The sequence below is a fragment of the Chiloscyllium plagiosum genome, chromosome 14, assembly GCF_004010195.1.
Source record: "Chiloscyllium plagiosum isolate BGI_BamShark_2017 chromosome 14, ASM401019v2, whole genome shotgun sequence".
Taxonomy (NCBI): domain Eukaryota; kingdom Metazoa; phylum Chordata; class Chondrichthyes; order Orectolobiformes; family Hemiscylliidae; genus Chiloscyllium; species Chiloscyllium plagiosum.
In genome coordinates this window covers 38,975,523-39,038,656 of record NC_057723.1, presented here as the reverse complement: position 1 = coordinate 39,038,656, position 63,134 = coordinate 38,975,523, and the positions used below count along the sequence as shown (strand labels likewise).

Here is a 63,134-nt window from a genome sequence, read left to right as displayed (position 1 = left end):
CCAGGACCTCCATGTCCTCGGCAGAGTGGGAGGGAGAGTTGAAATGTTGGGCCACAGGGTGGTGTGGTTGATTGGTGCGTGTGTCCCGGACATGTTCCCTAAAGCTCTGCTAGGAGGTGTCTAGTCTCTCCAATGTAGAGGAGATTGCATCGGGAGCAACGGATACAATAAATGATATTGGTGGACGTGCAGGTAAAACGTTGATGGATGTGGAAGGCTCCTTTAGGGTCTTGGATGGCGGTGAGGGAAGAGCTGTGGGCGCAAGTTTTGCAAATCCTGCGTTGGCAGGAGAAAGTGCCAGGATTGGAGGGTGGGTTGTAGGGGGGCGTGGACCTGACCAGGTAGTCACAGAGGGAACGGTCTTTGCGGAAGGCAGAAAAGGGTGGGGAGGGAAATATATCCCTGTTGGTGGGGTCTGTTTGGAGGTGGCGGAAATGTCAGTGGATGATTTAGTTTATGCGAAGGTTGGTTGGGGGGAAGGTGAGTACCAGGGGCGTTCTGTCCTTCTTATGGTTGGAGGGGTGGGGTCTGAGGGCGGAGGTGCGGGATGTGGACGAGATGCGTTGGAGGGCATCTTTAACCATGTGGGAAGGGAAATTGCAGTTTCTAAAGAAGGAGGCCATCTGGTGTGTTCTGTGGTGGAACTGATCCTCCTGGGAGCAGATACGGCGGAGGCAGAGGAATTGAGAATACGGGATGGCATTTTGGTAGAAGAATTGGGAATACGGGATGGCATTTTGGTAGAGGAATTGGGATTACGGGATGGCATTTCTGCGTCAAGCTTAAAAATATTCAATGTCTTCTGAGGCAGAGAGAGCTCCAATGTTGGACAAGTGGTTAAGAAGTGATATGGGATACTTGCTTTTATTAGTCAAGACATTGAATACAAGAGTAAGGAGGCTATGATGAATTAATGTGTGCAGTTTGGGTGGCCACACTACTGGAAGGATGCTTGAGAGAGGGTGCAGAGGAGATTCACCAGGATGGTGTCTAGACTATGAAAAAGACTACATAGGAAAAGGATTGTTTTCCTTAGAACAGAGAAGGCTGAGGGGGATCTGACTGAGGTATGCAAAGTTATGAGCAACATGGATAGGATAGATAACCTTTGTAGATAGGTCAATAACTAGGGAGACCAGTTTTAAAGGTAAGGAGCAGGAAGATTAGAAGAGATTTAAGGAAAAAGGTTTTTCATCCAAAGTGTGATGGGTATTTGCCGAGAGGTAGCAAACGTCATGACATTTAAGAGTATTTAGATGAGCACTTGAAATATTATTGCATTTGAGGCTATGGGCCAAGCACTGGAAAATAGGATCATAATTGATGACTGGCACAGACATGATGGGACAAAGGACCTTTGTCCATTCTGTAAAAACAGCATGACTCAACCTCTAAGAAAATATTTCTTCCACATCTCTATCCTAAAAAGGCATCCCCAAAATGGTGCCCCCAGTTCTAGATACACCCACAAGAGAACGTATTCTTTCTACATCCAGCTTGTTAAGACTATTTAGGCTCTTACAGACTTCAATCAGTCAACCCTCACCTACTAAACTCCAGTGAAAACAAACCCAGTTCATCCCAACTTTAATATTAAGACAACACACTCATTCCAATTATCAATCTAATGAACTTCCTCTGAATTGTATCCAATGCATTTCATCTTAAATAAGGAGTCTAAAACTGCACACAGTATTTGGGATGTCGTTTCAACAATGGCCTATATAGCTAAAGCATAACTTTGTTATTTTTGTGATCAATTCCTATCATAATGTAGGAGAGTATCCATTATTCTTCTTAATTATTTGCTGTACCTGTGTACTAACTTTTTGTGACATATGCACTAGAATACCTAGATTCCTGTGCACCTCAGAATTCTATATTCTCTGTTTAAATAATAGTTTTATTTTATTCTTCCCACCAAAGTGAAAAACTTCACATTTTCCCATAGTGTATTTTATCTGCTGGATTTTTTACCCACTCACTCAACTTATGTATATTGTTCTGCATACCCTTTATATCTTCTTAACAATATACTTTTCAACCTGTCACTTGCATATTTAGCTACCATGCCTTCACTCCCCACATCTGAGTCATCGATATAAATTGTAAAAAGCTGAGGGCCAGTACAAAACAATGCAAGATTACTCTCATTACATTCTGTGAATCAGAAAAAAAAAGAATATTCTTTGATTTTGTGGCAGGTAGCCAATCTTCTATCCATGCTAATATGTAACCCTACTCCTTGAGCTCCTAGAGTGCACAATAACTTTTTTTTTGTGGCATCTTGTAAAATGCCTTCTGGAAATCCAAGCACAGTCTCTTGCTAGACTCCCCTTTCACCATCAAAGAGCTCCAACAAATCAATTAAATCTTATTTGTCTCTCATAAAACCATGCTAACTCTTTCTAATTACCTTGAATGTTTGTAAGTACCCAGGTATAACCTCTTTAGTGACTGATTTGAACGTCTTCCCAAGCTAACAAACCCACAGTTTATGTCTTTTGCCTGTCTCCCCTTCTTGAATATAGAAGTTATTATTTCCTGTTTTCTAGTCTGATGGAATCTGCCCAAAATCAAGTCAGTTTTGGAAAATTAACACCAAAGCATCTACTGACACATTAGCCACCTCTTTCAAGACTCTATGATGAAGGCCATCAGCATTAGGGGACTGGTCAGGCCTCATCTCCATCAGCTTGCTCAGTACCACTTCCCTTGCGATTGTAATTTCACTGAGTTCCTCTCTTCCTTCAAGCTCCAGGTTTATATCTATTACTGATTTTTTATTTGTATCTTCTTTAATTTCTATTAAATTTTCATTTCTCTCTGTACAGTTGAGACACTCCCTTTCATAGAGTTATAGAGATGTACAGCACCGAAACAGACACTTCAGTCCAACTCGTCCATGCCAAATAGATATCCCAACCCAATCTAGACCCACCTGCCAGCATCCGGCTCATATCCCTCCAAACCCTTCCTATTCATATACCCATCCAGATGCCTTTTAAATGTTTCAATTGTACTAGTCTCCACCACTTTCTCTAGCATTTCACACACGCATTACCCTCTGTGTGAACAAGTTGCCCCTTAGGTCTGTTTTATATCTTTCCCCTGTTACCCTAAACCTATGTCCTGTAGTTCTGGACTCACCCACCGCAGGGAAAAGATCTTATCTATTTACCTTATCCATGCCCCTCATGATTTTGTAAACATCGATAAGGTCACCCCTCAGCCTACGATGCTCCAGGGAAAACAGCCCGAACCTATTCAACCTCCCTCTATAGCTCAAATCCTCCAACACTGGCAACATCCTTGGAAATCTATTCTGAACCCTTTCAAGCCTCGTAGCATCCTTCCGATAGGAAGGACACCAGATTTGGACACGATATTCCAGTAGTGGCCAAACTAATGTCCTGTACAGCCGCAACATGACCTCCAACTCCTGTACTCAATACTCTGACCAATAAAGGAAAGCATACCAAATGCCTTCTTCACTATCCTATCTACCTGCGACTCCACTTTCAAGGAACTATGAACCTGCACTCCAAGGTCTCTTTGTTCAGCAACACTTCATAGGACCTTACCATTAAGTGTGTAAGTCCTGCTAAGATTTGCTTTCCCAAAATGTAGCACCTTGCATTTATGGAAATTAAACTCCATCTGCCACTCCTCAGCCCATTGGCCCATCTGATCAAGAGCCCATTGTAATCCAAGGTATCTTTTTCGCTGTCCACTACATCTCCAATTTTGGGGTCTTCTGCAACCTTACTAACTATACCTCTTATGCTCACATCCAAATCATTTATATAAATGATGAACAGTAGTGAACCCTGCACCAATCCTTGTGCCACTTTCACTGGTCACAGGCTTCCAGTCTGAAAAACAACCCTCCACCACCACCCTCTGTCTTCTTCCTTCGAGCCACTTCTATATCCAAATGGCTAGTTCTTTCTGTATTCTGTGACATCTAACCTTGCTATCCAGTTTCCCCTGGGGAGCCTTGTCGAATGTCTTATTGAAGTCCATATCCATAAGACCATAAGACATAGGAGTGGAAGTAAGGCCATTCGGCCCATCGAGTCCACTCCGCCATTCAATCATGGCTGATGCGCATTTCAGCTCCACTTACCAGCGTTCTCCCCGTAGCCCTTAATTCCTCTAGACAACAAGAATCTATCAATCTCGGCCTTGAAGACATTTAGCATCCCGGCTTCCACTGCACTCCGTGGCAATCAATTCCACAGGCCCACCACTCTCTGGCTGAAGAAATGTCTCCGCATTTCTGTTCTGAAATGACCCCCTCTAATTCTAAGGCTGTGTCCACAGGTCCTAATCTCCTCGTCTAACGGAAACATGTCGATCATGTCTCCTGCTCTGCCCTCATCAATCCTCTTTGTTACTTCTTAAAAAAACCACTATCAAGTTTGTGAGACATGATTTCCCACGAAGAAAGCCATGTTGACTATCCATGATCAGTCCTTGCCTTTCCAAATACATGTAAATCCAGCCCACTACCAACATCAGGCTCACTGGTCTGTACTTCCCTGGCTTTTCCTTAACACCTTTCTTAAATAGTGGCACCACATTAGCCAACTTTGAGTCTTCTGTGACTATCGATGATACAAATATCTCAGCAAGAGGCCCAGCAATCACTTCCCTAGCTTCCCACAGACGTCAAAGGTAAATCTGATCAGGTCCTGGGGATTTATCCATTTTTATGCATTTCAAGACATCCAGCACTTGCTCCTCTGTAATTTGGACATTTTTCAAGATGCCACCATCTATTTCCATACATTTTATATCTTCCATGTCCTTTTCCTTAGTAAACACTGATGCAAAATACTCGTTTTGTATTTCCTCCATCTCCTGAGGCTCCACACAACCCTTGCTATTTTAATTTATAAATACCTGTAGCAACCTTTGGTGTCAGTATTTTAATTTGTGGCTATGTTCCCCTCATACTCTAATTCTTTCTCCTGATTAAATTTTTAATCATGCTCCAGTATCCTTTATTTTGTGTCCAATCATTTGGCCTCACACACATATTTGCACTTCTTTTCCTCGAGTTTAATGCTTTCCTTAACTTCCTTAACCATTAAAGGCAATGAATTCCCGATCCCACCATCTTCTGGAAGAAATTATTTCTCAACTTCCTGCCCAATACTGCTACCAAGTACCTTAAATCTAAAACTCCTGATTACTGATTGGGATAAAGTTACTGCATCTTCTCATTACTGACCCAGAAGACCTGTGTCGAGAAAGGAGGAACAAATGCAAAGAGGAAATGGACAGGCTGGAAAGCAGAGATACAGATAGGTAAAGTAGTCACAGGATTTGCAGCACCTTGTAGGATTTCCTACTTCTGAAAGAAAAGATCAGCTACTCTGACAAAAACATCCAGTCTCTGCATTCTCTTACATCTAGTAATGTCTGATCTATTATTCAAGTGTTTTGTGTCATTGGGAAGAGGGCTTGAAGGGAAGATGACCTTCCAATGGTCCTGATCCTTGAGTTAGGTAACATGTTGTCCTCCAAAAAGGGGGGTGTAAATTAGTGTCTAGATAGAGAAAAGGGTTGTGTATATGTCTGTGACATCTTGAGAGTGCAAGTAAAGTATTTAATGAAGAGGTCGTAATGTGCAGGAAAGTGGTGGTCAAGTGATATTTAATAGTCAGTAGAAGAATGAAAATCTTTCAAGTCTTATAATAAGTGAAAGCAGAATGCAGCAAGTGTTTGCTTTTGATGATAGCTCCTGAAACAGATTGTACTGAAAAGGACAGCAGTTGCAGTTTGCAATAATCATAGCAGGAGAAGCAATTGAGAGTCCTCAAAATAGTGTGGAGGGGATGATTGCTTGCTGCAGTAAAATCTGATGCACAGAATGACACAGAGCAAAAAGTAAATTACACCGTGGCAGGTTGGGCAATGTCATAAACTTCCTCCAGAATTTAATCTATATCTCAGGGATGATACTTGCAGAACTGCAATGTTCTGCACTCTCTCTCAAGTCCTAACATGGAGTTTGCTTTGTCACTTCCATTCCAGTCAAGGGTAATAGTTCTCTAGATGATAAACTCTTAATGTAAGAAAGCAAACTAGTTTGTATCAGCATGACAACATTAAAATCGAAAAGTATATTATAGTACCACATCTTGTGTCAGGAATAACAAGTACTCCAGTTCTATTTATGAGTTTTAATTGAAATATACACAACACCAACAACACATCTTTTTTATGGGAACTTTCATGTAATAAACATAGTCCATTTGAAATAAAAACAAGAAACACTGTTACAAGTCAACAGGTCACGCAATGTCTGTGGAGAGAAACAGAGTTAACATTTCAGGTCAAGTTGACCTTCCATCTATTCTTATGAAAAGGTCATTAACCTGAAATGTTTACCCTGTTTGTCTCCGCAGACATAGAACAGGTATTTCCCGCACCTTTTGTCTTTATTTCAGATTTACAGCATCCACAGTTCTTTGTTTTTAGTGTGAAACTACATATGTGGTATATATTGTAGATAAAAATGTTATATTGTGCCAAAACTACACAAAAGCTTTTGATACACAAAAGAAAAGAAAATGTGCTCTTCAGAAATGTCCATCCTCCTGGAATTTCAAGCTCTTGAAGCTCTTTAACAACACAAAATGTTAAAATTCTTCCTTACTAAATTCCTGAGAGAAACAAAGCAGATGATCTGAAATGAAAACAAAAGGGCTAGAGAAACTCAGCAAACGAGACACTTAGCTGAACAATTTCAAACCAAGGGAGGCTGTTAAAACTCAAATGCCCAAAATAGTGCTGATGGCCCCAGTGTTATCTCCTAGAGTGTACAATGCTTATTGACTGAATATATCAAAACTATCTCATCAATGGAATGAAGTCATCAAAAATTCTATTCGTCTGACTAAAACTGTTGGTTTCCAATAGGTTTAAGTATGCAGCTTGAAATCTTTGCGGAGGCTGCTCTTTTACATTAGGCCTGTCTCTAGGTTTGACCTCTAGCAATCTGATTACGGGAAGAATCCTGTATTTTCTCCTAAAAAGTAAACCAATTCCCAGTCTACAAGAATTATATTGATGCACCTTCAAACACATCACTTGTACCCAAATTCTTCTGATAGGAATTCTGCTAGAACAGCCAACTATAAAAATCTTAACTGGACATTGAGTAACTGGACTCAGATCTACAAGAATTAAACCCTATATTTGTAAAGTACTCTGCTGTGGATAGAGAGGGCTGACCATGAAATAATTAAAATCACTTATCCCTCTTGTCCATGAAATTATCATGGAATTACTCAGAACTGGGAATGACAATATACATCAAAATAATCAATCTCATCATGAATACATTTGCAATTAAATAAAAAAAGGTTTGCCCGTAGACCCTAAGCCAGAGGTGCACTTCTGCTGTAGCCCATTCCAGAACATCTGTTACATTTTCAGTAAAGGAAATAAATGGGTAGGCAAAATGGTAAACTTTTAAAAGGTAGCTTTCTCTTCCCTGGGTGCATTAGTTATTATTCTTTAAAAAGTAATCTACTGCAATCTATGCTGTGACTCAACAGATTGCATTTTTTTCTTGACACCAGGTTGTAGATAGAATACAGGAGATGAAATCACAAATATACCAGTCTTTTTAAGAGTCATTTGGGTGGGTAAAAGGAAGGAATTTACTTAACAAATTTGACTTTTGGGGACTCTGAATGGTCATCTCTGTTGATTCAGCTCTGTCCAATTAGAGATCTGTCACATTATGACATCTCAGTTGTTAGCTGAGTACGCTTCGTACTCTGTGTTGGGATGTATGTGTGGGGCAATAATCCCCAATAGGAACCTTTTTAAATATTTTGAAAGTCTAAGCAAGAATTGTCTTTAACAACACAAAATGTTAATATTCTTCGTTACTAAATTCCTGAGAGAAACAAGAATCTGGAAAGAATGTAAAAAGAAACGAAGTATCTGATCATTTCATAACCAAATCTTGTAACAAAAAACACGGAAATGACACTGCTAGTTGATTTGCCGTAGAAAAAACAATCCAGAAAGAAAAGGTAAGCATGTGGATGTTATAATCATATTATTACAATACAAAGTGAACAGTTTATCATCTCAGCATTGTATTCATATATACTTTATATATATATATAATATTCATATAAATATCAAATTTAATCACTATATGTTGTGACCTCAACAGATTGCTTATCTTTCTTGACACCAGGGTGAAGATAGTAATGAATGTTCTCAGATTTCACTGTAGATATTCTAAAATTCTGGACACTGCACAGTGGCACATTGGTTAGCACTGCTGCCTCGCAGTGCCAAGAGACCCAGGTTCACTTCCCTCCTCAGGCGACTGACTGTGTGGAGTTTGCACATTCTCCCCGTGTCTGCATGGGTTTCCTCCGGGTGCTCCGGTTTCCTCCCACAATCCAAAAATGTGCAGGCTAGGTGAATTGGCCATGCTAAATTGCCCGTAGTGTTAGGTGAAGGGGTAAAGGTAGGAGAATGGGTTTGGGTGGGTTACGCGTCGGTGTGGACTTGTTGGGCCGAAGGGCCTGTTTCCACACTAAGTAATCTAATCTAATCTAATCTATGTAACGGCCAATGTTCAGGGGGAGTAAACTTTAATACTGATGCACACCTCATTACCTGAAATTTGTTTTGCTCGTGTATCAACCCAGGTGGCTCCTCTTATCTTTCAGTTCAATGATATGGGTTCAAATTCTACTCTAGCGACATAAGTATATAACCTCTGTCAATACTTCAGACTAAAATGAGGGAGTACTGCACAGTTGGTGGTGGTTTCTGTCAAATGAATCGCTAACTCAAAGTCCTGTCTGGCTTCTAATGTGGATACAAAAGGTCCAATGGTACTATTAAAAAAAATAGTGCCTTAGCCATTATTTATTCTTCAATCAACATCTAGGTATGAGTAAATTACTGGTTGTTTGACCTTGTGTGCATGTTTGTTGCATGTTTCCCCACATTATAATTCAAAAGCTTTTAATTGGCAGTGAAATGTTTTGAAATATCATGAATGGTGATGTATAAAAAATTATTTCATTCCTTGCTTCCCAAGGAAAACCTGTTTGCTCTGTTGCAAACTGATGTAAATAGTATTTATTATGCATATATCAATTGCACGTCCTCAATACATATGGGAGGAGACCAAACTGTCAGGTTGCTTAGGTGTGTCATCTTATGACAACCTTTGTAAGAGAAAAAAGAAAACATGTTTTAGTCATATAGGCCTCAGGTATTTCCTCAGAATGTATCTGCTATTTTGTGTTTTATTCTGAATGTTTCCTATGTTTTCACACTAACTGCAAAACAACCTTGCACTCTTATTCATCCTTCAGACCAAACACAATTATATCAAAGCTATGGAACACTATAGTTAATTGAACAGACTCAGAAGCAGAACAATAAGGAAATAATTTGACAGAAGTAAATACTACATATTCGATATTAGTATACAATGCTTCTGCTATACTTCTTTTATTCCATGTTATCTTTCTTGTCTTTCCTATTCTTATTTAAGCAGTTTTCATTTTTCCCTCATTTTGTACACTATTTCTATTGTCGTTGTGGCTGCTGAACTGCTGCCTTTTTTCAAATAACATTCCTATTACTCTAAGACCAGTAAGACAATCAACAGCCAATTGAATTTCAATTATTTTCCATATCCATTCTCTACAGAGGATGGAAGATTTTGTTTTTAATTCCAATATCTATGTTTGACAATCAGACTGAGAAATTTCTGTGCAGTATTTCATTGCTCCAATGATTGTTTCTAGTCATAAAATAGAAAACCTTAATGTCTCTACTTATCAGGCTACCCTATCAAGAGAGCACTGTTTTTACTAAGCTTAATTGTGCTTATTTCTGTTCCAAATAAGCACAATTAATAATTTAGCTAACAATGTGCAAATCACATTATGTTGGTAGTTTCAGAATGTTTAAGACAATTATTCCTCCCAGTTCTTGACAGTTGAATTGCTGCAAAATGGTTGCTATCTTAAAAAAAATTAGGTGCAGCCACTACATGAGGTAACTTTTCCCCTTTGTTGAGGTAATTGTTTTAGATTACAGCAAATTTAACAGTTGCTGAGCAGCATAATCAAGCACAGGAGGAGAAACAAAATAGTGGTACTTAAACAAAAGAAGAAAATTTATCAGGATTTTTAAAATATAGACTTACGTTCACATTTCTGATCATGTAGGGTATAAAGTGAGGGCCTGAGCCAAATGCACACCAGTTAGGACATGGAGGTCAGTTAAACTTGAGCCTAAGTAATAACAAAATGCAGCTAAAAGCCAAATCCAAATATGCACAGACCTAGGTGTGCAGTTATATTAAAATTGAGATTAATTTGCAAACTTTTTCCCCAGTTCAATAGAGAATGGTCTTCATAAATGCATGCTGAAAATATGCCAACTCCTTTCACTGTTCAATCTAAAAATAAAACAAAGTTCATGATTGATAGCACAAGTGGATTGTTCATATTTCACTTACCACTTTAGGTTTCTCCTGCTCAGAGATGCTAAAAATAGCATTTACATGTTTTCCAGAAGAGCTATAAATAAGGGATTCCAGCATTCATATACCATTTGTTTGCCAAGTTGTTTGAAAATATCTGCAGAGGGTTACTTTGCAAACCCGCTCAGCAAACAATTTCAACTTTGAATTGTTGTTAAATGGTATTTAGTTATCAAAGCTACATTATATCACAGCTGTTGCAAAATTATTTTTATCTATCAGATGCCTATAGAATTGCAACGCAGGTAAGAGAAAGGTGATTCCACCTCCTGATTCCACATTCTGATCAGTGTGGTTTTGAGCTTACCTTCAAGATAAACACTGACAGCAGTCCCTATTATAGCATTGCTGCTTCAGTTGCATATAGATCTGATGAACCTTTTATTAATATTATTTAAGAAATCTGATCAACTTATATAAAGCATATGCTTCAGCTGAAGCAACTACAGGTACTGTATGATTGCAACCATTCATTCCCTCCAACACACAGCTACAGTAGTGTACACTATCTATAAGATACACCACTAGAAACACATATTAATGCAAGTGAACACCTATACCTTTAAGTTCCCCTCTAATTGATACATTGCCCTGAATTTGAACCACTTTGCCATTCCTCCAATGTCACTGGGTGAAAATTCCAGTCTTTCCATTCTAACAGCATTGTGGGTGTATTGACACCAGATGGATTGCAGATATTCAATAGAACATCACCATTTTCTCATGGGCAATTCCTGGAATGTGGAAAAGAGGATTTTTAGACCAATATAATGGGGAATGAACTAGGGAAAAGACTATCCTGGATTTAGTTTGTGCAATGAGAAGGGATTTATTAATGATCTTATTGTGAAAAGTCCTTTTGGAAAATTTGAACTTTTCATTGGGGTAGAAAGTGAAGTACTCCTATACAAAACTAGGGGATGACTTGGCTGTGATAGACTTGGTGACATCATTAAATTGACAGTGGATAGGCAGTAAGTAATATTTAAGCATCAAATGCATTGAAACAATTATACATTGCTCCTGAGTGAAAGAACAAACCAGGCATGGTGGCTAAACAATGTCAAACAAAACAAATTAAAGGTGGTATTAGGTCCAAAAAGGAGTCATATGAAGTTCCTAGAAAAAGCAACAAATCTATGGACAAGGATCAGTGTAGAGTTTGGAAAAGGAGGACCAAGATGTTGATTAAGTATGAGATTAAGTCTCATGGGACATAAAAGCGAATTGTAAGAGCTTGTATATGTATGTAGAAAGAAAAGAAATGTGAACATGAAAACCTTACAGTCTGAAATGGGAGAATTGGTCATGGAGAATAAGGAAATTATAGTGTAATTAAACAACTACTTTAGTTCCATCTTCACAGAAGAGGACACTGATACTTTTTAGGAATGCAGGGAAGCAAGAGTTGGCCTTGGAGAGAGTACAACAGGGGTTTTCCAGAACGATACCTGGACTTCAAGGGTTAAGTTCTGAGGTGAGATTACACAAATTACGTAAGTTTTTTTCTAGAATTTAGAAGTTTAAGGGGTGACCTGATTGAAGTATTTATACAACCAGGAAATGATATGGTAGATAAAGATATACTATTTCCACTGGTTGGGATTCTAGAACTAGGGGGCATAATCTAAAAATTAAGGTCAGACCATTCAGGAGTGATGTTAAGTCACACATCTATACACAAAGGATAATAGATGCTTAGAATTCTCTTCCACAAATGGCAATGGATAGATTGTTAATTTAAATTTGTGAAATTATTTTGTGAAGCAAAGGTATTAAGGGATATGGGCCAAAGGCAGCTATATGGAGTTAGGCCACAGATCTGCCATGATCTTATTGAATAGTGGAACAGGCTCAAGGAGCTGAATGGCCTACTCTTACTCCTATGTTCTTATGCCTAATTGGAAGGAGGAATTGAAAAAATATTGTTAATAAATCCACAGAACCTAATATTCTGCAGCCAACAAGCTGTTAGCAAAACAAGTATGTTTGCCTTCATATCAAGAGGCAAGCATAAAGGAGCAAGGAGTCTTACTCATCTGTACAAGGACTTTGGTAATATTACTCCTGTCGTATTGTGTGCATTTTGCCATAGAGGGAGTGCAATGAAGATTCACCAGACTAATTCCTGGGATTACACATTTGTTGTATAATCAGAGATTGGGTCAACTATGCATGTATTCAGGGGAGTTTAGAAAAATGAGAGGGTTCTCATTGAAACATATAAAATTCTATCGGGGCTGGACAGACTAAGGATGATGTTTTCCATGGCTGGGAGGTCAAGAAAACGGTCATGTTCTCAAAATTCAAGGTAAGCAATTTCCAACTGAAAAGAGGAGAAATTTCTTCACTTCGAGGGTGGTGAGCCATGGTGAGGAACCATGTTGAATGCCTTATTGAAGTCAATACAGGTTACATCCACCCCTCTGACCTCATCAATCCTCTTTGTCATGTTGACTATCCTCCTTAACCAGTTCTTGGCTTTCCAAATACATGTAAATCCCATCCCTCAGGATTCCCTCCAACAACTACCCCACCCCTGATGTCAGGCTCACCAGTCTATACTTCCCTGGTTTTACCTTACCACCTTTATAAATAGTGGCACTACATTAGCCAAACTTCAGTGTTCCAGTACCTCACTTGTGGTTATCAATGATACAAATATCTCAGCAAGAGACCCAGCAATCTCTTCTCTCCCTTCCCACAGAGTTCTAGGGCACACCTGATCAGATCTTGGGGTTTTATCCATCTTTATACATTTTAAAATGTCCAGCACCTTCTCTTCTGTAAAATATGGACATTTTCCAAGATGTCACCATCTATTTCCCTATATTCTAAGTCTTGCATATCCTTCTCCACAGTAAACACTGATGTAAAACACTTGTTTAGTATCCCACCCTTCTCAAGCAGTTCCCCATATCGGCTGCCTTGCTGATCTTTAAGGGGCCCTATTCTCTCCATAGTTACCCTTTTGTCCTTAATGTATCTGTAGAATGCCTTTGGATTGTCCTTAACCCTATTTGCCAAAGCTATCTCATGTCCCTTTTTTGTCCTCCTCATTTCCCTCTTAAATATACTCCTACTGCCTTTATACTCTTCTAAGAATTCACTCGATCTCTGCTGTTTATACCTGACATATGCTTCCTTCTTTTTCTTGACCAAAACCTCAATTTCTCTAGTCATCCAGCATTCCCTGCCTTGCCTTTCTCCCGAACAGGAACCTATTGTCTCTGGACTCTTGTTATCTCATTTCTGAATTCTTCCCATTTTCCAGAAGTCTCTTTACCTGCAAACACCTACCCCCAATCAACTTTTGAAAGTTTTTGCCTAATAATGTCAAAATTGGCCATCCTCCCCAATGTAAAACTTTAACTTTTAGATCTGGTCTATCCTTTTCCATCACTATTTTAAAACTAAAAGAATTATAGTCACTGGCCCCAAAGTGCTCCCCCACTGACACCTCAGTCACCTGCCCTGCCTTATTTCCCAAGAGTAGGTCAAGTTTTGCAGCTTCTCTAGTAGGTACATCCGTATACTGAATCCGAGAACTTTCTTGTGCATACTTAACAAATTCCCCTCCATCCAAGTCTTAACACCATGGCAGTCTCAGTCTATGTTTGGAAAATTAAAATCACCGAACCATTGCCACCCTATTATTCTCACAGATAACTGAGCTCTCTTTACAAATTTGTTTCTCAATTTCCTGCTGACTATTAGATTAGATTAGATTAGATTAGATTAGATTAGATTATTTACAGTGTGGAAACAGGCCCTTTGGCCCAACAAGTCCACACTGACCCGCCGAAGCGCAACCCACCCATACCCCTACATTTACCCCTTTAACCTAACACTACGGGCAATTTAGCATGGCCAATTCACCTGACCCGCACATCTTTGGACTGTGGGAGGAAACCGGAGCACCCGGAGGAAACCCACGCAGACACGGGGAGAATGTGCAAACTCCACACAGTCAGTCGCCTCAGTCGGGAATTGAACCCGGGTCTCTGGCGCTGTGAGGCAGCAGTGCTAACCACTGTGCCACCGTGGGGACTATACTACAATCCCAATAAGGTGATCATCCTTTTTCTTATTTCTCAGTTCCACCCAAATAACTTCCCTGGATGTATTCCCAGGAATATCCTCCCTAAGTATAGCTGTAATGTTATCCTATCCCCTCCTGTCTTGGTCCCTTTTCTTTCCTTCCTGTAGCGTCTATATCCTGGAACATCAACATGCTAGTCCTGTCCACCCCTGAGCCACATCTCTATAATTGTAATGAATTCCCAATCCCATTTTCCCCAATCAAGACCTCAGTTCATCTGCCTGACCTGTTAGGCCTCTTGCATTGAAATAAATGCAGTTTAATTTATCAGTCCTACCTCATTTTCTACTTTGTGCCCTTATTGTTTGGCTTACTGCTCTTCCCAATTGCATCAGTCTCAGACTGTTCTCTTTCCTCATTATGTTTCCAGGTCCCACCACCCCTCCCCATGAGCTAGTAAGAGATTGATGCCAAAATCAGGATTTGGCTGATTTCATGGGTGCTGGGATTGCGTTGTACAATTAACCCATCTCTGATCAAAGTGAGCACACACATACTGTGTTGTCTATTCATCTCCTTGATTGTGGTGTGCAGTCCAGCTTTAAACACAGAACTGAGTGGCTGCACGCCCTCAGAGATTTGGGTCTGTGGGAGACTGTCACAAGTTAAATCAGCCTAAACCTCTTCTTAGGAAGGAAGATTCTGGCTGCAGCAGATGATGGATTTATCTCTACAATCATCTCTCACAAGAATGAAAGAAGAGCAAGACAGCAGCACAGCAGATGGTCTGCATGGTCTCACCCTTCAGGACAACATTAACCACAACACCACACAACCCTACCACAACAACTTATGCAAGTCATGCCAGATCATCAACATGGAGACTACCATCATATGTGGGAACACCATCCACTGCATACACAGCAGGTACTCATGCAACTTGGCCAATGTTATCTACTGCATACATTGCAGGTAAGAATGCCCTGAGACATGGTATGTGGGCAAGACCATGCAATGCCATGACAACAGATGAATGGACACTGTGCAACAATTGCGATACAGGAATGTTCCCACCCAGTCAGGGATCATTTCAGCGGTCAAGGATATTCAGCCACCAATCATCGGGTAAGCGTCCTCCAAGAGATACACAATGCAGAATCACTGAACAGAAACTGAAAGCTAAGTTCCGTATCCATGAAAACGGCCTCAACCGTGATCTTGGGTTCATACCGCACTACGTGTGACCTTACCATACTGTTTTGTATCTGTAAAATCTTCCTTACTGTCCTGTTTTTACATCATTTAGGGCACTAGGAGTTGTGAAGCACAAGTGGCAAAGTCAGGTAACATTGGACTCTGTAGGGGCAAACAACGCAAGTCCAGTTAGAGTTTAAGTTAAAGGTTGGGTGCTGTTTGTATTTGTAATTTCCAGTGTGGTGAAGGAGAGGAGCTGATCACTCTGACCAAGAGCCAAACCTCAGTGGAGTGCACATTACCAAGGTGGGGAGCGTGGGCACTGTGACTAACTGTGATACCCTGTCAGTCCGTAGTAGAATGACAGAGCTTGAATAATGGCGGTGGTTGGGAGGGTAAAGAGACCAACCGGTAGAGAGCACACGGGCTAGAGGTAGGTTTCTGGGCCTATTGGGAGGTGTTGGATCAGTAGAGGTGGCCAGGAGGGTAGAGGAGTCCAAGTATAGAGCACACCCTATTGAGCCAGCATTTCCGGCCAACTGACTAGTCGTAGTGGCTGGGAGGGTAGAGAAGTCCCACCGGTAGAGAGCACACCTTGCTAGGAGGCTGCTACAACCATATGAGTGGTGCTGGGACAGTATTATTTGCCAGGGGGTAGAGAAGTCCCCACTGGTTTGGAACACTTTACTGTTGGTAGGATCCGGGGGTACACAATCTGCTAAACAATAGATCAAAGTTTTAAGGGGAATACTACAGGTTCCCTTATTGAGAAATACAAGACAGGCAGACAAGGGTTGACAGAGCAAATTTAAGAAAAATGGTTGGGATTCATCCCAGACATTAGCACAACAGAGAGAGTGATAGATAACCAAAAACAAAATAAAACTAAAAAGATAGGGGTATTGTTAGTATACCAATTAGCAGGCCTAATTGAATAAGTAGGCGCCTCCACTAGCAGACGGCCAAGAACGAATTGAGGAGCTGGAGGACAGAATAAAGGAGCTCGATCAAAGATTACAAAAAGTACAGGAGGAAAGAGAGATTGACTCTCCTACGAAACCACCCAGCAGGGACTAACCGCTCCCTCTGTTGGACAAACAGTGTAAGAGTATAACTTAGCGCCCGTTACTAGAGGAGGAACAGACTCACAGCCCAAAGCGAATTACAAACCCTTTACCCCAGGGGAGAGGCAGAAAATTATGGCCTCCCTGGGCAAATTACAGCCTGGAGCGCAAACACCAGGTTTTGGAAAGAGCTGGATAGTGTATGGGTAGGGCACCAACTACATCTGAGAGACATACACCAGCTGGTCCGGGCAGCTTGCCCAGTGGATTAATGGAGATAGGTAGCTGGTGGACATGATGCCACAGCAGCCTGAGACTTTAGGGGAGGATGGTGGACACATGCTGTTAAAGCCGAGATAGATGCCCAACAGGCCCACTTGGCCAATGTTTTTTTAAATTAAAAAGAAAAATTTTAAGATTTTTTGCAAAATTACAAAAATAATACAAACTTGTGTTTTCCACTTTACAATATAATGACACCAATATAAAATTAAATAAATAAGTAACTACGAATCTATTCTACAAACAACCGAAACATAAAATAGGATATCATACGTTATTAACAGTGAACAACAAAGTAATTAAATAACTAGATACATGCTCAAAATAGATTAAAAGTCATAATAAAACCCGTATTTATATGGGATTCTTCCTCCCAGGGCCCCCTGAACCAGCCAGAACCATTACCACAGCTAAAAAGCTCTCACAGTATGGCCGTAATGTCTGTGTCGATGTAGTTCAAAAAGCGCTGCCATGTTTTATAAAATAAATCCGTTTTTTGGTGCACCATGTTCGTGAGGAAGTCAAGGGGGATATATTCCATGATTATTCTGTGCCAGTTTGAAAGTTCTAGGGGTCCTTCGGATACCCAATTCACTCAAATATTTTCCTCACACAAAAGGAGAGGATAGTCAATAATTTCATCCTGTATATGTCCAGAGGGGGATAATTTGGAGAGCCCAAAATTAGAGACATTTGGATCCGATCCAATCTCCATGCCTAAAATCTCTGTCAAGGCATTCACTACTCTATCCCAATACCTACAGATCTTATGACATGTCCATAGACAATGCTTGAGAGTGCCAACTTCTATTTTACATTTAGAACGTATTGTGAATGCTCCTGCCTTGAACTTTGCAAGTCGTTCAGGTGCCATGTGACCCCTGTGAAGTATCTTTAATTGAATAGCCTGAGTTCTGTTACAGATAGAGATCTTTCTAGCATTTTCCCAGACGTCCTCCCACATTTCTAAAGAGATTTCCAACCCTAAATCTTGATTCCAGGTTTTATATAATCATTCCATGTCCTTCGACACCTTATTGTATAGTGAATGACAAAGAGTACTGACTGAGGGCGGCCCCATCAGCCAAAGCACTCTTCTTTCCCTATCCAATTTCTCAGGATTGACTATTAGTGTGGTCTTCTTTTGTATAAAGTCTCATATTTGAAAATACCGAAAGAGATCCTTGTTAGGCAATCCAAACTTCTGGCACAGCTGCTCAAAGGACATCATAACCTCCCCATCGAACTGATCTCCCAAATAGGAGATACCTCTGGACTCCCAAGTTTTAAATGTAGCCTCCATCAGCCCTGATTGAAATCCCGATGTTCCCACTATGGGGATATAAGGGGAGGTTTTTTGCAGGTTACCCTCATCTTGTCGCATTATCCTCCAGGCTTTGATGGTATTTAGTACAATAGGGTTTTTACAATAGTCCATAATAACTCTCATCTTGTCCATAAATAATAGATTGATGAGGGGACATTTTGCTTGGGAGATCTCAATATCTAATCAGATTGAGTCTCTTGTGACCCACAATCAATCAGCTACATAAGATAATAAGGAGTTCAATTGGTACCTACTGAAATCTGGAAAGTCCAGTCCTCTCCATACTTGTGGAAGCTGAAACTTTTCTAATTTGATAATGGGCCATCTATGATTCCAAATAAAGGAGCTGAGCCGAGCCAGCCGTAAAGTTTACGCAGCGCCTGTCTCGATAGCATCAAGGGGAGCATTCTCATAGGATATAGAAGACAAGATAGAATATTCATCTTAACTAAGGCTACTCTGCCTAACCAGGGTATTGGGAGATCTCCCCAGCGTTGAAGGTCCTGCCTTATTTTCTCTAATAAGTACACATAATTGGCTTTATATAGCTGACCAAATATTGGAGTAATAAAAATACCTAAGTACAGGAAACCTTCTAGTGACTACTGAAAGGGAAAACAAGATCCATCTGATAAATTAGATATACTGGCAAGGCCTCCCAATGGCATGGTCTCCGATTTCATAAAATTGATTTTGTAACCTGAGAACATACCGAATAGATTGACCACTTGAATTAAGCTGGGCACGGATGTCAAAAGACCACTTAAGAAAAGGAGGAATCATCCGTATAGAAAGTAATTTTGTGCTTGACCGATCCAACCCTCGGAGCTGTTATATTAGGGTCAGTTCGTATAGCTTCCGCGAGTGGTTCAATCACTAGCGTAAATACTAATGGTGAGAGAGGACATCCCTGGCGACAGCCTCTGCCAACACTAAAGCTATCCGAACTTAAGCCGTTGGTGATCACTGCTGCTTTGGCATCATTATATAATACTGAAACCCATTTAGTAAAGACCTCTCCAACACCGAACCGTTCTAGCATATTAAAAAAATATGACCATTCTACCCGATCAATGCCTTCTCTGCATCTAGGGAGACAACTAAACCCAGTATTGTTCCCTGTTGGCAGGCTTGTATCATATTTAAGACCCTTCTAATGTTATTAGTTGACCTGCGACCCTTTATAAACCCCGTCTGGTCCTCTTTTATAATAAATGGTAAAACCCTCTCCAGTCTTAATGCTAACATTTTTGAAAGAATTTTAAAATCCACATTTAACAAGGATATGGGTCTCTATTAAGAGCAATCTTCTGGGGCACTTCCCTTCTTAAGAATGAGAGAAATATTTGCTTCTCTCAATGAAGGCAGGAGGCAGCCCTGACTGTGTGAATATTGTACCTATTTATGAGTGGCCCGGGCCAGTTCCCCTATAAATTCTTTATAGAACTCAACCTGGAATCCGTCTGGCCCAGGTGCTTTGCCATTTGAAGCTGCCTAACCGCTTCCTGGGTTGTCAACGGGGCATTCAAGATCAACTCGTACTCCAAGGTTAGGCCCAAGGTCTTTAAAGAAAGACTCCATCTTCCTAGTTCTATCCTCACAGTCCTGCGACTTATATAATTCAAAATAGAACTTTCTAGAGGCTGTATTGATCTTTGTACAATCACAAGCCAGGGTACCAGCACTTTCTTTAGTGGACATAATGGCTTGGGGAGCCTTTTTCTTTCTGACAAGGTACGCTAGATACCTGCCAGGCTTGTGACCATATTCAAATAATCTCCGCTTCGTGAATAATATTTCCCTCTTTGCTGTTTGAATAAGTGTGGTATTCAAGGCTGACCTAAAGGCTGTGATCTTCTGTAGCTTAGTAATGGAGGGTTTATCAACATACACAATTTCAGCTGCCTTCAGGTGAGCCTCAGGCAGGCACTGTTGCTCTCCCTTTTGTCTTTTCCGGGTCGCAGAATATGAGATGACCAAGCCTCGCACGTATGCCTTAGTGGTCTCCCACATCATCGAAGGGTTACAAGCCATACCTGAGTTGATATCCCAGAAGGTTTTGAATTCCTGCAAAAAATACTTTATAAATTTGCTATCCTTCAATAAGAAAGGATCTATATGCCAATGCCGGGGGCCTATCCCATCATCCCTAGTCTTAACTTCCATTTATACTGCGGCATGATCAGAAATAGTTATATTACCTATTTTACAAGACAGTATCGAATTCAAAAAGGTCGAGGGGGCAAAAAACATAGAATAGAATAGAATAGAATAGAAAGTAAAGTCTCTACCCTGGGGATGAAGACACCTCGACACATCTACTAGTCCTACCTCCTTGTTCAGATCCACCAGTTGCCTAGATCTCAGAGATATGCACGCAGCGCTCCTAGGTATCCTATCCATCTCTGGGTCAATAATACAATTAAAATCTCCCCCTATAACTGGCCCAGACAGGACAGTCGAAAGACCAAGATTGGGAAACTTACAAGTCACCTTGAAACCATTAAAGTGGCTACAAGCACCAGTAGGGACTGGAACCTCAAAAAGGGGGTAGAAACAAAGAGCATGGGTAGAAACAAAGTTAGGTACATGTCTAGTTCACATAGACCCGATAAGGTAATCCAGACCGAAACATAAGCCCGTCTGGCAATACCCAATAAAACCTAAAGCAGAAAAAGCAGTTGTGGAGATAGTGAAAGGACTAGTGAGTCAGGGAATCCTGAAATCAACCACAAGAACAACTAGTTCCCCGATGTGGCCAGTAATAAAGCCTGATGGGAGCTATAGGTTCACTATTGATTATACAGGACTAAACAAGGTCACCCCCAAATTGCACCCCATTGTAGCAGATCCCTCCACCATTTTACAAGATTTTTCCTGTTTTAGACAGAGCCAAAGGATTCTGGTCTATCCCGTTACACCCTGAATCCCAGAATAAATTTGCTTTTAAAGTAAGGGACAGGCAGTATAAGTGGCCTTGACTGCCACAAGAGTTCCACAACAGCCCCACTATTTTTCACAGAGTGATGAGCAACATTCTGAAGAGAGTAGATTTACCAGAGGGTAGCACTGCCCTCCACTATGTAGATGATATCCTAATTGCCGCAGAGTCTGAGTCAGGACACCAGGAAGCTTTGTGTCTAGTATTGCAGGAATTGGCAATCACAGGATTAAAAGTTAGCCTCACAAAGGTACAAATTAGCAAAACATAAGTCTTATATCTGGGACACCTCATATCCCAGGGACTCAAAGAAATGCCCAACAACCGCAAGAAGGCAATCTAACAGATGCCCTGACCTGCCACTGTCAGGGGGGTCAGAAAGGTCTTGGGGCTATCTTGGGGATAGGTTCGCAAAATTGGCTGAACCTATCTAGAGATTAATTAAAGGAGGCAAGCCTGCCTAGGAACCTGTAACCTGGGGGCCAGAACAGGATGAGGCATATAGATTAGATTAGATTAGATTAGATTAGATTACTTACAGTGTGGAAACAGGCCCTTCGGCCCAACAAGTCCACACCGCCTCGCCGAAGCGCAACCCACCCATACCCCTACATTCACCCCTTACCTAACACTACGGGCAATTTAGCATGGCCAATTCACCTGACCTGCACATCTTTTGGACTGTGGGAGGAAACCGGAGCACCCGGAGGAAACCCACGCAGACACGGGGAGAAAGTGCAAACTCCACACAGTCAGTCGCCTCAGTCGGGAATTGAACCCGGGTCTCAGGCGCTGTGAGGCAGCAGTGCTAACCACTGTGCCACCGTGCCGCCCACTGTGCCACCGTGCCGCAGGAGGAACCCCTATCAGTCACCTTAAAACTTGTCTCATACCAGCCCCCAGGCTAGGGCTGCCAGATCCCAGCAAGGATTTTCACATTCACTGTAATAATGAGGGAGGATTTTACTCCGCAGTGGTCACCCAAGACCATGGTAGTAGGAGAAGGCCCATAGGGTACTACACAACTATAGACGGGCTAGGAGTTACAGGGTTGCCCAGGTGCATATCAGCCTTAGACTGTGCTGTTTGGGCCATTAGGGTTAGCGAGCCCATAGTAATGGCAGGGAATGTCATCGTCCACACTAAACACACCCTAGTAGAGATGCTAAACACAGGGAAAGTGAGGGCTGTCTCCAAAATGAGAAGGGCAAAGTGGAAGGCAGTTCTTTTACCCCCAAGTCAGTCCATGGTAATAGTTAGGGATACGTGAGAAAACCCAGCTGAAGGAATTCTAGATGCAGGGAAACTGCACAACTGTGGGGATATAGATGGGGATGAGGATAGGGGACAAGTAAAAGATATGCCCCTAGACACAGCCGAGGAGACCCTCTTCATGGACAGGTCACAAAAATACGTAGCAGGGTAGCCCCAAACAGGATGGGCTTTGGTAAATGATATGTTAGAAACAGTTATGTCCGGAAGGATTGATGGAAGTCAGTCCGCACAGGTAGCAGAACTGGTAGCACTCACCAAAGCACTGGAACTAGCAAAAGGAAAAATCGTGAATATATATACAGACAGTCAATATGCCTTCGGTGTAGTCCATGACTACATGGTGGCATGGGGGCAGAAGAGGGTTCACCACTGCAAGAGGAACCCCTATCAGACACCAATTAAGAATTCAGGCACTATTGCATGGCAGTGAACAGCCAAAAGAGGCTGCAGTAATAAAAATAGAAGGCCATCAAAAGGATCCAACAAAAGAGAGTCCAAGTTGGCTAAAATTCAAAGGAAACCAGGCACTAGACCGAGCAGCTCTGAAAGCCCGATATATAGAAGCCATTGACAAGGCTGCAATAGCCATTATTGAATTAGCAAAAGACACTATCCAAATTCAGCAGCCACAGGAGGACAGCCTGCAATAAGAAAGAGAGCAATGGAAACTGCAGGAGGCATTCAAAGGGGAGGATGGTGTCTGGAGGCGAGCAGACAAGGTGGTAGCACCAGCGTGTATACAGAACACATTGCTTGAACTGCATCATGGGCTCTCCCATACAGGTAGAGAGGCCATGATAGCAAGCCTAGGGAGAGAGTGGTGGTGGAAGGGAATAGGAAGAGACATGGCCAAGTATTGCCGCAGATGCATGCCTTGTGCACAATATAACCCAGGGAGAACCATAAAAGTTAGGATGGGACACCAGCCCAGACCTAGGGGACCCTAGGAACACCTTCAGATAGAGTTTACAGGGCCACTACTACCCTCCCGTGGGAAAACATACTCCTGGTCGTCATAGACCAATTCAGCCGATAGGTAGAGGCATTCTCAACCAAAAGCTGCACTGCGACCACTGTAGCCAGAATATTAGCAGAGGAGGTAAGCCAAGGTGGGGGGTACCCCTCCAGATCAATTCCGACCAAGGGACGCATTTTACAGGCAAGATCAGGAAGACTGTCTTCCAATTACTCGGCATTAGACAAAAATTTCACATTCCCTATCATCCCCAGAGCTCAAGGATGGTAGAGAGAATGAATAGAACGCTCAAAAAAACTTTAGCTAAGGCCTTGCAAACCTCAGGCAGAACATGGGTTGAGGTGCTGCCAGCCATACTAATGAAGTTAAGAGCCACCACGAATCAGGCAACCGGGCTAACACCATATGAACGAGCAATGCAATTGCCAGAGACAATAATCACAGGTGGCACTGATGTGGGTCCACTAAAAGACAAAATTTGGCGGTATGTGATAGAATTAAGCGCCCAATTAAAAGAGATGCGGAAATCTGTAATTGACAAACAGGATTAAAAGGACAAGGCAGGGGAACTTGAAATCTTCCCTGAGGTCCCAGCGGCAGGAAGCCGTGCCCAGGTGTGCATACTGCCTGACAAAAATGGAATGGCCCATACGACAGGGTAATAAGTGGAGACATCTGTGCCTACATAGATATTAAAGAAAAAGGCACATGGAAGCACCGGACCCAACTAAAACTGTTTAAAGACTCCTGTGACCAAACTAATGTCATTGACCATTCCCCAGGTGCAGACAGGAACAGCGGACAAGATGGTCACCCCGGAGGGGAATACCGAAAACACAACAGAACAAACCACACAGAAGCACGACTGCACGTCCTAGCGAAAACAAAGACTTTGACTGTTCCCTTTTTTTAACTGCAAAATGTATATACGTGTATGTATTTTACTGTGTTTAAGTGTCGCGACTGTCTGGAGTATGTCAGGATTTGAAGATAATCTCTTCTATAAAACCATCTAAGTTTACATGCTACCCACTGGCGCGATCAGTAGAATCCCTATCTGTGACCACCCCGGTGTGGACCCCTTGTAACCTGTATACAGTAGACACCTTGGGAATGCCGTGTAAAGGGCAGATAGAAAAATACAAATGAGGACTCCAGGGTAGATTTGTGCAGCTGGGCAGGACCACCAGCCCATGGGGCCAGGCCCCCCAGCCTAGGGAATGGAAGGCCCATTTAAAATCCAGTAATTACTCAATCTGTTTCACAGGGCAGGGATGGGGATGGGTTTACACCCTGGTTCCCAATAATGACTCATACGTCCAGACACAGTGCACTTTTCAGCACTGTACATCATCAGGGGACAGTTTACCTGCACCTGCACTGAGTAGGCATGCTTGAATGTGACCTCAGGCAGACAATTCATATGTGATCAGTGCAATTCGTACCCATGTCAGCTCTGCCACATGGACGTACCCATTCAACACTTACAAGCTGGGGGGCGGGCGGGGGTCACCCAGGGCATCAGGGATGTGTGGACAGACAGTCGGAGGGACAGGACAATGTATGTTACTGAGTGGCAAAGGAATTGTTTTTCTATTTAAGGGGACTTATGCAACAGACACCCCAGACCACCCAAACCTGTTCACGGGGACAATTACTCCCCTCACTGTACCGTGCCCCAGCGGGGGACATATTTGGAGAAGGATAGTGACCCACTCCATCAGTCAGGAGTTCTATGCTGTCTGGCAGGTCCCCACCGCTTTGGGGACATCACTGGAATATGGATTCCTGGCATCTCTATGTTTAGGGGGTGCAGCAGGGGTCATCAGCACTAAAAACTGAAATTACCTTCTATGTGGCCTGACTATCTTAGACAATAATACCTCAAAAGCTCTGGAAGCAATTAATGCAGAGTTGGCTGAACTCAGACTCTACAAACAGCAGACACATTACGCAGTGGATTATCAAATAGCACAGCAAGGGGAAGTTTATACAATTATTGGTAACAATTGTAACACCCATGTTATTGGTGCCTCTTCCAACATTACAGAAGCCATCAATAATATCCGAGACCAGCTAGGCAATTTTCAACAGGGAGTCACAATACAGACAGCTGGCTAAATTGGTTGATAGGTAAATCTTGGTGACCCTATTTGGCACACAGGCTAGTTCTCCTCATTGCACTCATGCTGGTATTCTGTGTGGGCCTCAGGTGTTTAAAGCTCTGCTGTAAGGCACTACTGATCAACAGCAAGTGTCACCATGGAAGAGCCCCCAACGAAATTGGCAGATCCTAGGGATGACCTACCTCTACATGTAAATTAGGTGGTCTGCAGGAGATCTCTGAAGTTGCCTCCTTGACCACAAAGGAGCGGAGTGAAGTGGGAGATGTCATGGGGTGGGGTGACACTAAGCACACGAACACACAAGATGGCCACTGAGTCATAAGTTGGCCACTTGACACACAAGATGGCCACCAGACCACAACATGGAGAGAGACAGCAGACACTGCCTGGGGCCACCAGAATGCCAGCACAATGTACTCACAACCTAGTTGATTAGTTTAAGGTGGGTGGGGGAAAGAATACAGATGAGTAGCGTACACTGCCCACCGAAGTGTCTGGGTCCAGCCAACACCTTTGATGAAATGCTAACTGTTTGATACGGACTCAATACAAAGTGCTAATAGCCAGGGCTGCAGGAATCATCCTTCTCAGGAAGAGCAATTAGCGCCCATTACCACAGCAATGGACTTCCACGCAGACATTGAAACTGACAATGTCTGCACTGAAACTGACAACTACCAAACTGAAATTAACAAAGGCTGCACTGGAACTGACATTGACTGCACAGAAACTATCAATGATTCTGCAATGTTTACAATAAACAAACCATGTTACAGAGACAAGAACTTCATCACTGACCTATTATATTACACAATGTATAAAAGTATCCTGACATGTGCTCCAGGTTGAGAGAAGACTCGCAGCTGACCACTGTGCTGTTGGTGTCTCTCTCTCTCCTCGGAGCTCCAGTATTTCCTTGTACAATAAACTCTGTTGTTGAACTCCGACTCTGACTCTGAGGCTGGTGATTTTCCCCGCAAAATAATAGGTTTAACACTCAATGCTTCTAAAAATATACTTTGAAGCTACTCACTAAAGCAGAACAGTAAGGAAACAATTAAAAGCAAGGTTTGAGACATAAAAATAGACTGGAAAGACTGGGATTTTTTTCACTGGAGCATAGAAAGTTGAGGGTGACCTTATTGAGGTTGATAAAATCATGAGGGGCATGGATAAGCTGAATTGGGGGAGTTCAAAAATAAGGGGCATATTTTTAAGGTGAGAGGAAAAAGATTTTAAAAGGACATGAGAGGCAAATTTCTTTACACAGAGAGTGGTTCATGTGTGTAATGAGCTGCCAGAGAGTGTGGATGCAGGTACAGTTACAATGTTTAAGTTCATGAATAGAAAAGATTTGCAGGGATATGGGCCAGTGCAGGCAAGTGTGACTAGTTTAGTTTGGAAACATGGTCAGCATGGCCTGGTTGTTCTGCATGGTCTGTCTCCATGCTGTATGACTCTATGTTGGGACATAGCAATACTCAACAGGTCAGACAGCATCTGTGGGAAAGAAAGAGAGTGGACATTTCAGGTAAATAATTTTTCCACAGATCCCACTCAATTGAAACATTAACTCTGTTTTTCTCTTCACAGATACAGACTTACATGCTGAGAATTTCCAGCGTTTTTGTTCTTATTTTAAATTTTTAGTTTTCACAGTATTTTGCTTTTGAATGGAATGGAAGCATAACAATGACCATGTAAAGCACTGTTTACTATTGTAAAAGCCTATCTGATTCACTAAAGCCCTTTAAGGAAGGAAATCTGTCATCCTTACCTGATCTGGCCTATTCCAGAGCCACAGGAGTGTGGCTGACTTTTAACTGCCATTTAGGCAATTTAGGATGGGCATTATATGCTGGCCTAACTAGCAACACCTACATTCTACGAATGAATCAAATGAACAAAATTCAAGCCATTGAATACTTTCCAGCTAATTTCCTATTTCTGTCATTTCCTTTTCTTCTTTTTTAAAAAGGTTTGTACTTTAGATTCAATGTTTATGCAATATAAGCATAACAGACAGTGCCAGCAGGTTGCTTTGCCCCATGCCAAAAGAAAAATTGGAAATCAGATGTTGGGTTGGACACAGACATCTTATTAAATGCTACTGTGTTACAAATTCCAACATAATTATCTTGGTCTCTATGGAAATATAGGCATTTATTGCAGAGATTCTCTCTTAAAAAAATATTAATTAGAATTAAAAGAATTAATTACATAACTGAACACTTGCGTTAGGGAACTCTACAAGAATGCATGAAAAACATTGCATTACATAGTGAGATGCCTGTCACATAGCTGTAGGGTGTTCTGGCTATAACTTCCCAATAGATTACAAGCTTAAATACAATTTCATATTTAAACATTGTTTGTATGAAAAGAATTAGATGGAGAAGGTATAAATTAATCATTTTGAACTTAATATTATGAGTATTATTCCCTATGACACCCATAGTCACAAGTAATATTTTTCTTACAGAACCAGTGGTAGTAATAACAAAATAGCCAAACATGGAATGTTCTAAGCATGCCACCTATTGGATGTATTAGAATTAGCATGAATGAATCCAATCCAAAACATCGAATTGGGAAAATCTTAACTAACTGCAGGCTTCAGAAAGAAAGGAGGAACAGAGCAGGCAATATGCCCATCCAACATGATGACTGTACTTAACTAATCAGCACTAACTTCATATGATTGGCTGGCTGCCCACACAACAAATTTTGTAAGGGAAACATCACACGCTTGCAGAATTTTTTTTATGTAGTGGCAGAGCATGTTTAAAGTACTAATACACCTTTTAAAGGGAGGATGCTAATTCTGAATTCTAATTCTTTTAAAGTGAGTGAATGGAAGGTATGATCTGATGAATTGAACAGTGTCTAATGCCAGTAGTACCATTGGTAGGGTATGACATCAGAAGTTGAACTTCCTAACCTTGACCACGAATGAGACTTCATTAATTTTTTTTGTACTACTACATCCAGATGCTGGAGCTCAACTCTTGGAAGTGATGACAACTCTCAATCAAGAATATAGGAGGTCATTTAGCCTGTGTTGTAATGGGTCTTGCTAACAAATGGAATGATTGTGTCTGTGAAGGTGAAGGTGGAGAATTGCTTCAATTGTACAGAAAACTGATGAGACTGTTCATGGAGTCAAGTGTGCAGTTTTGGTCCTCTTTCTAAGAGAGGATACTTATGCTACACAGAGAGTGCATTTGGCTTTCACGAAACCAATTCCTTGATAGTGCAATTGTCCTGTGAGGAGAGATTGAGAAAGTGGAAGAGTTACTCTTACACTTGCTTCCAGGAGGTGATCACACATCTAATTTAGTCAGTGATCAAGGACAGGGAGGCGCAACTGAGAGAGAGGCCAGTAAGGAGACCCAGAGGACAAGAGTTTCAGCCTTTGTAATTGCCCAACAGCTTTGAGGTTTTCTTAACTTGGTGGACAAGAGTCAGGGCTCCAAATTGGATGAACCAACTGACAGGACACCATTTAAGCAGGGGAAGCAAAAAGAATATGGTCACAGTAGGGGACATAATAGTGAGGGGGATTGACACTGTTCTCTGCAGCAAAGAACATGAGCCCAGATGGCTGTGTCATCTACGAGCAGCCAGGATTTGGGATCACTTTTGGCTGGAGAAAGACTTGCACTGGTACACGGAGGATCCAGTAGCCATGAACCACATTAATACCAACCTAGTTAGAACTAGAAAAGAAGTTCTGCAAATTCTTGAGGAGCTTGATACTAAATTAAAAAGCATAATCTTAAAGGAATAACTTCTGGATTATGAATCAAGGCATGTGAAAATTGCTGTAGGTCAAATAAGATCATAGGAACTAAAGTGTGCCTTAAAGATCGGTGTAGGAGAAATGAGTTGTGATTCATGGAGCAATGGCACTGCCAACAGGGAAAGTGGGGCAATCTACATCTAAAGGGTGCTGGGCTGGTGTTCTTGTGAGCATCATAACGTAGGAGGAAAAGAGAGGATGAGAGCTCCAAAGAATACATCAACAGTCAAAACTAGATGCTACAAAGATGTTCGGAGAAGGCAAAACTAATGGTCTATTTGAATGCACGTTGCATTTATAACAAATTAAGCTAATCAATGGTGTACATTAAAGTAAATAATATGAACTGATAGCCATTATAGTGATATGGTTACAGAATTGCAAGGATTTGGCCCCAAGTATGGGGAAATATATGGTATTCAAGAAGAATAGGAGGCTGGGGAAAGGTGGAGGGGTGGCACTGTTAATCAAAGATGGCATTGAAGCAATAGTTAGTTAACCTTATTCTGGGAAATCAGGGTGTAGAATTGGTTTGGGTCGAGATGAGGAACAATCATGGTGAGAAGTCACTAGTGGGAGTGTCCATAAGCTTCCTAACAGCAGCTGCAATGTTGAATGAAGTGTACAAGAAGAAATATTGATTGCTTTTGATAAAGGGATGACAATAATCATGGGTTATTTCAACCTATGTATAAACTGTAAAAATCAAATTGATAATATTAGCCAAGAGGAAGAGTTTAAAGAATTCTTTCAAGATTTTGAAAGAAATTCACATTCTGGAACCAACCAGAAAGCAGGTTTTATTAGACTTGGTCTTGTGTAATGAACAGGATTAATTAATTACCTCAGAGTAAAGATACATTTAGGTAGCAATACCCATAATATGATTGAATTTTACACCTAGTTCAAAAGAGAAAAGAATGGGTCTCAGACTAGTATCTTAAGTTAAATAAATGTAACAATTGGGCATGAAATCTGAGCTAACCATATATCTCTTTTAATGAATAGGTTTCAGAATAAGTATGTGCCTGTGAAGACAAATGCCAAGAGGAGGACCCACCATCCATGGCTTAACTAAAGAAGTTAAGGAAAACATCAAATTGAAGGAGAAAGTGCATACTGGCAGTCCTCAATTAATACAGTTTTGCCATAACGTGGTTATTAACTTTACAAAACATGCACTTAGTTTACAATAGCATGGTTCTTATGTGGCTCCTAGCAGCAAAGAAGAATAAATACACATTAAAACTCACCATTCCTCGGCAAATTCCTGTTTATTCAGTTTGTTTTTCTCATTACCTGCCTCAGTTAGGCTGGATACATTTTTAAAAACTGACCCCAAGAACACTCATCCCTCTACCTCCAAAGCAGCAAGATAACAGTCTGATAATCCTCAACATCAGCTTTCAGAACTTCAGATGAGTTGGATGAAGAACCACAGACTTCCACTTCAAGATAATCAATTACGTATATGAAGCAAAAAACATCAAAAGATGTTCTTTTGCATATTTACATGTTAATTTTGATGTTTTATTAACTATGTGTTGGTATTCTGCATAACTATTACATCGATCAAAGACTATCTGTAATTGTGTAAAGATAAGTATTAGGTCAGACAATTTATTAGAATATTAAAGGAAGTAAATAATGGCTAATCAGGAGAAATAAATCATAGAATAATAGGAAGCTAGCTGGAAACATTAATAAAAACAATAGTAAGACTTTCTCCAGGTATTTAAAAATGAATAAATAAAGTGAGCATTGGTCCTCTAGAGAATAAGAATAGGGAGGTTAAGTAGATAATAAGGAAATGGTGAATTAAATGAATAAATATTTTGCTTTTGTTTTCTCTAGAGAGGATACATAGACACATGGACTACAGCAGTTCAAGAAGGCAGCTCACTACCACCTTTGCAAGATCAACTAGGGAGGAGCATGAAATGTTAGCCCAGCCAGTGATGCCCACATATTAGGAATGTATAAAAAAAAACAATTCAGTAATAGCTGTAAATCATGCGGTGAAGGTTAAAAAGAAGGGCTAAGTGAAAGTACAGGCACCAGGAAAGCAATGCTGAGCAAACTGGCAAAGTTGCACCCAAGTCCCTGGTTCTGATGAATTTCATACTAGGGTCTTAAGAGAGGTGACTGATGAGATAGTGGATGTGTTGTTAGCAGTTTTCCAAAGTTCGCTAGATTCTGGACAAGTTCCATCAGACTGATGAGTAGCAAGTGTAACCCTTTTGTCAAGAAGAGCGACAGAAACCAGGAAACTATAGGTCAGTAGCTCATTGCCTGTCACGGACAAGGTTTTAGAATCAATCATTAAGGAGGCTAAAGCTAAGCACTGAGAAAAATTCAAGGTAATCAGGAAGAGTCAGCATGGCTTTATGAAAGCTAAATTATGTATAGCCAATTTATTGGAGTTCTTTGAAGGACTAGCATATGCTGTGGATAAAAGGAGCTCATTAATATTTTGTACTTCAGTTTCCAGAAGCATTTGTCAAGATGTCACAAAAAAGTTTATTCACAGTGTAGAAGCTCATGGTATAGGGGTTACAAATTAATTGGATAGAAGACTGACTACCTGTCAGAAAACAGAAGCGTATGTTTAAATGGTTCTTTTTGCGATAGTCAGGATGTTACGAGTAGCATCTCAAAGAGGTCTGCACTGGGTCTCAGCTTTTTAACAATTTATATCGTTGATTTGGATGAGGAACAAAGAAAAGGTAGCTAAATTTGCAGATGACTCAAAGAAACGTTGGAAAGTATGTTGTTGGGTGGGTATAAGGAGGATGTAGACCAACATAGATAGGTTGAATAAGGGGCAAACACTCAGCAAACAGAGTATAATGTGGGAAATGTAAAATGTTTTGACAGGAAGGATAAAAAGGCAAAGCATTTGGGAGACAGTGGCATTGTAGTAATGTCACTGGAATGGTAATCCAAAGCTCCAGGCTCACGTCCTTAAAAATAAAAGACTGTGGAAGCTGGAAATCTGAAATACTAACAGAAAATTCTGGAAATGAGTCATACCTGACTCAAAACATTAACTCTGGTTCTCTCTCCACAGATGCTGCCTGACCTGCTAAAGTTCTGCAGCATTTTCTAATTTTTACTACACTCTTTGATCATTCTCCAAATTTCACCATGATGAGATTTGAATTTTTTTTTAAAATGGAAGTAAGATCTAGTCTAATGATGAGCAACATAAGCATTGCTGATTATCATTAAAAAGAAGAAAATCTGCTGGTTTAGTGGTATTATCCCTGGACTATTAATCCTAAAACCCAGGTAACATTCTGGGGACCAGGTTGAAATCCTGCCATTGCAGATAATGGAATTTAAAATCAATAAAAATCAGGAATTAAGGGTCTAATGATGTCCATGAAACTTAATCGATTGTTAGGCAAAAACCCATTTGGTTCACTAGTGCTCTTTATGGAAAGAAATCTGCCATTGTTATTTGGTCTAGTCTACATGTGACTCCATATCCACAGCAATGTAGTTCATTCTTGACTACCACATAAAGTTTATTGCACAAGATAGGAGCTCATAGTATTGCTCATCAGTATTAGCATGGATTGAGAATTGTTTAATAGAATGGAAACAGAGACTTGAGATTAATGGGCATTTTTCAGGTTGGAAAGACATAACTACTGGAGTTCCCCAATCATCGGTCCTAGGGCCTCAGGTAGTTACTATCTATATTAATGATTTTGAGGAGGAGGCAGAGTATAATGTATCCAAATTTTCAGATGATACAAAAATATGTGGGAGAGCATGTTGGGATGAGGATAAGAGGTTGGTTGAGGTAGACGGAGTTTTATGCAGGAAAGTGTGAACCATACACATTGGGAGGAATAATCAAAGGCAGACCAGTATTTAAATAGAGATTCCGAAGAAGTGTTTAAGCAGGGGGATGTGTGTTCTTGTACATGAAACACAAATACGAAACATGCATTTGAAGCAGGTAATTAAGAAGGCAAATAGAATTTTGACCTTTATTGCCAGGGAGTTGCAGTATTAAAACAGGCTTTGTACAGTTTTAACCTTACCATTTAAAAAAAAAGGATATACTGGTGTTGGAAGCTACTTAAAACAGATTCATTATCTTATTCATTAAAGTTTAGAAGAATGAGGGATGATCTTATTGAAACATTCAAGATTTTGAGGGGGATTGATAGGGTAGATGTTGAGGAGATGTTTCCACTGGTGGGGTATCTCAAACTAGGGGGAATATCTCAAACTGAGGGACGTAATTAAAGAATAAAGGGGCACCTATTTACAATAGAGATGCAAGGGAATTTCTTCTCCTAGAGAATAGTGAGTGTCTGAAATTCTCTACCTCAAAGATTTTGAATGCTAAATTACTGCACGTAATTAAAGAGGAAGTAGAAAGATTTTTGAAATAGCAGGGAGTTATGATGAGCTGACACAAAAGAAGAATTGAAGCCGGAGGCAGATCATGCAAGATCTTGTTTAATGGTGAGGCAGGCTTGAGAAGCCAAGTGGCCTACTCCTGCTCCTATACCTTATGTTCTTATGTTCTATGTCGTATAGAGCTAATCACTTCAAGGGCATTTGAAATAAGCAACAAATGCCAGCTTTGCTAGCAACACCCACAACCAATACAAGAATTAAATAAATTACTCAAAGGGAGAAAGATTGCAGAACTCATGAGATATAAAGGTGTCCAGCTTATCTAATACACAAGCCACAAAATGTTAGCATGTAGTAGAAGTAATTAGTGCAGCTAATTTAAAGCTATCCTTTATTACAAGATGAATTTAACATGAAAATAAGGATGCTATGCTTTAGTTATATAGGGTATTAGTAAGACAACATCTGAAATACCATGTACAGTTTCAGTCTCCTTTTATAAGGAAGAATGTAAATGCGGTGAAGGCAATTCAGAGCAGGTTTACTAGATTATATTTGGAATGAGTGAGTTGTTTTACAAGGAAGGTTAGAATAGAGTGGGATTGTTTACACTGGAATTTAGAAGAATGAGGGATGACTTGTTTGAAGTAAATATGCTCCTGAATAGTCTGAATAAGGTGGACAGAGAGAGAATGTTTCCTCCAGTGGATATGCCCAGAACTAGGAGGTACTGTTCTAAAATTGGGAGTTATCCTTTTTGGACATAAATGAACTAAATATTTTTCATGGCAGGCTGTCCAACTTGGGAACAGCAAAAGGCTATGGAGGTGGCAAAATTGAATATGTTTAAGACAATGGTAGCAGGATCTAAGCTTTTATCGAATTACATAATAATTACCATGGCCTTACAATGCTCTCCATTTTCTATCACACAATTGTCAAACACTAGACTCTAATTGGTAGAGTTTCAGAAGTTCAGTTACAAATTTTGAAGTGAACAAACAGTATCTCTCTGGAGAAATTGCATAACGATAAGAGGATGATGCAGCATGTTTGCTGAATTTAAGCTCCATTGGGAGAATGTGCCCTTTATACATACTTAATGCTAGATCACATTGGTGTCATTTGCAAAAGTAGAGAAATCTCCAAATAGTAATGAGCTTAATTTATAATAAACTACTGTTTATAGTTAAAAGAGTGTTTACATTTGGATGAATTGAGGAATTTCAGATATCTCACCATAAAAATCTCCAGTTGTTGAAGATAACTGTGGAATAGGTAACAATTACAAATCACCACAGTGGAACTGAAACCAAAAACGTGACACTGAAAGATGCCACGAAAACATCAACATTTTCCAGTTTGAGTTTCTGAAGGTTATCCTCAGGGTAATAAATGTAAAAACAAGATCAGGTGCCTCAGGTTTCCCAAGCCTGATGGGAATTGAACCTTTTGTCAATACACTTAAGAGACCAATTGAAGGTATTGAGTCAGAGTCTGCCTGATATTACCAAAATTATCCACTGCTGTTGCAGCTTGGGGTTTCTTGACTTTCAGTGTTAATTATCTTGTGGAGAATAAGAAAAACTTAAAAAGACAGCTGCAAACAAATAAGACAGAATTCTCAACAGAAAAATGGGTACAGAATGAAATAGAATAGGACGTCCTGTGTCTATAAATGAGTAGGTCTGAGGCCCACTCAACATTTGACGTCTGGTTTCAGTTAAATTAAACTGTTGAGCTCCTTACATAGCAACATGGATTAAAAGAGTAAATGCTGGGCACTGAAAGTCATAAAGAGCTTTTACTGTCTACAATTTCATATTATGTTGTCCAAGAGGGTGTAAATGTGGAGACAGTGCCACACTGAAAACTATAATGAGCATTTCACTCACAATACACCAATCTTTTAACGAGGGACTATCTGCTCCAAACATACGTAGCTGTAGAGTACATTTTCTTGCTTTGTGTCAGCATTCAGGCTCATAAAGTTTTACTCCTATTACAGCAGATGGATTCATCCCAATCTATAAATAAGGGAGAGAGAAAAACAGTGACATTTGAGAGACATGATTAACACCCAAAACATAGAGGAAAACAAGAATATCAAACAAGTTATCTTTAATATTAAATTCTACTCTGAAATCATTGGAAAGATGATAACGTGAGGAGAGAGGCTCTGAAAGCTCTGCACTGCAGAGTGTACATTGTAGTTTGTAATGCTGTTGTCTAATGTAAATGTCAGAGTAATGCTTCCTGGCACTTGCAGAATGTAGTTTGTGGTTTTGAAACTGTACCAAAAGCATAATAATTTTACACAGAAATTATATGGCACATACTCTGTGTACCACACCAATCCGTAAAATGTATCATTATTTACAGACCCTGAAGAATTGATCTTCTGTGATTAATTTATGATTCAGTTTGACTATGGCAACAGCATACCATTGTGGCTTATGACTTTGGGTTGCAAATTACTAATTAGATTTGTTTTTTATGTAGTTTAAAAGGCCTGGAATTTCCATAGTGACACAACCGGAAAGTATACCCAAATATGATCCCATTCTACAGACATTCAGTCCCTTTCAAACTTCCTGTGAATCTCACTAGAATGTGCACAAGTGTAAAAAATGAGCATAAACAAATGAAGTGGAGTCAAACAAGGTAGCCCATGGAAAGCATCAAATTAATCTATAATCCTTTTTTAGGAAAATATCAACTCTTAAATTTTGTTTGTGCACATTAAACATAATGGGGATTAAATTGCATTCAAGGAGGCAGTAGTGTAATGATAATGTCACTGGATTAGTAATCCAGAACCCCAGGCTATTGTTCTGGGGACATGGGTTTGAATCCTAGTGGATGGTGAAATTATAATTTTTAAAAATTTGGAATTAAAAGTTAGAATAATGGTGACTGTGTAACTATTGCTGATTGTCATATAAATTCATCAGATTCACAAATGTTTTTAGGAACATATTTACCTGGTCACATCTACATTTATCTCCAAACCCACAGCAACGTTGTTGATTCTTCACTATCTTCTGGGCAATGAGGCATAGCCAGCAAAGCTCACAGCCAAGGGGAAACAAAAAAAAAAATCAGAAAACATGATTGGGAATTACAGAATATCTGTATATCGCATTGGAAGCAGCAAGTTAAATTGGTGCTTCCTTCTGCTCTATTGATTGCTGCAATTAGCCAATCTTATCCATATTTTTCATTGACTATATGAAAGAGCAGACTGTATAACATCAGTGACTAAAGACAGCCTGCATTTCTTGAAAAGAGTGGTGTTGCATCAGCCAGAATAAATAATGGAGTCATTTGTGGGTGGGGGTTTTGCTGTGAAATACTATTGAATGGGACATGATATGTGCATGAAGGTTTTCTGAAAATACGCTGGAGGTTTTAATGTAAGATTTATTTACAAATCTCTCTACAGGTTATGAATCTTTAGAACTCCCTATCCTAGATGCTCAGTCCTTGAGAACTTAATGACAGAGATGGATAGATTTTTGAATACTAAGTGATCTAAGGAATGTGACTATAGTTCAAAATGATGGATATCAATCAGGATTATAACGAATGTCAGACCAAAAGGCTTAACTCCTGCTCCTACATTTTATATGCTTATATGTGATGGAGAAATAACCCATTTTCTTAAGAAGGTAGGAGACCCTCAGAACATAATGTTCAGGGGATAGTGTAGTGAAATCATGGCAGAGTTCATGACCTCAAGTATAATTTCCAAAAAAAAGGATACACTACTTGAAGATGTTTACTAATTTAACACAAGTTGTCCATGTAATGAAGGTCAATCTCCAGCCCATTAATTACACAACCAGTCTTACTCACTGTAGAAGTCCACTGCTCCACACTCACATATCAACATTTGCTGTTAATTTGTATTCAACCCTTCAGGGCATATGGTTCATCTCATCCTCACACTCATTGTTCAAAATATTACAGCTGCAATTTGCAACTCACACATATTAGCAGTGTTAAATTTTGACAGCCATATCACCAAAAGATTCTGTAGGATGCTCACTGACATGTCCCTGCTGGTGAAAAAAGACAGTGCACAATAGGAGACAGTAACAAATAGCTAGTGCACTTGCTGCACATTTTAACCTCCAGAAGAAAAGAGAAATGATCAGGATATCAGCATACTCAATTGTCCTTCTTTCTTACAATTTCTCCATCATCCCACAGTGTCTTCTTTCTTAAACTGCAAACAATCTAAATGTGCACTTCTTACTTTTTCCTCATTTCGCAATTCTTTTAATTGGTGCTAGTAGTGTATCTTCATTCCGTTTAATGTTGTGTTCAGTTGTGCACATTTATGACAATACATTGGTTAAATAGTAGCAAGGGCTTCAAATTACACGCAGATTTGCATCATCATCTTACAGCTTTGCATGCTGTCATATAGGTCATGAAATGTACAACACTTTGCAAGATGATGTCCAGTCCATTTCCTTTTCATAGGATTCATGCACATCTTGGCAACAGTTTCAAGTTTTATCTGGCTACATAACTAAAAACTAGCCCAATTTTTTCCAGTTAATTTCAGAACCTGCAATCAGAGAAATTTATCGATTTTTAATATGACATACCTATGCAGTAAAATTCAACTAGAGAAATCAAAATTGTAGTACAGATCTCAATGAAGACAAATTTATATATAAAGAAGCCCACCAGTCACATTAAAATGTTAAAAACATGAATTCACCTGAAAATCTGATTGTAATTTAGAAAGAACTTCTGTGAATGCAATTACAAGACACTCAAAATTTAAAACTTGGTAATTTAATGGCAGAGCTTTTACTGTGGGTAGAAATATTACAATCATTGTAGAAGTGATAATTTAATAAAAAGAATTTGCCAGTGGCCAATGAAATGGATTTAAACTATTTCATGTTTTAAGATGTTTACTATAACAAACAACATCACCTAAACATGACTCGTAGGCAACTAATACAGAAAAGCTCATTCTTATTAATTTCTTAACATAAGCAGAAGTGTCACATTACATTGATACTTTGAACTCCCCTCTCAACAGAAATATCGGCTTGGAATTTACATTGCATATTGGGACTGCTGCTATCACATGCATCAATTCCACATGTTAATTCTGGATCATGAATATGATGTCAACAAGCCAGTTTCCCAACATACAGTTGGCAAGTGAGTGCCAAAATCAGCAGCTCACTCATCATTTTTAAAAAACAGGCAATATTACACTGCCCACACCATTGGTATAGGCATGCAGGTGAGGCAGCATCTAGGGAACAGGAGAATCGACGTTTCGGGCATTAGCCCTTCTTCAGGTTTCCTGAAGAAGGGCTAATGCCCGAAACGTCGATTCTCCTGTTCCCTAGATGCTGCCTGACCTGCTGCGCTTTTCCAGCAACACATTTCCATCTCTGATCTCCAGCATCTGCAGACCTCACTTTCTCCGCATGCAGGTGAGAGTAGGGTATTAATGTGGTAAATTACTTAGTGTAGATTTTCTGTGACTTTACTGCCTTTAATGCTTTTAGAGTCATAGAGTCATACACATGAAAACACACTCTTCAGCCCAACTTATCCATGCCGAACTAGTCGCATTTGCCCGTATTTAGGCCATATCCCTCTTTTGTGTACCTTCAGTATTGGAATTGTTCAAATTCAGTAGGGCTGATCGAGGGCTTAGAAATATGAACTTGCAGCTAATTTTCAATGTAAAATCGTACAGAGTGAGCAACATGAAATTATTTTATGGGTTTTCCACTAAAATGAACTTAATAAAACTTTTCTAGTTAATGTATCCCAAATATGCTATGCAGTTGTAAAATTTATAACAGTACAAATAATGATCCATGAATGGTTTATGCTGAATCATGGTGACTGATACAGATCATTACTAGATAAAGTATAAGAATGAGCAAAATACCAACTGTGCTGGAAACTTGATTAAGAAACTTGAGTTCAAATCCCAGAAAAACCTTGTTATAAGGGCTCCTGTAATGCATTGGCGGTGTCATTACCTCTGGGTCAGAAGGCATGGGTTCAAGTGCTATCTGTTCCAGAAATGTGTTACATTTGAACAAGTTGATGAAAAATATCGACAATGACCTGGATTTTGTGATAAGCCTCACAGCCCTCACTGTTATTACTGAGTAAATTGGAAAGCATCTTTCAGATTCTGCACACGTGCAGATAAATGTGACAGTGCAGAAGTAGGTATCTAATTTGCCCTGCTTCTCCACAAGTCATCATATCAAAAGAGATGGCGGAGAGAAGGATTGGAGGAGAAGGAGATGGGTGAAATATTAAACAAATATTTTGCAACTGTATTTACTGTGGAGAAGGGTAGAGAAGCTGGGGTAGTTGAGGAAATAAATTGTGATGTCTAGAAAAGAGGTCATAATACAGATGAGGAGGTGCTGGAGGTCATATAAAGGTAGATAAATCCCCAGGACCTGATTAGGTGTTTCTCCAAACTTTGTGAGAAGATAAGGAATAGATTGCTGGGCCCCTAGCTGAGATATTTGTTTCATTGATAGCCATGGATGAAGTGCTGGAAGATTAGAGATTGGCCATTATTGGAAAACGTCTGTGAGGAAAAGCCAGGGAACTATAGATAGGTGAACCTTATGACAGTGGTGGGTAAGTTGTTGGAGAGGATTCTGAAAGACAGGATTTACATTCATTTGGAAAGGCAAGGACTGATTAAAGATAGTCAACATGGCTTTGTGTGTGGGAAATCTCACTAACTTGATTGAATTTTTTGAAAAGGTGACAAAAATGATTGATGAAGGCAGAGCAGAAATGTTGTCTATATGGACTTCAGCAAAGCATTTGACATGGTTCCAATGGTAGGTTGGTTAGTAATGTTAGATCACGTGGGATCCAGGTGGAGCTAACCAATTGGATGCAAAATTGGCTTAAAGGTGGGAGACAAAGGGTGGTGCTTGAGGATTGCTTTTCAGAGTAGAAGCTTGTGACCAGTTGTGTGCCACAAGGATCAGTGCTGCGGCCACTGCTTTTGTCATCTATATAAATAATTTGTATTTGATTGTAGGAGATATGATTAGTAAGTTTGCAAATGACACCAACATTGATGTTGTAGTGGACAGTGAAGAAGACTAATCTCAGAGTACAACAGGACTTTGATCAAATAGGCCAATGGTCCAAAGAGTGGCAGGTGGAGATGAATTTAGATAAATGTGAGGTGTTGTATTTTGGGAGGGCAAATCAGGCAGGTCTTATACAATTAATGGTAGGGCCCGAGGGAGTGGTGCCGAACAAAGGCACCTAAAGATGTAGGTGCATAGTTCCTTGAAAGTGGAGTCATAGGTAGACAAGGTGGTGAAGAAGGCATGTGGTACACTGTCTTCATTGTATAGGAGTTGGGACATCATGTTGTGGCTGTACAGGACATTGGTGAGGCCACTTTTAGAATACTACATACAATTCCAGTTGCCCTTTTATAGGAAGGCTGTTGTTAAACTTGAGAGGGTGCAGAAAAGATTTACAAGGATGAAAAGATTTGCTGGAGCGTTTGAGTTGTAGGGAGAAGCTGAATAGGCTGGGGCTTGTTTCTCTGGAGCATTGGAGGCTGAGGGGTAGCCCAATAGAAGTTTATAAAATCTTGAAGGGCATGGATAGGAAGAATAGCCAAGATCATTTTCCTAGGTTGGCAGAGTCCAAAACTAGAGGGCATAGGTTTAAGGTGAGAGGGGAAAGATTTAAAAAGGACCTGACGGGTAAATTTTTCACTCAGAGGATCATGTATGAAATGAGCTGCCAGAGGAAGTGGTGGAGGCAGATATAATTACAACATATGAAAAGGATCTGGGTGGGTATATGAATAGGAAGGGTTTAGAGAGCTGTGGGCCAATTGCTGGCAAATGGGACTAGGTTAGATTGTGATGTCTGGTCAGTGCAGATGAGTTGGACTGAAGGATCTATTTCTTGTGCTCTGTGACTCTATTGAGGAGCTTAACAATAGTTCTATTGAACTTTTCTGAAGTAATTATTTTATTTATTTTAGTTGGAACCAGCCAAAGTTTCTGATCTAAATTTCTGATTTAAACCAGTTAGAAAGGGCTCATATGATCCTTCAAGGACAAGAGTTTCAGTCATAGGTACAGCAACAGGAAGTTGACCTACAGTGAGTGTGAAATTTTGCAAGTTGGAAGCATTGTGCCTAATTGACACAGGAGCAGAGGTGTCAACTGTTTCTTCAAAAGAGGCTGAATAGGCTAGGACTTTTCTCAGTGAAGTATTGGAGGTTGAGGGGTGACCTTTTATCGATTTATAAAATCATGGGAGGTATTGATAAGATGAATGGCAGGTGTTTTTTCCCTGGTGGATGGGATTTCAAGTCGAGGGGCATATTTTTAGATGAGAGGAGAAAGATTTTAAAAAGACATGGGGGAAATTTTTTTTAAAAAAACACAAAGTGGAATGAATTTTCAGAGGAAGTGGTGGATGTGGGTACAGTTATAATGTTTAAAAGACATTTGGATAAGTACATGAATAAGAAATCTTTGGAGGGATATGGTCCAAGCGCAGGCAGATGGGACCTCGTTTTGTCTGGGATTATATTCAGCATGGACTGGTTTGATTAAAGGGTCTGTTTCCGTGCTGTATGACTATGATTCTACAATAGTGATGCTGCGGGCAGGCAAGACAACAGCCCAATTTCCTGCTACTCAAACAGTTTTCAGGTCCTGTAAAGGCTGATATACCTGGAGTGCACAGACAAAGGTCATTGCCCTGTCTGCTGACCCTCAATGTTCTTCTCTTAGCAATCACCAAATATGTTTGACAAAGATATCTTTTAGCACATTCTAAAAAAATCCTAGGCATCTCCATGCAGCAGGCCACTGTCCATGCCTGTTTCAAGAGAGCCAACATTATCCCTGTGCCTAAGAAAGCTCATGCAGCATGTCTCAATGACTACCGCCTTGTGGCCCTAACTTTGACGTGGACCAACAGATCCACGTCAGATGCTTTATCACTTGCCCTTCACTCCTCCTTAGAACATCTTGACACCAAGAACAACTACGTAAGAATCTTACTCTTTGACTACAGTTTAGTCTTCAACCCTATTATCCCCTCGAGACTGATTACTAAATTTAGTGATCTCGAATTAAGCTCCACTCTCTGCAACTGGACCCTCAGTGTCCTGACCCACAGGCCACAATCAGTGAAGATTGGGGACAATATTTCATCATCACTTACACTCAACACTGGATCCCCCCAGGGGTGCATACTCAGCCCCCTACTGTACTCATTGTATACCCAACACTGTGTCATCAAATACCAGACTAATGCCATTTACAAGTTCGCTGATGACATCATCATAGTCGGTCGAATCTCAGATGGTGACAAAACAGACTACAGACGGGAGGTGGAAGACCTGAAAAAATGGTGCACTGAGAACAGCCGAGCTCTCAATGCCAGCAAAACCAAGGAACTCATTATTGACTTTCAGCAAGATGTTACTCATGCCCTCCCTACACATTAACAGCACAGAGGTGGAATGAGTGGAGAGTGTCAAGCTCCTGGGAGTGGTCATCCACAGCAAGCTTTCTTGGAATCTTCATGTGGACACACTGGTTACAAACACCCAACAACATCGCTTCTTCCTCAGGCAGCTGAGGAAATTTGGCACGACGGTGAATATCCTTGCTAACTTTTATAGGTGTACCATCGAGAGCATTCTGTTTGAATGTATCACTACTTGGTATGGCAACTGTACCATTCAGGATTGGATACAGTTAGAGAGTGGTGAACTCGGCCCGGACAATCACAAAGGCCAACCTGGTAGAATCCATCTACTAGGCCCACTGTCAAGGAAAGGCCGTCAGCATTCTCAAAGATCCATCCAGCTTGGCAATGTTTTTCAACAACCTCTTCCATCGGGAAGAAGGTACAGAAGCCTGAACACACACACCAGCCGGTTTCGTAACAGTTTCTACCCTACTGTTAGAATTCTGAATGGACTCACAAACTCTTAACATTCGCCTGTACTTGTGTTTTTGTTTTTGCCACTGTTTACCTATTATTTAATTAACTATGCTACTTAACTATGTGATCTGCCTGTATTGCTCGCAAGACAAAGTTTTTCACTGTGCCTCGCTCACATGCCAATAAATTCAATTCAATTCAAAATCATCAGGTTTTTAGTTCCACTGGAATATCAATTAGGTCACAAACTACCAGAAACCCTTGGGTATGAAAGTGCCACTGAGTACAGAAAGGGAGAGCTCAAAGTAGCCATGTTAGGGATGTCCAATGGCTGCATATCAGCGACCTGGATGGGGGGGGAATAGACATCAATCTGCCCACTCTCCCGAGTTAGATATTCAAAGAGAAACAGTTGACACCTTTGCTCCTGTATCAATTTGGCACAATGCTTCCAGCTTACAAAATTTCAATTTCACTGTAAGTCAAGTTCCTATTGCTCTATCTATGACTGAACTTCTTCTTGCAGGAACCTCAATCCTCATGTGGGTCTTGTGGGAGGTCCAACTATTTTAATGTCTGATGAAAAGGGAAAGCCACTGCACTAGGTAGGGCCTCTAGTGCTTGCTGGCAGTGATGGATATAGTCTTTGAGGGCAGTCCTAGTGTCATTATCCCAACACCTTTCTGAAGCATCCTTTGGGCAGGACCAGTTACAAGGTTTACCATGGAGATAGGACAGTGAAGACTGATTCTGTGCTTACTGTGCAGCAATCTGGTCTGCCTGCACTGACAGTCACATCCTGAATGCTAACCTCATAGGAGCCTGGTCTTATGCATCCAATCTTTTCCCATGATCTAGAAGATATCCTATGTTTCAAAGAAAGATAATTGAGGTATGTCACAATCAAGACTCTTTATCTGAATGTTCTCATCCTTCAGTATTCTGTGCCTGATTGATCAGGAGGAGGAATCCAGAAGGACAATGGGATTGAACAACTTCACCAACTCTCAGGATGTTGAAACCAGATTTTCCCCTTCAGCTTGTTTGTATTCATAAAACCTCTGCTGTAGCTGTGCCAGGTGACTGCTGTCCCTAAAAGCTGTGCTGCACAATTCTTTGAACATTGGTATCTCTTAGTCTTGAGCAAATAAAGATTTTGAGTACAGGAGCAAGGATATTTTGCGGCAAGTGTACAGAGCTTTGGCGAGATCACATCATTGTGTATAGTTTTGGTCTCTTTTTCTGAGGAAGAGAGTAGTAAGGGTATGGAATGCTTTGCCTGAATCGGTAGTAGATTCGCCAAGTTTAAGTGCATTTAAGTCGTCATTGGACAGGCAAATGGACGCACGTGGAATAGTGCTTCAGGTTCAGGTTAGGTTAGTATGACAGGGTGGCGCAACATCGAGGGCCGAAGGGCCTGTACTGCGCTGTAATGTTCTATGTTCTATGTTCTATGTAAGAGTATTTTGGCTATGAGAGTGAGACAAAGGTTTACCTGTTTGATTCCAGTAAGAGAGTTGGGAGCCTGCTCCACCATTCATTCGGATCACGGCTAATCTATCCATCGTCTCAGTTCTTTCTACCTGCATTATCCACATAACCCTGAATTCCCTGACCATGCAAAAATCCATCCAACTGTGTCTTGAATATATTTAATGAAGCTGCCTCTCCTGCTTCCTTGGGCAGAGAATTCCATAGATTCACTACTCTCTGAGAAAAGCAGTTCCTCCTAATCTCTATCCTAAATCTACTCCCCCTAATCTTGAGGCCATATCTCTTAGTCCCAGTCTCACCCACAGCGAAAACAACTTGCCCACCTCTATCTTATCTATCCCCTTCATAATTTTTGTATGTTTCTACAGGATCCCCTCTCATTCTTCTAAATTCTAGCAAGTACAGTCCAAGGTGGCTCAACCTCTCCTCATTGGGTAACCCCCTCATCTCTGGAATCAACCTGATGAACCACCTCTGCACTGCCTCCAAAGCCAGTATACCCTTCTTCAAGTAAAGGAAACCAGAATTGGATACAATAATCCAGGTGTGGCCTCACCAACACCTCGTATAATTGCAGCAGAACCTCCCTGCTGTTAAATTCAATGCCTCTAGCAATGAAAGTCAATATTCCGTTTGCCTTCCTGATGACCTGTTACAACTGCAAATCAACTTTTAGCGATTCATATCCGAGCACTCCTAAGTCACTCTGCACAACATGTTGCAATCTTTCACCATTTAATAATACCTATTATTCTTACTTCCAAAGTGAATAACTTCACATTTACCGGCATTGTACTCCACCTGCCAGACCCTTGCCCACTTACTTAACCTGTCTAAATCTCTATGCAGACCCTCCACATCCTCTGCAGTTTGCCTTTCCAATCAACTTAGCGTCATCAGAAAACCTGGATACGTTACACTCGGTTTCCTCTTCCAAATCATTTATATATATCATGAACAGCTGTGGGCCCAATCCCAACCCCTGCGGAACCCTGGTCACCACTGATCTCCAACCAGAGAAACACTTATTTATCACAAGTCTCAGCTTTCTATTGGATTCTGCATTGTAGATTCTGTCTTACAATTTTGGTCACCTGCAGAGCCTATGTACTTCTCTTCACTTCACCTGACCAAGGAGCAGTCCTCCAAAAGCTTGTGATTTCAAATAAACCCTGTTGAACTATAACCTAGCACCATGTGACTTCCAACCTTGTCCACCCCAGTCCACTTCCACATCATATAAAGACTGGAGTTTAGAAGATTGAGGGAGAAATCTTATCGAAAGCTATAAAAGTATAACAGGATTAGGCAGGGTAAATTAAACAAGATGGTTTGAATGACTGGAGAATCCAGGATATGGAATAAGCCATTTAGTAGTGAGTTGAGGAGAAGCGAGTGGTGAGCCTATGGAAATCTCTGATGGAAAGTGGTTGAGGCCAGAACATTGAATATTTTCAGGGAGTTAGATATAGTTCTGATGGCTAAACAATATAGGGAGAAAGTGGTACAGGGTACTAAATTGAATGATTGGTCGTGACCATAGTGAATCGTTCAAAGGGCTGATTGGCCTACTCCCATTCCTATTTTGTATGTTTCTATGTTTCAATGTCGAGTCAATAGCAGAGGCGAGACAGCAAGCACTGTCAATCCAGCAATGTCAACAGTTTAATGGATGTCTGGGCACTCAAACAAGAGTGCTTAATGAGGTTTGGCTGACCCAGCCTGTACCCTTAAAAGGTCCTGGTGTAAATCACAATGCCTAGGAATGGAGACAATACCTGCCCACAATTTGTAAGTATCTTTCAAGTCATTCCAAAATTCCAGTCCATTTTGTTTATAGATAAATAGACTAATAGGGGCAAAACATTACCTTCTCCCTTTTTCAGTGGTGAAGGCAATATCATGAGATTATGTTAAAGAGATCGATATATTTTACACATATATATTATATATATATATATAAAGTACAGCCATTGCGTGAATTGCCAGAGTCTTATCATGAAAACTGGAAGAATATAACACTTTTTCACTATTTTATTTGTAAGAATGGAAGTTTGCTTACAATTGGTCACTATTTAAAGAAAAGGCCATACTGATATGGTTAGAGATAATTTCCATAGTGTTAATTTGTACTATGTACACACTTCCAATTACCATCTCCATGGTAGCAATAAAACTCAATTCATAGTGCATAATGCATGGAATTGGGCATTTCATGTCAATATGTACCAATATTCTTCCCATTCCATTCACATTAAATTGTCCTATTTTTAAAAAAATCTATAGAGGTGTAAATGATTAATTGTTTTCCTGCTTCTATTGAATGTTTATTTCCTAGAAAAATGACCAACTTGCTGGCTATATTATTCGTTTCTCTGGTAACACAAATATTTGCAATATGTTATTCAACACTGAATTATGTCAGCAAGAGAGATGCAACCATTCTCTCTGGCCATTTCATTTGATGACTTTATTAGGTGTGGAATTTCATAATTGCCTTTGAAAAGGAAAAGTGTCAAGCATTTTTGTTCACCATTGCTGAAACTGTAGGCTCAACTTAGGCTCAATTTAAGATTGATCTGCTGTTGTTATTGTAGGATTACTGCTCTTAAAGTTATTAGAACATTAACATTAGAGCACAAGAAATTGTGGTATGAGTAAGTCAATATTATCACACAAGTCTATTCACCATTCAATAAGGTCATTGCTGAGTTTCAGGTGTGTGGCCACGCCCAAAGTTCAGGCAAAATAGATGGGTGTCCACTGGGAGAGGTAGGCTGGCAGTGCAGGAGACCCCTGTGGTTATTCATCTCTCAAGCAAATATACCATTTTGAGGTATTGTTGGGGGAGGTGGCCTATCAGGGGGTGACCACAGCAGTACTGGAACAGTGGCACTACAGCTGGCTCTGTTGTACAACGTGGAGGATAAAAGCACTAGTAATTGGGACTTTACAGTCAGGGGCACAGATAGACATTTCAGTAGCTGCAAATGAGACTACAGGATGCTGTGTTGCCTCCCTGGTTGCAGGATCAAGGATATTGCTGAACAGCACAGGACATTCTGAAAGGAGAAGGTGAATAGCTAGTGGCCATGGTTCCTAATGTACTAATAACATAGACAGGAAGGATGATGAAGTCCTGCAAACGGAATTTACAGAGTTAGGCAGAAAGTTATAAATCTTTTCCATATGACTATTAAGTCTATTCCAAATGACTGGTGGTACGGGATTTTCTAGAAACAAAGTTAACCTGTTGTGTAATTGCTGGGGAGAACTTCATATCTTTTTTGAAGGACATAATATTTGCAATTCTCCAATCTATCAGCACTACCTGTAAATCCAGAGAAGATTAGATAATTGCTCGTGTCAGTACAATTTTCACTCTAACTTCATTCAATATCCTTGCAACTTATTCAGTTCTCGTGCCTTATCAATTTTAAGCATTAACAGCTTATATCCAATAACTCCTCCTTATCAATTTTAAACCCTTCTCAAGTTTTCTCATTTGTCACCGAGGCCTGAGCAGCAACTACTTTGAAGGTAAAGACAGATCAAAGTATTTATTGAACACAGCTCCCTCCAACTATAAATTTCCTTTTTGGTCCCTAATTAACCCTACTCTTTTTACAAGCCCTCTTACTATTGACCTGCATTGAGAAGTCTGCAATGGCTTTTATGTTAACTGCCATTCTTTTTTTTTGCAGAATCTGTCTCCTCTTCCCACATTTGTTTTTTCACCTCCCTACATATTCAGCTCGCATTGTAACTCTACTACTAGCACTTGTCAAAATAATGCATTTTCTTCTTTAACTTAATTTCATCACTCTGATTTATTTGTCCTACCTTTCCCTTTTGAGTGAATATATCTTGTATGTACCCAAGCCATCCCCTCTTTAAAGTAACATTTTCAAGATTCACCTTAGTTTTTCTCACTGTCGTTGGTACTAATTTATTCAGCCCAGATCTGTTCTTGTCTCACTGAAGTCTGCTTTCTGCTGGTTGATTATTCATCATCCTAAACCTTTTGATACCATTATCACTGTTCCCTAAATGTTTCCGCACTGTCATTTTATCTATTTGGCCCCACTCATTCCCAAGCACAAGGCAGAGTTGTGCTTCCTTTTCTGTTGGACTGAACACTAATGCTGTTGAAAATCTCCTAAACACAACCGAGGAATGCTTATTTTTCCTTACACTACCACTATCCCAGTCAAGCATTCGTAGAGAGAAAATAGAGTTAATGGTTCGGATCCGGTGACCCTTCTTCAGAATTGACAATGATGATGATAGAAGTTATGATGCTATCTGTAATTCCCTTGCAGTTTTGTTCTCTAAACACTTCCTATTAGCTAGTGGTCCAAATATTATCTTGAGTAAAGCAATTTCACTCTTCTTATTCCTTCACTCTAGCCAAATTGATTCTGTCCTTGAACTCTCAAATATTGCAATGTTCTGCTTCACTAAAAGTTCCAAACCTTCTCCTTTTTCTCTTCTAAACATCATGTAACCAGGAACATTTACCATCTATATTACCCATTCCTTCAGCCAGATCCCATTACCCCTACAAAATTGTAATCTCACAAGGCAATCTGTGCCTGTAAATCCTCAATCTTATTAATTACAAGCTAGACATTCACATGCATGCAGTCGTAGTTGTGAGTATGTCCACCAAGCTGGGAAGTGGATTTAGAGATGTTTCGTCCCCTGTCTAGGTGACATCTTTAGTGCTTTGTGAAGCACTGATGTACTGTCTCTTCTGGAATTTATTTGGTTTCATTCCTGCTGCTTCCAGTTGCTGATTACGGTTGTTCATTGTAGTGACCGGTATATTGGGTCTAGGTCTATGCTCTTGTTGATGGAATCTGTGGATGAGTGCTATGCTTCTAGAAATTCTCTGGCTTCCCTCTGCTTGGCTTGTTCTAGATCATTGTGTTGTCCCAGTCAAATTTGTGATGCTTGTCATCTGAGTGTGTGGCTACTAGGGACAGCTGGTCATGACGTTTAGTGGCTTGTTGATGTTCGTAGAGGCGGATTGCTAGTTGTCTGCCTGTTTGTCCTATATAGTGTTGCATGCAGTCTTTGCATGGAATCAAGGAAATTATGTTAGACTTGCACACCATGGGTATTGGGTCTTTTGTCCTGGTGAGTTGTTGTTTGAGCGTGCCTGTCAGTTTATGGGCTCATGGATTCCAGTAGTCTGAGAAGTCTGGGTGTTAGTTCTGAGACATTTTTATACAAGGTAGCGTGCCTATTGAGTTAGCTCATAACATGTCCTCATCGCATTGTTTGTTAGGCATTTGTGGATAAAGTTGCGGGGATATCCATTCTTGGCGAATACTCTGTAGAGGTGCTCTTCTTCCCTTCACAGGTCAGCAGTGCTGTAGTGTGTTGTAGCCCTTTCGAACAGGGTCTGAACGTAGATTCTCTTGTGTGTGTTCGGGTGGTTGCTGCTATAGTTCAGGACCTGGTCGGTGTGTATGGCTTTCCTGTACACTTTTGCGGTGCATTCACCATTCTTTCTACCATCACACCCAGGAATGGAGTTGATTGTTGGATTCCTCCTCTCTCGTAAATCTGATCCCTGTGAGTATGGTGTTGATAATCCAGTGTGTGTTCTCAATTTCTGTTCTCTTAATAATAATAAAAGTGTCGTCCACATATCTGATCTAGTGTTTGGGTTGGATTTGTGGGAGGGCTGTTTGTTCCAGTCTTTGCATCACTGCTTGTACTATAAGCCTAGAGATGGGTGAGCCCATAATTATTCCATTGATCTGTTTATATATTTGGTTGTTGAATGTGAAGTGTGTCGTCAAGCACATGTCTTGGAGTTTGAGTATGCAGTCCTTATTGATAGGCTCCCCGTCGTGATGTCTGTTCTGCTTGTCCAGGACGTCGGCTATTGTCTCTCTGGCTAAAGTTTTGTCAATTGAAGTGAACAGTGCTGTTACATCAAATGAAAGCATTGCTTCGTCCTTGTCTATGTTTATGTTCTTGATGTTGCCTAGACCCATCATGTCCAAGCCAAACATAATTTATAAGATTCCATGTAAAGACTGCACATAAGGACAACCTTAATGCACTCTACACTCATGTGAGGAACAAGAGTATGGCCTGAGTGAGGGTAGGGCCAATCAGGGATAGTGGAGGGTACTTGTGCCTGGATTTGGAGGAGGCAGGGGAGGTCCTAAATGAATACTTTGCTTCAGTATTCACTACTCAGAGGGACCTTGACATTTGTGAGGACAACGTGAAACAGGCTGTTATGCTCGAACAGGTTGATGTTAAGAAGGAGGATGTGCTGAAAATATTGAATAGATAAATCCCCTGGGCCGAATGAGATATACCCAAGGTTACTACAAGTAGTGAGGAAAGAGATTGCTGAGCCTTTGCGACCTCACTGCCCACTGGAGTAGTGTCAGATGATTGCAGGGTGGAAAATTTTATTCCCTTGTTCAACAAAGGAAATAGGGATAATCCTGGGAATTACACACCAGCCAGTCTTACGTCTGTGGTGGGCAAAGTATTGGAGAAGATTCTGAGAGACAGGATTTATGATTACTTGGAAAACCTTGGCTGATTAGCGATAGTCAGCATGGCTTTATGAGGGGCAGGTCATGCCTCACAAGCCTTGTTGAATTCTTTGAGGGTGTGACAAAACGCATTGATGAAGGTAGGGCAGTGGATGTGATCGACATGGATTTTAGCAAGCTGTTTGATAAGGTTCCCCATGGTAGGCTCATTCAGAAAGTAAATAGGCATGGGATACCGGCAAATTTGATTGTCTGGAGACAGAATTAGTTGACCCATAAAGGACAGAGGGTGGTAGTAGATGGAAAATATTCAGCCTGGAGCTCAGTGACCAGTGGTGTTCTACAGGGATCTGATTGAGGACCTCTGCTCTTTGTGATTTTTATAAATGACTAGGATGAGGAAGTGAATAGAATAGGTGGGTCAGTAAATTTGCCGGTGAATAGTGTAGAGGGCTGTTGTAGGTTGCAACGGGACATCAACAGGATGCAGAACAGGGCTGAGAAATGGCAGATGGAGTTCAACCTGAACCTCAACCTCAAACAGATCTTTGTTTGTAGCAAACTGCTGGGCTTTCAGGACAACTCCATACAACCCTGTCATGGTAGGCACTGCAAGACATGTCAGAGTGTGGACATGGATACCACCATTACGCGTGGGACACCTCCCATCATGTGGCAGGTACTCATGCGACTCAGCCAACGTTGTCTATCTCATACGCTGCAGGCAAGGATGACCAGAGGCATGGTACATTTCTGAAACCGAGCAGAGGCTACGACAACGGATGAATGGGCACTGCACAACGATCAACAGACAGGAGTGTTCCCTCCCAGTTGGAGAACACTTCAGTGGTCCAAGACATTTGACCTTGCACCTTCGGGTGACCATCCTCCAAGGTGGACTTCGGAACTGGCAGCAGCGAAAAGTGGCCGAGCAGAGGCTGATAGCCAAGTTTGGTACCCATAGGGAGGACCTCAACCGGGACCTTGGGTTCATGTCACACTACAGGTGACCACCATTGCACTATACACACACACACAGACACTCCTACACACACTCACACACATAACACACACAGGCATACACACAGAGACACACACACACACGTTTGTGGGGTGAATTTGTACTTGCAGAGTTACATTGTACTTTGCTCAAAAACTTTATGGCACAGACAACAGCACACAGACTAACACCTTCAACACATTATCTGGGCTGATACCAATTGTTAAAGTTAACCTGAGAATGTAACTTTTTAAAAAGGTTTTGTGATTTAAATATGACAGAAGTGAAACTAACATGGTCATTCTAACAGATGAGAGAATTAGCAAACAATCAAGGTACTTTTCAATGTTTAATTTCAGTTACATCACACTGTAAACTTTTGCTATAAATTCTGTGTCTTACAATTGTATACTCCACAACCACCTGATGAAGGAGCAACGCTCCGAAAACTAGTGCTTCCAATTAAACCTTTTGGACTATAACCTGGTGTTGTGTGATTTTTCACCTGAAAAAGTGTGAAGTGATTCATTTTGGAAGCTCAAATTTGAATGAAGAATATAGGGTTAAAGGCAGGATTCTTGGTAGTATGGAGGAACAGGGGGATCTTGGAGTCTATGTCCATAGATTCCTCAAAGTTGCCACCCAAGTTAATAGAGTTGTTAATAGGGTATATGGTGTGTTGGCTTTCATTAGCAGGGGGATTAAGTTCAAGAGCCGTGAGGTTATGCTGCAGCTCTATAATATGCCGGTAAGACCACACTTGGAATATTGTGTTCAGTTCTAGTTGCCTTATTATAGGAAGGATGTGGAAGCTTTAGGGAGGGTGCAGAGGAGATTTACCAGGATGCTGCCTGGACTGGAAGATATGTCTAATGAAGAAAGGTTGAGGGAGCTAAGGCTTTCCTCGTGGGAGCAAAGAAGGGTGAGAGGCAACTTGATGGTGTACAAGATGATAAGAGTCAAGGATGTGGCGCTGGAAAAGCACAACATGTCAGGCAGCATCCAAGAAGCAGGAGAATCAACGTTTCAGGATTCTCTGGCTTCTTGGATGCTGCCTGACCTGCTGTGCTTTTCCAGCATCACACTCTCGACTATGATCTCCAGCATCTGCAGTCCTCACTTTCTCCTCCAAGATGATGAGAGGCATAGATAGAATAAATAATCAGAGACTTTTTCCCAGAGCAGAAATGACTATCACAAGGGGGCATAATTTTAAGATGATTGGAGAAAGGTTTAGGGGAGATGTCAGAGGTCGTTTCTTTACACAGAGTGTGGTTGGTGTGTGGAATGCACTGCCAATGGGGGTCATAGAGTCAAATACATTAGGGACATTTAAGAGACTCTTATATAGGCACATGGATGATAGTAAAATGAAGGGTATGTTGGTTAGTTTGATCTTAGAGAAGGATAAAAGGTTGACACAACATTGAGGGCCGAAGGATGTGTAGTGTGCTGTACTGTTCAATGTTCTAACACCATATAGGACAAACAGGCACATAACTAGCAATCCGCATCTACGAACACTAACTAGCCACTAAACATCTCGACCAGCTGTCCCTAGTAGCCACACATTCAGATGACAAGGACCACAAATTCAACTGGCACAACACAACAATCATAGGACAAGCCAAACAGAGGACAGCAAGAGAATTACTAGAAGCATGGCACTCATCCACGGACTCCATCAACAAGCACATAGGCCTAGACCCAATATATTGGCTACTGCAACGAACAACCGGAACCAGCAACCGGAAACAGCAGGAACATAACCAAATAAATTCCAGAAGACACGGTACAACACCACTTCACAGGAGACTCCAAAGCACTGAAGATGTCGCCTAGACAGGGGACGAAATGTCAGTAAATCAACGTGCAAACCTGGCGAATATACCCACAACTTCGACAACCGGCACTCGAGCTACAAATCTTTATGCAAATCTTGAATACATGCAATGTATCCATAATTTAGACTTCATAACTTTCTCCCCTAGTCCAACTCAACTAATATTCTCTATTTTAGCACTATCTCCTCTCCCAGGATTTTGTACACCCTGGTATTACTTTCTAATATTTCTCCTGATTCCCATACCCAACTGAGTTAGTTTAAAACCTCTCCCATAAGCATGAGAAAAATGCCTTGCAAGGAATTGAGTCCCAGTTCAGATGCAACCCATCTGGCTTTAAAGGTACCATCTTCCTCAGACCCAGTCCCAATGACTCAGAAATCTAAAGCCCTTCCCTCCAGCAGCATTTCTCCCGTGGCTTTGGGTTTTGTAGTCACCATCCTTGTTGCTCATCACATGACTTGTTCTGTGCGGGCATTCCTTACCCCCAGTTCAAAGGTACCGATAAATAAAACATTCATTTTTGGAGTGAATAATTGAGGCTGACTCTACCGTGAGTATAATATTGTTGTGATTGAGAAATCACAAATTATACACTGATTATACGTAAAACACAATTCTGGAGGCTAGATTAAAGGGGTCATTTTACACACTGGAACAACTGTTATATCATAATCTGTGGGAGTGATTTATTGCTGTGGTTTCCAATTTGTTCGAAAATTGCAAAGGCAAAAACAACCAGTTATGCTCATTGCTTCAGTTGCAGAATTCTCACCACTTAAATCAGCAGCGTTGGTTTCCATTCCAGACACTGAAATAAGCTGAAATACTAATGGGTATTGTATTTGTCAGAAATACTGCTCTTCAGATGAGAAGTCAAATTAATTTCCTACCTACCCTTTCAGCAAGCTATATGAAGGAAAAATGTGGTAATGGATCATGACAGTGTTGGAGCACAAGTCCTATTGGGAGGTGGGCACAATAGTTGAGGGAGTATTGGTAGTAAAGATGGTGGCACTTACTGTGGCAGGGCATAAAATGTCACTGATCTTCTTCCAACATGGCTGGGTGTTCCTCCAAGTGGCTGAGGCTACGCTAACCCAGTGACAAACTCAGACCAGTTGACAGGGTCTGATGTCATGGCCTCACCACTGGCCCTGTGGGAAGTGGGCAGCCCCCACCACCCCGCTGCACCACCCTGTCCACCAGGACATCCAGGTTCCTATCTGCAAAGTGGGGTGACAATTTTCCATTCTCTGCTAAGTCCAGGGCAAATGTCAAAAATTTTGCAGGGTGGTTCTGGACTGCCAATGCTTACCCTGGCAAATAAAAGCTTTTTAAATATGGCGCCAGCACCAAGGATGCTTGTCTTTACCAGATATCCCAATAGTGATGAGTACTTCCTGCTAAGTTGAGTGGGAAATCCAGCTGGGATTGGATAAAAAGGATGCCATGGGGCACAGTAGGTAATTAATGAAGGGGGTATGGGATGATACTGCAAATTCTTGTTGGGACTTGAGGAGAGAAACCCTCCTTGAAATTCAGTGAAAATGACAATTAGCCAAACTGTGGCAAGATTTAGCCTGATCACACTACATATACAGCAGATTAATTCGTCACATTATGATGTCTGCTAATTATTATAATTATTAATAAGTCAGGTGTCTTTTAGAAAAGAAACTTAACTTTTTTTCCTGTAATTAACTATAACTTTCCAATCTACAGCTCTCATTGTACAAGACTAGTTAAATCAGAGGTGGGTTCCCTCATTTTTGAGGTCTGCCATCCCCTTAATTTCCAGATGATCCCTGTATTTACTTACCTACCATATAGATTGACAGCAAGGTGACAAACAGGGCAAAGCAACAATGCATAAAGGGCTTTTGCTAATATTAACATGTAGTGGACCACTTTTGCCTAATAACTTGAAGAGTGTTGTTATTCTAGGAGATGAATGTATAGTGCCCTGAAAACATTGTATGTTGAACGCAGTGGGAGAAAATGTCAGTGCTTTCCAGATGAACTGTTAGAGATATTGCATCAAAAGGTGCAGCAAAAGCAAAGACTCCTTCTTGGAGTTGAAAACTACCTGTTAAAATATTCTGTTAAATCACAGATCCAAATTATAGAGGTGAGGTTTTCAAAATGAGTTGATACGACCAGCCACAGAGATTGGGTCCAAAGATATGTGGTAATATAATTATATCCACCTTTAAGTACACTAATATTGTGCAATAGAAGTTGAACAAGTTAAATGTTTAGCTGCCACTCCCTCAGTAAGATAACGTACAAAGCCTAGTGATAGACGTGTTCATTGCACCATAAAAAAAACGCAGAGAACATCAAAACCTCTGCATAGCAGTTGGAAGTTCATCATGTAAAATGCTTTGTAATATCTTAATACTGGAAGGAATATGAATTCCACACAGAATAGCCAAGGCAACATATGATATGGAGATAAAACAAATGAGTGAACAAATCATGAACAAGTGATCACAACTTGAGGTGATAGTTTTAAATATGAATTAATAGTGAGTGTTAACAACAGTGTATTTTTATATGTGATACTAACATCATGATATATATCAGGTAGAGATATATTGGATTATGACGAGCATGGACAGGATGAATAGAAAACCACTGCCCCCCTGAGTTGAGGGGTTAATAACAAAGTCACATAATTTTAAAGTGGAATGTAGGAGGTTTAGAGGGCATTTGAGGAAAAGTGTGTTCACTCAGAGGGTGATGGGGTCTGGAATGCACTGTCTGGTAGCGTAGTTGAGGCAGGACACCTCAATGTTTAAAAAGTACTTGGATGGACACTTGACATGTCATAATATCTAAAGTTATGTGTCTATTGTGAAAAAGTGGGACTAGTGCAGGTCATATATATTTTTGACAGTACAGACTTGAGGGTTGAAGAGTCTCTTCTGTACTGTATGTTTCAATGTTCAGCAAGTATTCACGAACAATATCCTAACTACAAGTATTCATTTTCTCAATCTTGATTGAAAAGCCATTCTTGACAAATGCATCACACCCACATGGGCCTAGAAATTAAATGGTGCCTATATTTGGAAGTGGTTGGAGCGGAAAACATTTGGCTATGTTACCTTAATAGGATGCAGGCAGTATTAACATTTGTATTGCCTAGTATCAAATACTCCCCAACTGTAATTAATGTTTCCTACACTACCTAATCGTTGTGTCCCCATTGGAAGGCAAAAATTGGGCACCCACGGCATCACTTAAATGTAGCTTGCATTTCTGAAAATTGACCTGGTCAAACTACAGCCAGATGGAGTTTTCAAACCATCTTACAGCAATATCAGTAAAACTACACAAGGCGCAATGGTGAACACAAAGAGTTGAGTGCACACACAGCTTTTAGTGATGCTAATTAGCTGCGAAAGTAAAATGCAGATCCTGGAGAGCTTAAGGATATACTTCAAGACCAATGGAAGTATTTGCAAATAACTTAAATTAGAGGACACTTGCCAGATTTTCTTGGCCAGTACGTCCGCCATTTTACAGGAGGCAAGTATATGTGGTGTAGGGAAAGTAACACTTTGTGCATGCACATCCAAGTTTACTTGTAAGACTGCTGTAGTTTTGATTGCTTTATGTTTTGCAAGTGCATACACTGAAACTTCAAATTTTTATTTCATGTTATAATTTTTTGAAGTAAGTGACAGTCATTCACTGTTTCATTTTTCAGAAAAATGCCCTGACCAATAAGAGTCAACCTGCTGATTTAAAAATTTAAACAAAGCCGGGCGGTTAACTCTCATTGAGCAGTAAATCTGCACTCTCTGTGGCAACTCTCCTTTCATGAAAAAGCTTTGTGTCTTTCTTCAAAAATCCTCCACCCATAGATTAATAAACTAAGGATTAAACCATTTTTGGTTTGCTGCAAATTAATTATGAAAGTTGTTATACAAGGCAATGGTCCTAAAAAGGGTTAATCTTGAAAACTGCATATGGCTGCACCCAGTCTGATAATGTCATGCCTCTTAGATGGAGCATGAGTTGCCTATGACTGTATGATTCTATATTATTTGTAGCTGCTGATAGTTTTAGAAGTTAAGCCTAGCCAACATAATTTGTACTTGTTGTTTTAATGCAAACTATATCTTGTTGTTATGACTCACTAGTGAATATCCTCTATCATTGATAACCAAACAGGTCCTTGAACACAGTGTAGAAAGGATTCCCATGTAGAAGACTGTAGTAACTAACTGTCTGCCTCTTCCACAGTACGTCCGTGCATGGGTGTCCATTAAAAAGGTGCATATTGTGATAGTGTAAACTTTAGATCTTTATAACTGTTCATGGATTGAAAGAATCAGCAATAACTCTGTCTGGAATAAACTGTTAAGGGACAAGGACAAACTGTTACATAGCAATTGAGAGCAATTAACCCTGCCTGTGAGAAGGAGGAGTCAAAGCCACATAAACAAAACTGTTTTAACAACTGCTTGATAAATAGCTGCCTTATGCCACAGAACAAATGACTGCCCTGAAGAATAATTTAAAGGAGTTAACTGCAGGAAAGCAGCATCTTCAAACAGACAGTCAATGCCAAACATAGCAGGGAATAGGGAAATTACTTCTGATAAGGCGGCAAGCTGCAGACTTGATGGTTCCAGAGGAGTAGTCAATATTGCGGATGAATGAATCTAAAGGATCATCAATAATGTTACACCATAAACTTGAAAGAGAGAATACTGTATAAGAATTTAACTGCAAAATTCCTCAGCAGCAGAACTTCAAAAAACAACACCACACAATGATCAAATCCTGGATACATCCAGAGACAGGCACTGTGGTTGGAAACATAGCTAAATTCCACCATTAGTGGTTAATAGTCAAGCTGGGTTGTGAAGCTTAAATTGTTTACTTGAAGGGTCATATTGTGATTGCCAGAATAAAGTTTAAATAATTGTTTCAATTGTGAAATGTCTTAATAAGTAGTCAAATTAAAGGTAGCTTGTGGTAATTTACCCACAACAATACATTGTCCACTGGCACAATAGAGGCCTTAAGAAACAGAGGATACCAAAGGGCTAGGGTGAATCATCATGATATTTTGATTTAATTTTAATAAGATTCTATTCTCGTTTTGCAATTTTTTATTGACCATTTTGTTTTTGTTACAGTGCCCCACTAAGATTTGTCTAACTTAACATTCTGTTTTAAAAGAGAATGGCAGGGAAATTACTTCTGATAAGGCGGCAAGCTGCAGACTTGATGGTTCCAGAGGAGTAGTCAATAAGATGGCAGCACTCGATCCCAACCATTAACTGGTACATATTGACTCCATAGCACATACAAACTAGTGATCACTGTAAAAGTAACAGAATACATTTATTGTCAGGGTCTAACCTGCCTTCAAAATGTAGCCTTATGAGAGGTCAATCTCATAATACATAGTGTCAAGTTAATAGGCACAATACTAATGTAATTATATAAAAATAAGCCAGAGGTTGATTCACAATTGTACATTACACTACAGGTCCTTTGGGGGTTGCATTCTTCTCTTCTGCTGCTACTAGCCTTGGACTAACAATACAATATAACTGCAGTCTTATTTAATAACAAACAGTTCTGACCAGCTAAAAACAAGTCAGTGATGTTTTGGCTACAAAAATAAAATTCCTTTGTCAAATTTCCTGAATAAAGTTTCATTATTCATGTATATATCATGAAACATTATACATCATACTCTTCTATCTTTTTTGGAAATAAAGCTTAAATACTTCATATTACAATAATTACAGTGAGAAGTCAATTATATTGTTCAACTCATTATTTTGTGTAATAAAACCATCTCTGCTCATGAATGTTTAAAGATATGTATTGTGCACTCTATTATCTTTCAACCTTTCTAATGAATGGGAGGATTTAAATCACCATAAACCTTTTAGTTACAAGAACTACACTAGTATGTAAACCAGTTTGTAACATTTATCCTTCAAGGATTTTTGGAAACCACGCTTCTACCATGACAGTTAATAAGTAAATCTTAACTTTTCACAGTTGGGTTGAAAAACATTTAGTCATATCAAAAAATTACAATAGCGGCATATCTCATTTCAACAGTAATGGAGTGAAATGATGCATAACCATCTCTTTGAAACCACTCAGAATCTATGCCAATGCACATGCATAGCAGTGACATAACTATTTGTCATAAATCCAATAGTTCCGTATGTTATTCAAATAATTAAAAGACTAAAAGTTTAGCATTTGTTTAGCTTGACATCAATACAATAATTACCCTAAATACAACAATTTGTCTGAACATAGCTCCTGTTATTGTTATATAAATAAAATTGCTTCACCAGCACTTTTTCAAGCATATAATTTCATATTTTTAAAAAGAATTACTTTTTCTTGGAATGGAAGAATATAGAGGTTACAGTACAAGATATGGTCATATGTTTGTGCCAGCTCAATGCAAGAGCAATCCAAAACTAATCTCACAATATGCCCTCTTCACACAGTCTTTTTCTGCTCCAAATACTTAACAGTTGTCCCTGGAGAAGTACAATGGTGTTTCTGCTTTAGCCATTTTTAGTGGGAACACAGTTTACGCCAACAGGATAAAAATAACTAATCTCTTTGTGATGATTTTGAACCGATGGCTCTTTGTTATTGAAATCTCGACAAGGGGTAAGAAGTTTTCCACTCTCAAATCAAAACACTTCATATTTTTTAAAAGTTCTATTTAATCTTTTTTCCTTCTCTGCTAAAGCATACTATTCCTAGCACTATCATTTTAATAAATCTATACCTCTGTGATTATACTGTCTTTTTAATAATGAAGAACTCAAAACTATGGTTGAACAGATGTTTATGTAAAGTTATATTTTCACTGTATGCTCTATTTCCAAAAGCCAGTCTGCTTTTTGTTGATTTTTTTTAACAGCTTCAGAAAATATCATCTACAGACTTCAATATTTTTCTATGGAAAGGTACACTCTCAAGATTTTACTCTTTGAAAAATGAACTCTCGTACATATTAAATTGCATCTCTAACTCCTTATCCATACCTTTGTCTCTATTTTATAAACCCTCTACTTTTCTGTTAACAGCAAACTTCAAGATTCTGTTTGCTATCTTGTCATAACTCAGGACGTCTGACTGGTAAGGAACATTATTTATTGTTGAATGCAAAACAGAGCCAATACTCGCGGCATACATAGGCTTGACCCAGCCCTGGACAGACAGTTCTAAGATCCATCTCTGGGTCTGCTTCATAGTGGGCACAGTTACACATGGCACTGCCTGTTACCAGGCAATTTATACTCAACAAGCTCAGTGGGGAGATAATTCAGTGATTTCCCCCTGGGCCTTGTAGGGGTTATCACATCCAATTCCCTCTCAGTCTGATGGTACCCCCTTGTTCCTGTGATGATTGGATCTCCTACCATGGTCTTATTCTTGTTGCTTTCCAGGTGTCATCAAAGGACGCATAATATGTAGGCAAACATATGTTCTGTGAAAACCAAAGAGTAACTGGAGGGGGCTCATCCTGGGTGGCATTCCCTTCAAACAATAACCTTTATGAAGGTGGTCAACTTTTTTTTGAGATCCTCTCCCCAGTTTTGACCATGTATGAAAATGGTCCCTTTTTTAAAAGAAGGATAACCCCCCGGATCCTTGAAACCTGTCACCAAAGTTCCATATACGGACCATAACTCCCCCATGTAATTCTTTAGACCTAGGCAAAAGTTTGACTCCAGTGTGTTTCTTGGATGACTTTTTATGACTTTCCCAATACTTCGGGATACTTCCCAATGATTTCCTAAAGGTTGCTGGTATCGATTTTAAAAATCTGTTGCTAATCCTGGCAGATATTCTGCAGCCAATCTCTTCCCAAAAGGTTGGGAAATAGACTTTGTACCACCATTATGGGGAGTCAGACTATCTATTGACCATGCATAACTGGAGTTACAGTTGTCCCAATAATATGTAGAATCTCCGCAGTGCCTCTGGCCACTCTAGCCTTGGTGTCTCACATACAGAAAGGCAAGATGCCCCATCAGAGTATCCTGAAGATTTTCTCCCCAACAATAGATATAGGTGCCTGTGTTTACTTGGAGAAAGTGAGGACTGCAGATGCTGGAGATCAGAGCTGAAAATGTGTTGCTGGAAAAGCGCAGCAGGTCAGGCAGCATCCAAGGAGCAGAAGAATCGACGTTTTGGGCATGAGGAGAGTGTGCCAAGCAGGCTAATATAAAAGGTAGGGAGGAGGGACTTGGGGGAGGGGCATTGAAAATGCAATAGGTGGAAGGAGGTTAAGGTGAGGGTGATAGGCCGGAGTGGGGGTGGGG

General features: G+C 40.4%; 1 long non-coding RNA gene across 1 annotated transcript; it reads right to left on the bottom strand.

The window, feature by feature from the left end:
- Nucleotides 1–8,533: 8,533 nt before the first annotated feature.
- Nucleotides 8,534–39,220, bottom strand: LOC122556659. The gene is made up of 3 exons (XR_006313595.1): nt 36,946–39,220; nt 35,857–35,988; nt 8,534–10,468 (listed from the first exon to the last, which is right to left on the bottom strand). It is a non-coding gene; the product is annotated as an uncharacterized LOC122556659 (long non-coding RNA).
- Between the last annotated feature and the right edge of the window lie 23,914 nt (nt 39,221–63,134).